Source organism: Hakea prostrata, chromosome 1 (genome assembly GCF_041222555.1).
Source record: "Hakea prostrata isolate BN-2017 chromosome 1, UWA_Hpros_2, whole genome shotgun sequence".
NCBI lineage: Eukaryota > Viridiplantae > Streptophyta > Magnoliopsida > Proteales > Proteaceae > Hakea > Hakea prostrata.
Window position 1 is genome coordinate 75293674 of NC_142600.1, and position 69573 is coordinate 75363246.

The 69573-nt window shown below is 37.2% G+C and overlaps 9 protein-coding genes across 11 annotated transcripts in view; 3 read left to right on the forward strand and 6 right to left on the reverse strand.

Annotated features, from left to right (window-relative positions):
• Window positions 1-1925: 1925 nt before the first annotated feature.
• On the forward strand, window positions 1926-5768 carry LOC149030092 (splicing factor-like protein 1). The gene is made up of 2 exons (XM_089142402.1): window positions 1926-2073; window positions 3100-5768. The coding sequence occupies exon 2, from the start codon at window positions 3165-3167 to the stop codon at window positions 5454-5456; it is 2292 nt and encodes a 763-aa protein (XP_088998528.1). The 5' UTR covers window positions 1926-2073; window positions 3100-3164; the 3' UTR covers window positions 5457-5768.
• A 586-nt stretch (window positions 5769-6354) lies between these two features.
• On the forward strand, window positions 6355-8174 carry LOC149030093 (short-chain dehydrogenase/reductase 1-like). Its single transcript, XM_089142404.1, has 5 exons — window positions 6355-6536; window positions 6637-6880; window positions 7048-7122; window positions 7194-7361; window positions 7459-8174. The coding sequence occupies exons 1-5, from the start codon at window positions 6499-6501 to the stop codon at window positions 7834-7836; spliced, it is 903 nt and encodes a 300-aa protein (XP_088998530.1). The 5' UTR covers window positions 6355-6498; the 3' UTR covers window positions 7837-8174.
• Window positions 8175-10790: 2616 nt separating this feature from the next.
• LOC149030094 (short-chain dehydrogenase/reductase 2b-like) lies at window positions 10791-12630 on the reverse strand. Its single transcript, XM_089142403.1, has 5 exons — window positions 12493-12630; window positions 12155-12398; window positions 11922-11996; window positions 11613-11819; window positions 10791-11532 (listed from the first exon to the last, which is right to left on the reverse strand). The coding sequence occupies exons 1-5, from the start codon at window positions 12528-12530 to the stop codon at window positions 11143-11145; spliced, it is 954 nt and encodes a 317-aa protein (XP_088998529.1). The 5' UTR covers window positions 12531-12630; the 3' UTR covers window positions 10791-11142.
• Window positions 12631-13857: 1227 nt separating this feature from the next.
• On the reverse strand, window positions 13858-17822 carry LOC149030095 (short-chain dehydrogenase/reductase 1-like). Its single transcript, XM_089142405.1, has 5 exons — window positions 17523-17822; window positions 15878-16121; window positions 15586-15660; window positions 14657-14863; window positions 13858-14557 (listed from the first exon to the last, which is right to left on the reverse strand). Exons 1-5 carry the CDS (start codon window positions 17573-17575, stop codon window positions 14174-14176), a joined length of 963 nt encoding a protein of 320 aa, XP_088998531.1. The 5' UTR covers window positions 17576-17822; the 3' UTR covers window positions 13858-14173.
• A 3571-nt stretch (window positions 17823-21393) lies between these two features.
• LOC149030096 (short-chain dehydrogenase/reductase 2b-like) lies at window positions 21394-23470 on the forward strand. The gene is made up of 5 exons (XM_089142408.1): window positions 21394-21848; window positions 21950-22193; window positions 22304-22378; window positions 22476-22643; window positions 22735-23470. Exons 1-5 carry the CDS (start codon window positions 21805-21807, stop codon window positions 23119-23121), a joined length of 918 nt encoding a protein of 305 aa, XP_088998534.1. The 5' UTR covers window positions 21394-21804; the 3' UTR covers window positions 23122-23470.
• Window positions 23471-34096: 10626 nt separating this feature from the next.
• LOC149030097 (short-chain dehydrogenase/reductase 1-like) lies at window positions 34097-36243 on the reverse strand. 2 transcript variants are annotated; one of them, XM_089142406.1, is made up of 5 exons: window positions 35989-36243; window positions 35649-35895; window positions 35458-35532; window positions 35081-35284; window positions 34097-34981 (listed from the first exon to the last, which is right to left on the reverse strand). In XM_089142406.1, exons 1-5 carry the CDS (start codon window positions 36024-36026, stop codon window positions 34601-34603), a joined length of 945 nt encoding a protein of 314 aa, XP_088998532.1. In that variant the 5' UTR covers window positions 36027-36243; the 3' UTR covers window positions 34097-34600. The 2 variants fall into 2 exon arrangements, with proteins under 2 accessions (XP_088998532.1, XP_088998533.1); XM_089142407.1 differs by having other exon boundaries at window positions 34098-34981; window positions 35649-35892.
• A 7940-nt stretch (window positions 36244-44183) lies between these two features.
• On the reverse strand, window positions 44184-46064 carry LOC149030098 (short-chain dehydrogenase/reductase 1-like). The gene is made up of 5 exons (XM_089152202.1): window positions 45948-46064; window positions 45608-45851; window positions 45410-45484; window positions 45031-45237; window positions 44184-44944 (listed from the first exon to the last, which is right to left on the reverse strand). The coding sequence occupies exons 1-5, from the start codon at window positions 45983-45985 to the stop codon at window positions 44564-44566; spliced, it is 945 nt and encodes a 314-aa protein (XP_089008328.1). The 5' UTR covers window positions 45986-46064; the 3' UTR covers window positions 44184-44563.
• Window positions 46065-50467: 4403 nt separating this feature from the next.
• LOC149030099 (single-stranded DNA endonuclease family protein) lies at window positions 50468-64909 on the reverse strand. 2 transcript variants are annotated; one of them, XM_089142410.1, is made up of 14 exons: window positions 64771-64909; window positions 64505-64662; window positions 62376-62437; window positions 62072-62199; window positions 61849-61900; window positions 61695-61767; window positions 61501-61574; window positions 55610-55669; window positions 55065-55158; window positions 53818-53914; window positions 53401-53483; window positions 52803-52903; window positions 51736-51866; window positions 50468-51320 (listed from the first exon to the last, which is right to left on the reverse strand). In XM_089142410.1, exons 1-14 carry the CDS (start codon window positions 64836-64838, stop codon window positions 50924-50926), a joined length of 1578 nt encoding a protein of 525 aa, XP_088998536.1. In that variant the 5' UTR covers window positions 64839-64909; the 3' UTR covers window positions 50468-50923. The 2 variants fall into 2 exon arrangements, with proteins under 2 accessions (XP_088998536.1, XP_088998535.1); XM_089142409.1 differs by having other exon boundaries at window positions 50470-51320; window positions 54990-55158.
• A 1552-nt stretch (window positions 64910-66461) lies between these two features.
• LOC149030100 (PHD finger-like domain-containing protein 5A) overlaps window positions 66462-69573 on the reverse strand; it is a 10290-nt gene continuing 7178 nt past the window's right edge. Inside the window, exon 2 of the mRNA XM_089142411.1 lies at window positions 66462-67258. Coding sequence (XP_088998537.1) covers window positions 66886-67218 — 333 coding nt within the window. The 5' untranslated portion in view covers window positions 67219-67258 and the 3' untranslated portion in view covers window positions 66462-66885. The remainder of the gene's footprint in view (window positions 67259-69573) is intronic.

Here is a 69573-nt window from a genome sequence, read left to right on the forward strand (position 1 = left end):
AAATCTGAAACATTTGGATCAGGTTTGGAGTTCCCTCATGTGGTGTATCTGGAAGAATAGGAATTCATTTATCTTTAACAGGACTAATCCTTCCATAGTGCATACTTTCACTACTTTTAATTATGTGCAGAGATTCAAGAATATTGTGGCACTACTTCTTACAAGGATGAGAGGCCCACTGTTCGAGTGGAGTGAATTGATAATGAAACTGATTTTTTTTTAATTTATTTGTAGATAACGGATTATGGCGAGAGAGGATGTATCCTTTGGGACTCACAGGGCTTTTTTGTGGCTTGCCAGTGTGTTGGTAGCGAAGGTGCTTCAGCTACGGTTATGGAATTTGAAACTTTTCGGGATGTCCTCTTTCTAGTGAAGTCTTTGGGGATCACCAAAATCCATGTTCATTTGGATTTTCTTGCCTGTTGTTCAGGCCCTACATGGAGTTATAAACTCGCTTTATTGGATGTGTTTAAGTCTCATCTCTGAGATTTCTCATATTGTTTTAGACTTTTATTCTGTTAAGTTCTCTTATGTTTCTAGGTCTTGCATTCTTTTAGCTAATTGCTTGGCTAGAGGAGCAAATCGGTTTAGATTTTTTCGGTAGTGGTGGGGGTATATCACCTTGTTTTGTTATCTCCCATCCCTTATGTCTTCAGGTTCTTTGTTGCTTGACTTGTTTTCTTAATGAAATTTTCATATTGTTGACAAAATAATAATAATAATAATAATAATAATAATAATAATAATAATAATAATAATAATAATAATAATAATAATAATAATAATAATAATAATAATAATTTTCTATTCAATAGCATCCACATTTATGAAACATTCACATGTTCAATTTTGAGCTTTAGTTCTCTAATATATTTCAAATTTAACTTACACTGATTACTATCAAAATATTTTTTGCTTCAAATGTTTTATATTTTCTGTTCAAAATTTATTGTTGAGAAAGAGTAACAATATTTGTAATGGTCTCAAAACTGTCTCACTCGAAATCCAAACCGTGAACACAAACAGTTAGCCAACTCAAATTGAAATCACACCAAACCGAAACCGCTATTTTGCAACTGTCGCTTTTGACCACGTATACTTTTTCGATGCCCTCTATCGGGGATCGTTTGACGGACTACTTTTGCAATGTCTGTCACATGAAGAAGCTCAGCAAGCCTTGCGAGAAGTACATGCCGGAGCATTTTTACATCCCACAGCTTTGGCAGATCGTTTAGTCCTGTTCATCTACGGCGCAAGAGCGATCAAATGAATTGTGTTTGGATCTGATGTTTTTCAACTAGAAATTGTTAAACCTAAATAACCTCAAACCGCACTGTTGAGACCCTTACTCCTCACCCACAACTTGTTGCAGCTCTTCAAGTTGATGTATAGTTTCTAGATAGTAGGTTGCACATGTCCAAAACGCTCGCTATCCCTCTCTTTAAGAGACATTTCACAAGCTTGACGACAAAAGAAAGACATTTGACGATCTTTGATCTAACTGAGCAGCTGTGAACCAGCATTACCAGAAGTGTCTATATCCCATGCCGAATTGACCACCGATTTGCACTCTTGATGCCTCCGGCCCTCAACCAAGCCGATTTGAATCGGAAAGCTTTTCTCCGTCCATGTTCCTAGTGACACATGGTGAACACCAGAATCACCGATTTTTTCCCCCAAAAAAAAAATGTCACCGATTTTTCCCCCAAAAAAGGAAAGTATCAGAGATTTTTCCCAAAAAGAAAAAATGAAATAAATATTAAAAATCGTCGATTTTCTTTTATCCTGAATCCTGATGAGAATTGTAAAAAAAAAAAAAAAAAAAGGCGGATTTCTTATTTTTAAATTTAAAAATCTCCAACTCATAAAGACAATATAAGAACCCGCCATACTAACCGTTAACCCTCAAAATCTTACATCCCAGACATTTGGTAATCGGAGAGAGAGAAAGACGATACTGAATTAGTGATTGAGTGAGCTTCTGCGCAAGGTTTCCGACTCTGAGCTTCATTAGGATTTCGAACGATCTCTCATCGTTCAGGGAATCATTTCGACACTCGCAACTTCAAACAGGTAACGTTCTCATCGAAGCAAGATTTTGTTTTCCGATTTCGTTGCGTTGTTCAGTCGAGAACGATTGGCGATTCTTTTCTTGATTTAGTGTTCTTCAATTGCATAGATTCTAAGAATTTACGAAATCAATGTTGATTTTATCTCTTCTTGATGCTTTTTGTGATGAGCTGCTAGTTTTCTCTTTCAGTTAATGTGACTCTTAGCTAATTTTAGGTCCCGTTCCTCTGGAAATCCATTTACGCTAGGAGAGCGAGAATCAGTTTCTTTCTTTTAAATAGAAAGAACGGATCGTCAGTAACGGTGGGTCTACAGTGCAATAAACAATGAAATCTACAAAGACTGCTCAATTTAATGTCATCTCAAACAAACGCCTACGGTTCAACTTGCACAGTGCCTGCATTTCTGGGGTCTTTTTTCTTTCTACCATTTGATTCCATATAAAATAAATAGAAGTAAGGGGAAAAAGAAGGTCATATGCCGTTCTTGTTTGAGTTTTGTTTCTTTTATTCAACATCGTAGTACAGATATTGGATTCTGTGGTTGGAGCACCATGAAGCTTAGAGAACTCTGGCAATTTATGCTTCTACTGAAATATTATTTTCTCCTAAAGTAGACAAATATTTGATTTTAATTCTTCATTTAACGGTTGACTGCATCCTTAAGTACTGACGTATAATCTGTTGGGTTTTCTTGGAATTTGGAAGATACATATATTTAGTTGCCTTTACTTTTCTTCCAGTTGGGTGCTTATTTTTCTGAAGAATTGTTCGTGTCTTTCTCGTTTGGCCTGTTCTTGTTGTCATCTTCCAGTCTGTTCTGAGGAAAGCCATGTTTTCCCCTTGTTATGTCTGATAGTTGTGAAAATGCATCCGCTGCATGTATTCCACCATCCATGAATAGAAACATTTATAGTTCTGTTGCTTCCTCAAACAAGCAAAGTGGAGGTGAAGGAACTTGTTCCATAGGGGGTATCTGTGGTTTCCTACTACACAAATATTCTGATGCCTTTTGATATTTTTGATGCAGCAAAAACGTCTTGGGTGAGAGATCCCACACCATCTGTGACTTCATAGCTGGCACTCAAAGCAAAGATGAAATCTGAGGAAGTATCAACTAGGGATATATGTAATGAACCAGATGAGGAACTAGCGGAGAAGCCTTCAGAAGAATCTGTCTCTCAGCAGGCTTCTGAGAGTGACAAAGATGAAACTGAACAACCAAGTGAGGAACTCATTGAGGACACAACTTGGGACAGAATAGTAAAGCATGCTTTTCAATCATCTTCAGAAATTGAAAATGATTTGACTGAACAGACAAGTAAAGAATCATATGAAGGGCCATTAGAGGAATCTTTGCCTGCATCACTTTCAGAGAGTGACTCTGATGACAACGAATTCCAAAATTCAAAGGAAAAGAAGAGGTTATTGGATGTTACAGCTGGTGACACGGCTTTGTTGCCAGTTCATCCTTCACGAAAGAAGTGCAAGCAAGAGGAGAGCATAGAAACAGAACTAAATATCGGTTATACTCCGACAGATATCCACGATGAGTCTGGGAGTCCAAAAATGTTTGTTAATGCTGAAAATACTTCTGAGCAGCAGGACCACACTGGAAGTTCAGGGAAGCTAAGGCGTAGTAGGGATGAACAGCCTGAAGATGGTGAGGAAGAAGGCAAAGGTGATAGAAAGAGTAAAAGAAGGAGAACCAAATGGGCTTTGGAAGATTCTCAGTTAAAAATGATGGGACCAATTCAACTGCCTGATTTCACTAAAGATGTTACTGGAGCTGATTCTGATCCTAAAATATGGGAGTTGAAGATGAAGCTTCTTGAGATAAACAGGAAGCTGCAAGAATCAGAGATTCATTATGACAGGTTAAAAGAAGAAATCTCCTGCTCTCCTTATCCAGTGAATGAGAAACTTGGAATTGGGATGAATTCGAGGGAAATCAGTTACAGGGAGAAACTTATTCAAGAGAGGCAAAATATCATTCTAAAGTTGATTCAGAAGAATCCTGTGTTCAAACCTCCTCCTGATTTCAAGCCATCAAAGCTATACAAGAAACTTTACCTACCATTAAAGGAATATCCTGGGCATAATTTCATTGGTCTCATAATTGGTCCCTTTGGAAACACACATAAGAGAATGGAGAAAGAAACTGGGGCTAGGATTGTTATAAGAGGTAATGGCTCTAGTATGAAAAGGAGGGCACATCAGAAGCCTGATCCCTCGGATAATGATGATTTGCATGTGCTGGTAGAAGCAGACAATCAGACATCACTGGATGCGGCTGTGAAAATGGTTGAAAAGTTGCTTAATCCAGTGGATGGAAGGATTAACAAACACAAACTTTCCCAGTTAAAGGAGCTAGCTGTGCTCAAGGGTATGGTCAAAGATGAGAGGTTGTGCAGAAATGGTGGTGAGCGAGGATGCAAGCAATATGTTCGTCCTAGTCGTAAGTCAACTTCTGAAATTGATTTGTGTGAAATATGTCAGTGCAGCAGCCATCCATCTACAAGCTGTGCATTTGCAGCATCCAGTCCAGTTAGCAATGTTGACCATCAGGTTCATAGATATCCTGACTTTGGAAGTGGAGGTCTTACTTTTGGTGCCTCAACAGTTTCACGGATCACTGAACTGGGCCATGGTGACTACAGGTTGTTTCCTTCACCATCCTATGGTCATTTTTCTCTCCCTGGTGTCAGCTCAACTCCAACTCCAACTCCAACTCCAACTCCACGAAGCTGTGAGAGGGAACAGAAACAATACAATTATCCTAGTCAGAAAGCGTCTTTTGAAATTAGTTTATGTGATATATGCCGAAGTAGCAGCCATCAAGCTACCAACTGTGCAGTGGCAGCATCCACTCCAATTAGCAACCTCGCCCATCAATGTCATAGTTTCACCGACTTTGGCAGAGGAGGTCTCACTTTTGGTGCTTCAACAATTCCAGGAATCATTGATGTGGGGCATAATAAATGCAAATTGTCTACTTCACCATCCTATGGTCATTTTTCTCCCCCTGGTGTCAGCCCAATTCCAAATACAGGAAACAAATATGGTAATGAAGTTGACAACAGAGATATTTATGTAGGTTATCTTCCTCAGACTCTGGATGATAATCAATTAAGAGACATGCTCTCTCATTTTGGCATGATAGTTGCAGCAAAAGTGATCAAGGACAGAAGCACTGGATTGAGTAAAGGCTTCGGCATTGTTAGGTTTGATGATCCGGTAAGTGCAGAAGCTGCTGCGGCACACGTGCAGGGTCAAAAGATTGATGGGAACACATTGTTAGTAAGAGGAATAAGTTGTTCCCAAAATGTGGGATCCTCAGGAATTACCTCTTTTCGAAGTACAAGGGGTCTCTACCAGTGGTTCTAGATAGTAATAGTTAACAGCTTGTCCCAGATCCACAGGACTTGAGGACTCCCCATTGCTATGAGGGACAGTGTTGGGTTCTCAACCAATTTCTCTGTGTTCACAGAGATTCCTTCAAGAAATCAGTTACCTTCATCTATGGGGCTTATTACACCAGAATTGTCTTTCACCACTGATTTATTTTTGACGTTTCCTGTTAATCATGAGTGTCCTGGCTGATCTGTATATTCGTTTTGAGATTAAGAAATAATGCATCAGCAGTTAGAGAGATCTGTATAGCTTCTACTTGTCATTATGTTGTATAGATCACATGGGTGGCTGCATCATGCTTGGTTGCCCAATGCTACAGAAGCTAATAGATGTCTTGGTGTGCTTTGTTTATATTCAACTGAGCTGCCTGTTAGATCGACTGAGAAACTTTCCTCCTCTGTTCTTTCCATAAAACCAATAGCTTGACAATAGATACTACAGAAGGTGCAGAAAATTGGATGTTTTAATATCTTTGGCCTGGAACGTTCTTCAGGTCTCTTACTGGTTTTGAACTTTTGATTGCAAATTCCAGTCTCCAAGCTTTTTAACTTCTAAACCACAAGTATCAGAGTATGGTTTTAAATAGGAAACAAAAGCTCAACGATTTTTGAAGGGTTTGGACCGTGAGTTGAACTCAAGTCTTCAAACCAAAGCCCGGTCTTAGCTTGGGTCTGGGCATTTCAATCCTAACCGGTCTGCTTGGTAAAAGAATAGATTCTGTATAATTATAATTCGTTTTGTGGATAAAGCGGATCAAATCACACCAAACCAAACTAAACCAGGTTAGACCATTTAGTGAACAAACTACTGGTTTGGTTTTGATTCAAGGGGTTGGATAACCCAACAGGTTTGTGTGCAAGAAAAACAATAATGAGTCCTTTCAGCTCCAAGAAAATCTTGTTTGTCGTGACTTCAAAGTGGAAATTTTATTTGCATTGGTATGATTAGTTTCTTACAAGCAATTGACTAGGTTTTAACCTCAAAATTGGGAGTTATTTGCAGAAACTGATTGAACATGGCCGCAGAAACAATCATCAACCCAGCAAAAGTAAGGTACTTAATTCCTGTTTCTCTCTTCTTCCACGGTTCAAAAGGATCCTTGAACAAATCCTATAACTAGTAGCGTTGATCAAATGATCATGTCCTATTACAGGGTGGCAGTGGTTACAGGAGGGAATAGGGGAATTGGATTTGAGATTTGCCGCCAGTTAGCTTCTAGTGGAGTTGCAGTGGTGTTAACAGCTAGAAATGAGAAGAAGGGTACTGAAGCTGTTGAAGATCTAAAGGGTACTGGGCTCTCAAGTGTAGTTTTTCATCAACTAGATGTGACAAACCCTGCTAGTATTGCTTCTCTTTCTGGTTTTATCAAAACCCACTTTGGAAAGCTTGATATCTTGGTAAGATTTTAGTTAGATTTCTAGGAATTCTCACTAGTACCCATATCTGCTTTTAATCTGAGGGTTGCTCTGTTTCACATCCTTGATAAAATCTAAATTTCTTAATTCAGTTTCTTTACCGAATTTAACTGTATTCCGATGGGTGACCTGAAACCATATATCTGTAGGTGAATAACGCAGGGATTGCTGGAGTAGAAGTAGATGTTGATGCTTTAAAGGCCTCGAGATCTGGTGATGGCACGGTAAGTCTTTGATTCAGATGGGTTTGATTGTATTGGACATAGAAAGGTCTGAGTTGGTTTGGCTGTTGCAGCGACCCAATTGGAATAAAATTTTGACAGAAACTTACAACTTGACGGAAGAATGTGTGAAAACGAACTACTATGGCACTAAAGGTGTAACTGAAGCACTAATTCCTCTCCTCCAGCTCTCTAATTCTGCTAGAATTGTCAATGTTTCTTCCTCCATGGGAATGCTAAAGGTATGAACTATGAACAATGCAATGATTTCTGTTTAGGGTATGAATTGCAGGTTGATGCATGTAACTATGATTGATGGAAGGCTTTCTTTTCCCCCAGAAAATTTCTGGTGAAAGGATAAAGAAGGTGCTCAGTGATGACGGTCTCACTGAAGAGAGATTGGATGAACTATTGAATGAACTTCTGAAGGATTTCAAGCAGGGTGAAATTGCAGAAACAAAAGATTGGCCTGCTCACATGGCTGCTTATAAAATCTCCAAGGCTGCAGTGAATGCTTATACAAGGCTTTTAGCCAAAAAGTTTCCTAGAATCTCTATAAATTGCGTTTGTCCTGGTTGTGTCAAAACTGACTTCAACTTCCAGGTTGGAGTCTTGAGCGCAGCAGAAGGTGCAGAAAGTATTGTGAGGTTGGCATTGCTTCCTGAATGTGGGCCTTCTGGTCTGTTCTATGATCGGAAGGATAAATGTCCCTATTAACTTGAAATGGTTCATCTTTCTGCTTGAATGAAAGAAAAGAAGGCAAGAGCTACACTGCAATAGAGTAAATTTCTGGAGTATAAACATATTACTTGCAAACCTAGGGGGGTATAATATAATTTGCCCTTGGATATAATATGTAGATCTCCGTTTGTATAATTTTGTTAAATGTATTGTTCCATTCCCCATTATTGGCTTAGCATGTTAGATGTCAATATAAGCAGTGGAGAACTATGAATGACTATAATAAAGCTGATTTTGGAATTTCCCTTATTCAAAAAAAGCTACAAGAAAAACATCTGAAGTGGTATGAGCTTGATGGTTGAATTCTGATGCTTCCATGTTAAGCAGAAACAGGGACTTGACTGTGTATGTTATCAGAGATCACAATAGCGCGATTCTGTCAGCAGTATCCTACTCATACAGTGTCATATCAAATCCTCCAAGGAGAAAACTTGCGAAGAGGCAGGTATGTTAGAAGCTTAATATAAAGATAATTAGCTCATTCTACTTTAGCTCATTATAGTAGAAGCAGACAACCTAAAGCTTGTAAACCTCCTCAACATGTTCAAATATTACTTATTTGAGATCCTACTTTACTTCCTGTTCCTTTGAACTTATTCCAGGGAGTATCAGCTCATTCTAAAAGCCTAACTACTTAAATCAGATTGCAGTCTCATGTGGAGATTTGCCTCATCTCATTTTGTCTTCTCTTATAGATTTTTCTTCCTATCACTTCAATCATTCACAAATTAAAAGTTATTTGTAACTCTTGAGTCTTGAATTAGAAGTAGATACTTCCATCTGATAAGAGAAGAAGCTAGAAGGACAATCATCATCTTCAGCTGATAAAGCCAACTTTACTTTACAGGTGCTCTAACACGCTTCTTCGGCTGTCAATGGCCTTGTGTTACGTGTTATGTCCATTTTCACATAACCAGAATGAACACAGTTTATGACAATGGTGGATAATTTTCTTGCCAAGAATCCTAGTATAAGGCATTAATGGCAGCTTTGGAGACCTTATATGCTGAAGTAGTTAATGGCTAGCCATTAGCCTGCAACATATCCTCCTTCAAAACCTTGAGATGCCATTCTATTAGCTCATCCAATCTCTCTTCAGTTAGGACGATTATTTTGCCCTTGCTTGTGTTGGATTTGGCTCATGTAGTGGTGAAGCATTCCACAGTTTCAATGTCTATAGAACTCTTTTAGAATAAGCTCAATCCCATTGTATTTTGTTGATAGGGAGTCGCTTGGTGAGTTAAAAAAAATGTTTTTATACATATTCCCTTGTAATTTAAGCATGCAAGATCAAACAAGACCATTAAATATGGAATCATCAAATCTACATTTTTTGACAAAAAAATTTAAAAAAAATTAAATAAATAATATATATACTCTAATTAACTAAAGAAATTTAGAGCCTTATTGGTATCAATTCTCATTGTTGTTTTTGATATTTTTTTAAGTTTCTTTAATATGTTTGGTATCTGTTTTAAAGCTTATTTTTATTTAAAAGAAAAGAAAATTTTCAAAAATCCTTAATAGATTTTTATTTTTTTATATTACCATGGGTTTTGGGTTAAAACTTCATTCTATTCATTTTTGCTCAAGTCACTTAAAATCCCAATGCAAATTAAGAGCGTAATAATAAATATACATTATTTTTATGAAAATTCCTATTGTTTTACTTTTTCCTCACTCCCAAATCCAAATGATCGGTTTTCAATTTTTATTATCAATTTTTATTTCTATATACCAAACTTATTTTTCATTTTTTTACTGAAAATGAATTATAATATTCATTTATTTTAAATAGATAAATAGACAATGAGAATTGATTAAAAAAAAAAAAACAGTAAATTACTAAAAAATTTAGAAGGGATATGGTTCGCATTTAGGTATTTTTATTTAGCATTTAACAACAAATTTAACCGTAGGTAACTTGTAATTATACATGTTGATGCCATGTAATTTATGAAATAATAGTGAATGGTCACTAGTTTCACTCCAAATATATTGGGTACTGTGTAATTTACTTTAAAATATAATACATAATCTACTTATACATCCTCACCAAAATGTCAAGTTTTCTAAAATGGGTTACAATAAAGCTTTCCAATGAAGCAATACATGCAGGTGCTTTAGATCTAGTTGATGGAAAACCACATCATGGAATCCAGATCTCTTGAGGGTTACAAGAGCTTCAATACTCTTCTTCTCATCTCTAGAAGTCAGAAAAACCATTATTCCATTGGAAGCAAGCTGACTCTCCAATCCAATTTCTTTATTGGATCATGTGACAACCGCACACCAGCTGAAAGGAATGAAACATCACATCCAGTGATAAGAAAAACAGAAATTAGAAAATATCACAACTATATATACCTCTTGGCTTGTTGGTCATCAGAATTGGTTTTTTCCATCGTAAGTATCTTCTGTATGCAAAAACGATTAGATTAGAGGATAATTGGATATGAATTTCGAATGTTATATTGCGCACAAGTTCTCTACTTAAGTTCTGATGCAATCCTTTAAAGAGAGCTCGATCAGAGACTCCCAAATCATAAAGCAGTAGTGATGAACGTACCAAAAAATAACATGCGACGGGGAGGTGAGGAATTCCATGCTCCAATGGAATTTCAACAATTGAGATTTGATAAATTAAGAGGGAGAAAAGATAAAATACTATTAATTTAGAATATTCTGAAATGTAAGGTGATCCTAGCTAGGATAATTGGAGAGGAAAACATGCATAGCTAGCTTTATGTCTTGTTCCAAGTATGAGCTTCATGGTTGAATTCTGATTCTTATTCCAAGTTGAAGAAGAAATAAGGACTTGACTGTATACATTATTAACATAGATCATAATGGTGCAATTTTATCAGCAATTTCCAAACTCGTGAAATTTCATATCAATCCTCCAAGGGGAAAGCTATCATAGAGGAAGAAAGGGGTTGCATGCTTTATAAAGGTATTCAGCTCATTATAGTAGAAGTAGACAAGCTTGTAAACCTAGCTCGTCAACTCAAAAAAATTATCAAATCCAACACATTTGAACTATTACGCACACAACTCAACAAATTAACTTCAGACAGATCATTTCAAACAATTTAACGACACCTGATCATAGGGTTTCGTAGTACTCCGGTGCTTGTTCAAGATCAACAGTCTTGGTTTAAATACAAAAAGGACTTGACACGAATGAAGTTTCACTTTTCAAAACCATAATTGAAGTGAAAATTTTCTTGCTCAACTAGCCCTTCTCAAATGAGAAGATGTTTTACTCTCCTTGGTCTTGAATTAGAAGGTAGACGCTTTCATTTGATCAAAGTAGAGACCAGAAGGGCAATTATCATCATCATCATCAGCTAATAGAGCTAACATTACAGGTGCCCTAGCACCTTCTTCGACTGTCAATGTTCCTACGTTACTTGTCATGTCCGTTTTCACAAGACCAGGATGAACACAGTTTATGGCTATGGTGGGTAATTTCTTGGCAAGAATCCTGGTGTAAGCATTAATGGCAGCCTTGGAGATCTTATATGCTGATACAGTTGATGGCCAACCATTAGCCTGCAACCTATCCTCCTTGAAATCCTTGAGATACCATTGTAGTAGTTCATCCAATCTCTCTTCCGTTAGATCATCGATATTATCCAATTCTGCCTTAATCTTCTCATTGTGTATGAACTGAAACAATGATGAGAAAGCAAATGCACTTTAAAATACAGAATTTGATCAATATTCAAGTCCATCAGTTTGTTCATTACCTTTAATTGTCCAGCTATAGAAGAGACATTTACTATTCTTGCAGAATTGGACAACTGAAGTAGGGGAAGTAGAGCTTCTGTGACTATTTTGGTTCCATAGTAATTAGTCTTCAAGACATCTTCTGCATTCTCGTAAGTTTCTTCAAAACTTTCCATCAACTTCTTGTCATGTTCATTCAAAATTCCGAAATCAGACCAGTCGCCACTCTATCATGGAAAAATAAGTACAGATAAATGATTGATAGATTTCATTGTTATCCATAAATAGCAAGAAATCAAAGAAAAGGAAATTGTTTTTCGGGACTTAACAATAGCTCGTTCAGAATACTCTGCCAGTGCCTCAATATCTGTAAAAGTCACTCCAATCACAGCTGCGTTGTTCACCTGCAAAACAAATGCGTGTTCAGTTTCCACAAATTGGGCTCCTCTGCGGCATTGCATGGTATGTGAATATGAGGGTAGCCCAGTCATTAGATGTGTGCAACTGCTGCTGGGTAGTGATTCATTTGCAGAATTAATCGTGGGATATGATCCATCCTCACCAAGATATCAAGTTTTCCGAAATGAGTTTCAACATAGCTTGCCAGTAAAGCAACACTTGCAGGTTCCTTCACATCTAGTTGATGGTGAACCACGTTAAGGAATCCAGATCTTTTGAGAGTCTCAACAGCTTCAATACCCTTCTTCAGGTCCCTAGAAGTTAGCACAACCATTATACCATTGGAAGCAAGCTCACGACATATTTCCAATCCAATTCCTCTATTGGATCCAGTAACAACTGCACACCTGCTGAAAGGAATAAAAAATCGCATCTCTATACTTGTACGGCATCGATTTAGTGATGAGCAAAAACTGAAACTAGAAATTATCACAACTATACCTCTTTGCTTGTTGGTTACAAGAATGGGTTCTTTCCATCTTATCTATCTTCTGTATGCAAAAATGACGGATTAGAGGATAATAATAGGATTGAATGTTGAATATTGTAGGGATACAATCCTTTGAAAGAGAGAGAGAGAGAGAGATTCACAGTAGTGATGTATCAGCAGTGTCTCATGTGTTCAATGAGTTAAATCTTCAACCCTTGTCGGTGGAATATGTAATATCCCAATCCCCAATTTCCCTATATATAAAAGCGCCTTTAGTACCACAAAAAAAAAAAAAAAAAATTCTTCAATATGATGAGATAGATGAGAAATTCCGTGTTACAATGGAATTGCAAACAATTGACTAATTGAGACTTAAGAAAGATACGAGATAAAATAAGAGACAATTAGGACCTCAAGAATGTATGTGGATAGGAGGTTTCACTTTGGGATAATAATTTGTGCAGCTTAATTGTTGTCTTTATTAAAAAATTTTCAACCATAAATACAAGTAATAGATTGGAAGATTACTTATTGCTATAGAAAAACGAACTCAATTCAAACTTTTTGGCTAAATCAGCTGCAAAAGAGAAAATGTCTACTTCAATTCAATCATGGCCTACAAGAATTGAATTAAGGAAAGATGCAATGTATTGACCTCGATTCAAATTCTCTGAGTAGATCATAGATCACCACTTGCAGGTGATATGGTCTGATTTTTTTTTCATCCCTATTGTAGACTTTTTTTTTTTTATCTTTCAATACAACGGATCTTTCACCTAAAAAATACTACTTGATCTTGCTCTTGATATATCTTATTTCATTTTTATCAAAAATATATATTTTCGGAAGGAAAAAAATTGATAAAGACACTATTACATTCATGGATAGGTGAACTTTTATGGTGTGCAATGATGGAATGCAAACAGTTTGGTGTCATACATAGCACGTGTTATGTGTTTGGGCATTTCCTTGTGCGGTAATCTGGCTTGTAGTTGCATTGCCAATAGATTTGCACCACATAATCGATGTTATATCCAAAGTGGAAAACAAAAGGACGACAGTAAATCTATATAAATACACGAAATTTAATAAAATTTAATATTTTAAAAATTTATAAAATAAAGCCCTGATTCTAGCCGCTTCTTATAAACTCTCCTTCGGTGGTTGTATCGTAAAAAGATCACTCTTATAAAAAATCGGTGGTTGTATCGTAAAAAGATCACTCTTATGATATAACTGCAATCTTCAACACCACATGCTAATCAATGAACTTGCTTCATCCCCTGAGTGGTTGGATCAACAACCTGCGGCCCAAAGATCACTCTTATGATATAATTGCAATCTTCAACACCACATAATCATAGAACTTGCTTCTATCCCAACCTGGGAAAAGTTTTTAATCAATATCCATAAGCTTAAAAATCAGTGCTCCTTACTTTATGTTCTAGGGGAACATAAACTCAAGAAAAGAGAGGTGCTCCACAGGATGAGTGTCCTCAATAAGCACACAAACCACTCATCATATATGTAATTGGGGAGCGTATATAGACACAGCAAATGATTGAGAGCTCCACCAAAAATGAAATCTGATGGAGCTTTTTTTCATTTTGTTTTCTCTTATATATATTTTTTTCCTTCTACTTTTATCCTTAAAAATTAGAAGATCTGTCCAACTCATTGAAGAGTCTTGAATTAGAAGGTAGATGCTTCCATTTGATCAAAGTAGAGACCAGAAGGGCAATCATCAGTGTCAGCTAACAAAGCCAACGTTACAGGTCCTCTAGCGCCTTCTTCAGCTGTCAATGGCCCTGTGTTACCTGTCATGTCCGTTTTCACGTAGCCAGGATGAACACAGTTTATGACAATGGTGGGAAATTTCTTGGCAAGAATCCTGCTATAAGCGTTAATGGCAGCTTTGGAGACCTTATATGCTGAAAGAGTTAATGGCCAGCCATTAGCCTCCAACATATCTTCCTTCAGATCCTTGAGATACCATTCCATTAGGTCATCCAATCTCTCTTCAGCTAACTCATCAATGTTATTCAGTTCTGCTTTGATTTTCTCGTTGTGTATGAACTGAAACAATGATCAAAACGCAAAAGTAAATGAAAATATAGAAATCGACCCAATGCATGTAAGTGTATGAGAAAGCAGAAAACTAGATTAAAAGAATACCTTAAGTTGTCCAGCCAGAGAAGAGACATTTACTATTCTTGCCGAATTAGACAGCTGAAGGAGGGGAAGTAGTGCTTCTGTTACTCTTTTGGTTCCATAGTAATTCGTCTTTAAGCATTCTACACCCCTCTCATAGTTTTGCTTCAATTTTTCCAACACAGTCTTGTCATTCTCATCCATATCTCCATAATCGACCCAGGTGCCACTCTAATATGCACAAATAAATGAATAAAAATATCAAATAAATCTAAGTCCCTATCATATGGTTGCTCAGTTGGTAATGATCATCACTTTTTAGTGAAGGGCTAGGCCACAGGTTTATTGATTCCTCCTGGATTGTGTATATACTAGTTTCCACTCGCTAATATAAAAAGCTTTCAATTCCAAAAACAAAAAATAGATACAAGTCCCTGCCCGACCAGCTCTTTTCAAACCCAAAGACAACTTACAGGTAGAAGTTGATCTACAATGTAGAATGATTATTTTGCCTTTCGCATTAAAAAATAAAAAACCGAGGCCTAAGCCTGAGGAAAAACAAGAGAACACCAAACATTTTCTATGTTTTTCCCCTTATAATGATGAAATTCCATAACAAAGTCTTAGATCAAAATTATGACAACCTCTAGTAGATCAGCTGCTTTGCCTACCCCAAAGAGGGGGAGAAGAAAGGGATTCTAAGGAAGAAGAGTCCTGGAGCTTGGATGGAGGTTAGGTGGAAGGGATGGTCGGCAAGGGGTCAAGAGAGTGGAGTTGGTCTTTCTTTCTCTTTATTTATTTTTTTGGGGTTTAAGGTTGGGGGTTTAGGGTTTAGGGACCAAATGTGAAATCATCAAATCTATCTATAGTCTAAAGAAATTAAATTGCTGCAGATTTGATTCTTATACGTTTGAAAAAATCTCAAATACAAATTTTACATAAGGTCGACTTACTGCAGTGCGTTTGAGGAAAACTCCTAAAATCTCAGCATCAGGACACATTAATCCATGGTCACCTGCATTATTCACCTGCAAAAAGAAGAAAAGAAGTAAAATCTTCTGTTTCACAAGGGTACTTATCTTGTATAAAACCCAAGAATAAATCCATAAAATCGTCCCTTTATAGAATTAAAGAGAAATGCAAGCAAGACAGCATTAATTTAGAATAAATAAATGTAAAATAAAAATTCAGAGACTCATGCATGTAAAATAAAATAAAACACACGATCTGCTTATTCATCCTCACCAAGATATCAAGTTTTTCGAAATGGGTTTTAATAAAGCTTGCCAAGGAAGCAATACTTGCAGAATCCTGTACATCTAGTTGATGAAAAACCACATCATGGAGTCCAGATCTCTTGAGTGTCTCAAGAGCTTCACTACCCTTCTTCTCATCTCTAGCAGTTAGAACAACCATTATTCCATTGGAAGCAAGCTGACGACATATCTCCAATCCAATTCCTTTATTGGCTCCTGTGACAACCGCACACCTGCTGAAAGGAATTAAACATCACACCTTTCTACTTGTAAGATCTAGTGAACTAAACTGAAAGTAGAAAGTAGAAGATATCACAACTGTTACCTTTTTCTTTCTTGCTTACAAGAGTGGGTTATTCTTATTTCCATTGTATAATCTATACCCTACTTGTGAGGAAGTCTTTCGGTCACCGTATTTCACCTTTGTTGTGCTCAACTTCTCTATATGTATACTTTCTTTCTTCTTGTTCTTCTTGTTCTTTTCTTCTTTTTATTTGTTTGTGGATGGATAGATTTTTTATTTTTTTTAGGTAGAAAAGATGGATAGACATGTAGGGTGTAATATTATGTGTAAGGTTTGGTCCATATATGATTGCGAAGTGTATCCAAAATGTGCCATGCGTTGGATAGTTTTTCCTCAATGAGACATGTGTTGAGTTTTTCTTCACTATAAGAGGGTGAGTCATGGTCTTAGATAGCATGGTTATCACTTACAGTTATGGGAGGAGCAGTCGGTAGTGTGTAGCCATATGTGGTTAATTTATATTAATATTCAATAGTTAAAAAGCTAATATCTCATAATTAAGAGTTCAAGAGTTCAAATTTCTTTAGGCGTCTTGATCATTCACCTCTATATGCAAGTTATCCCTCTCGCCTTATATATCTACAAGCTCTAGGATCTAGAGAGACAGCAACCATGAGGGGAAAACTTCAAAAAGAAGGGCTCAAGTCTAAGTTTGCTGATAACTGAAGATAATGAACCAGGAGTACTTAAAGATTAGAAACCATTTTTGAAATCTCTTTCTTTCCTGGGATTCTGTTTAAAGATGAAAAGTTAGAGCAGTTGTCTCACCACATCGATCACCTATGTACCCAACTGAAGAAGGAAAATGAAGCTAGGCTTTGCAAATATTTCTTCTTTGGATAATGTTTTTTTTCTTAGTCAATAGAGCAATAGATTATGTTTCAATCTTTTTCATATTGTTTATTGTAAAAATTTTGTAGGAATAATTATTGTTGCCTGTCTGTATTGTAGCTTAATTACTAGTTAGACTTAGTTCTTTATGAAATTATTCCCCCACCTTTCGTTTCTAATGGGATCAAGTGATTATTAAGCATGGAAAAACATTTAGGCGAATATCGCCGAAGCATGGTAATACGTCGCCGGTTCAGTTCGGTGAGTAGCGACCCAAAAAACCCCCTAAAAACAAGATTATCCAATGTCACCAGAATATCGCCTAAATATCGGCGATCCTGCGATATGTCGGCGAAAATCGCCACCAAACCTTTGTATTTTGAACCTTAAGGTTTCTTCACAATAGCAGACAACATAAGGAGAGGAAAATATAAGGATGGAAATAGAAGATAAGAGCTTCTCATAGTTGCAGAGATGAGATGAAGAAGGAGAAAGAAACCTTCGCTGGATCCAAAATCCGCATCCCGTAGGTGAGAGACCCTTTGCCATCATTTCTTGTGAAGTTTGTGGCAAAATCTTAATTTTTTTCTCTCAGTGATTCTCTTTTCTAAACTTCCTTTTGAAGCAAAGATTTGCAGAGATGGAGGGAACGAGGTAGAGGAGTACAAGAAGCAGAAGATTTGTAGAAAATCCTGAGAGAGAACAGAAGCTCTGATCTATGCTTTTACTGGACTCGCCTCTATGCTTTTCTTGGATTTAACAAGGAAGGAGTGTTCTACCGAAAAAAAAACAAGGAGCGAAGGACTAATTAAAGCATTAAACTCTCACCGCCTTCTCTATCTCTCTACAAAAGTCTTAATTAGTGAACAAAACTTTAGCCTTCTCTATCTCTCTACAAAAGTCTTAATTAGTGAACAAAACTTTAAATGTATGTGGGACCAATTGAGTCCCTTCAGTCCCATCACTTCTCCAGCAAAATTCCACCGAGGAAGTGGTGATGTCTTTAATGAGATCACGTGAATTGAAGATTTTATTTTGGCATCTATTCAAAAGATTCGGCTTGTGACACGAAAAAATCATAGGGATTTGAGGTGGAAATCGTCTGGCGAACTTTCTCCATAATTCGCACATTACTATTAAGATTAGATATGTAATATCTATTTGGCTCTTCATTAAAATCAAGAAATATAGTGAATATCAATTTTACCTTTATTTTCAAATTTCACTCACTCAAGGAGACTTGGCTGTACCACCCGGGGTGGTGGTCTAGTGGTCTCAAGCTCAGTGGTTTGGTAAATCTCATGTCCCAGGTTCGAATCCCCTCTGCTCCTCTGTTTCTTGCATTGGACAGTTGTGTGCTCTTTGGCCTGGGCATGAGTGCTACCGGCTTCTGTGGACTATACTAGGCCTCCGGTGGGGCTCCCCTAACAGGGTCAGTGCTTGCCCTGGTAGTGCACAGGGCTAATGCTTGCATAGATCGCACTCCTAGCGCCGCTACTGCATCCCCTCTTTTATTTACCAAAAAAAAAAAAAGCTTGGCTGTATATATTTTTGAAGCAGATATCACTAGGAAGTCTGCAAAAGGATAAAATCCCCTAATTATCGATTGATTGCTAAGTGCTTGACGGAATGGACCAACTGAGCAATGAAGAAGGTGAAAATGATCATTCACTACAGGTTTAATTATTCCTCTCGTGATCATCATTGGTATGAACTCAAAGTCGAAACTCCAACTGCATCAACACCTTAGCCTTGTATAAATTGATATATGGGTTTGTTAGATCTGGAAGTTGGTCATATATATAGGAAGGTTTTCAGCATTTCTTGTTGATGGGTTGGTTGCTACGCATCGAATTTACATGAACTGAATCAGTTTCTTTTTTATCTTCGTCCAACCTCTTCTTCTTTTAGGGTGTTGTTGCACCAGCAACATAAATAGATTGCGATTTACTTTAGATGGTTGTGGTTTCTTTTGAGTCCTTGTATGACATTAAAAGCTTTTAAGGAATCTAATTTATAGAATGGACTAAATGTGTTCTATTTCAGAATTGGAAAAAAAGGGGAAAGCTAGCACAAAGAAAAGGCAAAAATTGAGCCTGCAATCTTTACTTTCTCAAAATCGAATATAAATTGTTGTTTGGCTTTGTTCTTTTTAGTTGTTGTTATTCCTAGGTTGACACTGAAAGAGTGGGTGAATCAGTGTCTTTTAAAATTCTTTTCAATTTAAGGATTATTCTTTAATATCAAGACAAGACTAGTGACGATCATGTAGTTATCAACATACACAGACATGTCTACCACACATCACAATGTGGTTGAGTCTACCAGACAGTGTCCCATCATTCTGCAATCGAAATACTCCAATATATGTAACACAAAAATAAACTAGAGACACAAGACACTAAATTTACATGGTTTGACCAGACTGCTTACATCCATAGAGTAATGCTTAAATAGGGCTTCGTATTTACTCGATATTCTCTAACTAAAATTTTGATCACTACAATGATCAAAAATCACAAACTCTCAATCCGCTCAATACATGCAGCACCCACTCCAGTATGAATTCTTGTACCTACAAGAAAATTAGGGTACGATCAGAAATCATACCAAACAAGCAACTACTTGAAAGTGAAAAGTATTCAAATGAAGGAGACTGCAATAGGAAACTCACTTGCTTTCTTCAATATTTTCATCGAAGTACACCTTTGAGCTTCTTCTTTTCCATACCAATCTTACTTCTTGGTTTTTCCTCCATGTTTTTCTTGCTGTTCACAAGCCAAACCCCCCCCCCCCCCCCCCCCCCCAAAAAAAAAAAAAAAAAAAAAAAAGTGTTTTATTCTGCCCAGATTCTAGCTTTTAAAGAGAAGGAGCAAATGAGATGAAATCTAACCTTAAAACAATTGGATAACCACTTTAAAGTGGCAGGTCACATTTGGACTGTCAGATCCTTTAGGTAATGTTAGATTAGAGTATCATTCACAAGATTATTTCACATATAATATTTTCTAATATTATTTTTAATCTACGACACACATGATCATTTTAACCATTATGTTTTGGTGCACCATTTATACATATAGCCGATCAACGAAAATCCACGTGATGAAATCTTTAGCATCTTGATTACTGAAATTCCAAGCGCATTAATATATCTTGGCCCTTAAAATGAGATCTTTATACTTGTCCTTCTCATAACCATTGGATTTGCACCATTCAAGCTTTCATAATTGCACATTCCATCCTGACATTCCACCCTGAGACATAATTCTTCTTTCATCCTTCTCATAACCATTGGATTTGCACCATTCAAGCTTTCATAATTGCACATTCCACCCTAAGACATAATTCTTCTTTCAAAAAGACCCCAAGACCCTTCAAAATTATTTTTTAACCTTTAACGAAAGATAACATCATAGAGAGCAATTTCTCTTTAATCTCCAGACTATCTATATTTTCTTCTATATCACACACTCTCATGAGAAATATTATAACTTCTTCATTTAATTTCAGAATTGCAATCCTAAATTAAAGTGCATCAAAAAGAAGACTTCATAAACTACATTTTTCTAGCTGTAGTTAAACCCAAAAAATAATTGCATGACCACCCAAAAATTCATCCAAGATGATCCTCATGCTGAGACATGTGAAATTCGCTATCCTAAAGAGTCTTTGCCTCACCTAGAACTCTCAAATTTTCTAAAACACACTTAAAACCATTGTAGTAGTGTTAATCACCCTCTAGAAAAATAATGAACACCCAAAATATTCTATGGAACCTTTACTTTAGTACAAGCTACACACTCTTAGTATACACTGCATTTTAGTTGCCAACAATGACAACACAACCAGTCTCATCCAATGGATCACAATGGTTAAGAAAACAAGGTGAAAAGAGATTCTAGATTCTCACTGGAAATCAAATAGAAGGAACAAAGGAAATGAGTGAACTTAATGATTCAATGGAAAATATATTACATCTTCAGTTTTCAACTTTGAGTAATATTTCTTATCTTCAGGTACTATCTTTGAGTTTTATTCAATAATTTGTTTTTCTTGTTGAGATTCTCAGGGTCATCTTCGACGGGAAGAGGAGACGATTGTTTCTGAAAAAGAAAAAAAGAAAGGATTTAAGGTTAAATTTTTTTTTTCAATAGCTAAGGGTAGTATGGTAGTTTAACAAGAAAGTATATAAGTAAAGAGATAAATGTAGGATTATTTTTAAAAAAATATAAAGATGGCACATCATCAACCTAGGGGAAGACTGGGAAGGGAAGGGAAAGGGCATCTTAGGCAGGAGAAGAAGGGGCTTCAACTTAAATGTTGTGCATTTAATGTGCTGCGTATGGCCACAATCAAGTGAGTTATCTAAGTCGAAATCTCTACCACTCATTGCTGCTTTTCTTTTTCTCGACTTCGACCACTTGTTCCATCCTCATGGTACGCAGCTTAATGAGCATTACTGAAGCTCAATCTAAAAAGAAGGGGCTCGCATCATCGGTGGCAGGATAATCATCCAAAAGAAGAGAAGAAAATTGAAGGGTAAAATATAATTTTACAGATGAATAAAGATGCACTGATGCAGCGATAGCCTATTTGCAGTGATCGGCAAGAAAATTTTCTCTGGCCATTTAGCGACCACGTGGTTGTAGTGGGAAACGTACCATACGCTTATTGCTAAACTCTCTTGGAGCTTACTCTCTTGGAGCTTTTAGGTGGTTCGTATCTTACAGAACTACAGAAGCAATTGATAAAAAATCAGAATCATTTGCAGAAACTTAATGAATATGGCTGCAGAAGCAACCATCAATCCGTCAAAAGAAAGGTACGTAATTCCATTATCTCTGTCGTTCCTCATTTCGATTTACATTAATCCAATGCTGTCTCCAAATAAATCCGCTTATTAATAATCCATTGCCATTACAGGGTTGCTGTGGTTACTGGAGGGAATAAGGGAATTGGGTTTGGGGTTTGCAGCCAATTAGCTTCTAATGGAATCGCAGTGGTGTTAACAGCTAGAGACGAGAAGAAAGGTGCGGAAGCTGTTGAAGGGCTCAGGGGATCTGGGCTCTCCAATGTGGTTTTTCATCAGCTAGATGTGACAGACCCTGCTAGTATCGCTTCCCTTGCTAATTTCATCAAAACCCACTTTGGGAAACTTGATATCTTGGTAATATTAGAATTAGATTCTAGAAATTGCCACCCATTTCTGATTTTAAGTTGAGGATGTGCTCTGTGTAACATCATTATGATGAGAGAACTGAAAACAGATATCTGCAGGTGAATAACGCAGGGATTGGTGGAACGAAAGCAGATGCTGATGCTTTAAGGGCCACAGGAACTGGTGATGGCAAGGTTATAAGCCTTAATCTTGGTTGTTTAAATGAATCAGATCTGAAGTTTCTTGCTAGAAGGGTTTCATAGTTTTGAATTGCATTTGCTAATGCTGCAGACACCCAATTGGAAGGAACTCCTGACTTATACGTACGAGTTAACTGAAGAATGTCTTATGACAAATTTTTTCGGACCCAAAAGAGTAACTGAAGCACTTCTTCCTCTCCTTCAACTATCTGACTCTCCTAGAATCGTCAATGTTTCTTCCTCAATGGGGAAGCTGAAGGTACAGACTACGAAAAAAGTATCCAAAGTTGGAGAAGGGATGATTTAATTATGTGTGATGGGATTTAATTTCTCATTCTTTTTTGTTTCAGAATATTCCTGGTGAAAGGATTAGGGAGGTGCTAAGTGATGATAGTCTCACAGAAGAGAGATTGGATGAACTGTTGAATGCATTTCTGAAGGATTTCAAGGAAGATAGTGATACATTAGAAACAAAAGGCTGGCCTACTAATATGGCTGCTTATATAGTCTCAAAGGCAGCTTTGAATGGTTACACAAGGATTTTAGCCAAAAAGTTTCCCAACATCTCCATTAACTCTGTCTGTCCTGGTTTTGTCAAAACTGACTTGAATTACCAAACTGGAATATTGAGCATTGAAGAAGGTGCAGAAAGTGTTGTGAGGTTGGCTTTGCTTCATGTAGGTGGTGCTGGACCTTCTGGTCTGTTCTTTGATAGGAAGAACGAGACTTCCTTTTAAATTAGGAGGAACTGTCACAGTTTTTCTGTTTTGTAATGGCGGATGACAAGAAGCCAAAATACTTGTAGCACCAATCAATGATAAATATATGATGTTCTCTATCATTTCTCCTCCACTTCTAGTGAGAGAATAGAATTTCACAATGTTGGTGCAGAATTTGCCGGAGCTAGCTACGAACCGCAAATCACACCAATCTAAGCAGATTTGGCTCGATCTGGACTCAAATTCACTCTCACCTGCAAGATCAACGTAGGACAGTTAGAAACAGAGCCGATCAGCTGGATCGGCGCTCCGTCTCCGACAATCAAATCAATGAACGTAGAAGAATTAGGGTTGCAGAGCTCCCAAGAGCTCAAGGAGATTTGAATGCTTAAAAGCAGGAAAATGCAGGTAGGGCAGCAACGTATATTTGCTCTCCAAATTTTAAGAGTTTCCAATCACGTCGTTCTACCTCCTATATTTACTCATCTTTGTTGCCTCTTTTCTTCTTCATCTTCCTATCAGCTCTCCTTTGCCTTTTCTTGTTTGCCTACTTGCTTCATTAGTTTGTCAAATACTTTTATGACCTCCCTTTTCCATCTTCCTTCCTTTTATTTCTTGATGGATCATCCTGATAAACCTACTGATTCTAGTCTTGTTCGTGGGGTTGAGACCCCGTTGAAATCTATTCCAAGAGAACACTCTGTTGATCCTTCCACCATTAGTCCCAGTAAAGCCCCCAATCCTGATTGGGATCCCGTTCCATACACTCACGATGAGGTAATAGTTCCTTAAAAAGATGTTGATACTAAGAAAGAGAGAAAGAATCCAAAAACCGCTGGTCCCAAGTGGTACCAAGATTAAAAAGGCCAAGCTATCCTCGTGTCTATGAGATTACCATTTTCCTCCTTAAGTCAAGGCTTGGGCTTCTGAACCTTCTGATAGTGCCCACCGGACTACTCCTGGTGCTATCGCTATTTTATATCAAGTGCTTAGAGGCTGGGTTTAGGATTCCCTTGAATCCCTGGGTTAAATTTCTTCTCGAGTACTATAAAATATGTCATTGCCAACTGACCCCATACAATTGGAGACTTATCAACTGTTTATGGGCATTTGTTCAAAAAATGGGACACAGTCCTTCCTTCAATCTCTTCAGGAATTAGTATACTCGAAAAGTTGGAAGTGAGCATGGTTTTCTACATTTTTCAAGGAGAACTAGCATTAGTGTCGAATTGGATGATAGTTCTATCTTTGTTGAGTCGTCCATTCCGCATGATAACAAAGGCTGGAGAGAAAAATATTTCTTCTGTGCTATCCGCTTCTTAAATTATTGTTCCCCATGGGGTTTCCATTCCATTAAATCCTTGGTTCCTTTAACCAGAGGCCTCCTTTTGATGAATATGATCATCAATCATGGGACTTGTTTCCCTCTGGCATTCAAATTGATGTAAATGAGTTCAGGACTGATGATGGGTTAGCTCATTATGGTCTCCTCCAGGTACATTTCCTACCTTTTCCTTTATGTTAAATTGAAGAAAAAGAGAACCAAGAGCAAGAGAAGAAAACTTGTTGGAAAGGAGAAAGAAGCTGATGAAGAAATCAGGAGAGAAAAGATTCCTAAAGTTGTAAAAAACGGTGGTGATGATGATGAGGTTGAAATCACAAGAGTAGAGGTTGATGAGAGCCTTGCTCTAAGGTCCAAAAAGATGAGGACTTCAAAAAGAAGACTTCGGTCCATGGGACCTTCCTCAGGTCAAGAATTGACTTCCTTGAAAAAGAGAATTCTAGTTTGTAATCTTCTATTCATAAACCAAATGAAGAACTGATCCAACTAGAGGCCTTGAAAAATGATGCTCTAGAGAGGGCCAAGCTTGCTACTCAAGAGAGAGAAGAGATTCGTCCGAGACTTAACAAAGCTATAGCATGTCAAAAAGTTTTTCAACAAAAAGAGATGAATTGCTAATCAAGTTCCACAAGATTGAGAAAGAGAACTCCAGTTTGGAGAAATGAAATAAGCAATTGCAAGAAATTGTCTATTCTCTTTCTCGAAGGAAAACTAATCTGGAGATTGAAAGGGATAACTTATATGTTAGTCTGAACAACACTTTTCAAGAGAAGGTTGCCTTGGAAGAAGAAAAAAAGCAAGTTTGAAGAAGAAAGGCAAAAACTGTGCAATGATTATGAAGATTTCTATCAAGGCTATTGTTGAAGCTATTGGTCAAGCAAAAGATAACCTTACCTTCATGGGATTCTATAGAAACATGCTAAAAACTTGTTGTGATGAAGTTTGGAGTGAAGCACTTAAAATTCACCTTAAATTGGACTTCAAAAAGCTTGCCCCTCGATTTCTCCCGACTAGGACTTTCTTTTATATTCGAAAGATTCATCATCCTAAAGATGATAGCTCTTCAGAAGAAGCTGAAAGTGAAGGTAACTCTGAGGATGGAAGTTCTAGTTCTGGAAGTTATGAATCTGTTGATGAAGACCCTGTTGAAGAAGAAAAGAATGATGATCCCCAGCCATACACCTATCTTTTCATGATGATGCTCTCTTTTCTTTTCTTTTCTTTTCTTTACTTTTTATTATTATTATTATTATTTTTTAACCCATTGGAATTTTCCTTTTCTCTCTTTTACTTTATTGTAATTTTGCTAAAATAAGAGTAATAGCTTAGTAATACTTTCTCCTCCTTTGATGAATCTACAAGTATGAAAGTGTTCTTTTTTTGAAAAAATTGGCTGATAAAAAACCTTCATAGATGATAAGAAGCCTTTTGTAAAAATTGGTTGATAAGAAGCCTTTGTGACTGGCTAATGAAAAGCCTTTTGTAAAAATTGGTTGATAAGAAGCTTTTGTGGTTGATGAGAAGCATTTTGTCAAAATTGGTTGATAAGAAGCCTTTTGTAAAATTTGGTTGATAAGCAGCCTTCGTGGGTGATGAAAAACCTTTTGTAAAAATTGGCTGATAAGAAGCTTTTGTGGTTGATGAGAAGCCATTGTAAAAATTGGCTGATAAGAATCCTTTGTGAATTTCTTTATGGATGAGAATGATTCTAAATGCAAGATCATTACAAATTCCTAAAACACTTCTACATACATCATTGGTAATATCTCTTCAGGTGAATAACATTCCAATGTCCTCTCAACCAATTTTCGGGCAAGTCTTTGAGCCAGGATGTATTTGAGCTGACGATCTTGATCACAACATAAGGGCATTCCCAATTTGCTAATAATGTTTCAATTTTTGGGATCTGAAGCCGACTTCCTCCTCAGAACCAGACTCCAACTCTAAAAGATCTGGGCCTGATCCTTGCACTATAATAGGTTGTTGTTCTTCGTTGCCATTATATATTTCAATATAATACATTTTCTTTGACTTCGTCTATGAATTCCAAGTTTGCTTTTAGACCTTATTCATTCATCACTGGATTGAACTCTTTTGATCCTTCTGACCCCGCTATTACCCCTACTGGGGTTAGAGCTTCAGATCCGTACGTCAGCTTAAAAGGTGTCTCTCCAATAGGAGTTCGAGCAGTAGTTCTGTATGCCCAAAGTATGTATGGTAACTCATCCACCCATAGAGTAATTGCCTCATCCATTCATCTCTTGATTCCTTGAAGAAGAGTTCTATTTGTTGTTTCAATTTGCCCGTTACATTGTGGATAGGTGACAAAAGAATTTTTATACTCTATGTGGTAAGGCGTACAGAATTCTTTAAATCTTTCATAGTCAAACTGTGTACCATGATCTGTGAGTAGAATTTTAGGCAAACCAAATATGAATATCACCTTGTTTTGGAAGAATTTCTCCATTTGATTAGTAGTTAATGTTGTCAAAGCCTCAGCTTCACCCACTTGGTAAAATAATTGATCGCTACCTCAACAAACTTTCTTCCTCCTGGTGCTACAAAAAATGGACCAAAATGTCCATACCCCCACATAGCAAAAGGTATGGGGCTGAGAATAAAAGTTAATTGAACAGTAGGTTGCTTATGTAACGAAGCATGAATCTGACATTGATGACATTTCTTTATATAATCCATTGCATCAGACTGCATTCGCGGCCAATAAGATCCTTGTCTTAAGATCTTACAAGCCAAAGCTCTCCCTCCTATGTGACTTCCTCAAATTCTTTCATGGACTTTTGCTTACGCATATTGTGCATTTGGTGATCCCAAACATTTCAACAATGGCCCAGTAATTGTTCTTTTATAGAGCAATCCATTTTTTAAGACAAATTTTGTTGGTCTTCTCTTTAAGGTCTAAGCCTTCTCTTTATCTTTAGGTAAGATATCATCCCTGAGATAATCTATTATTGGATCCATCTAGGATGATTCGCTATAAACTTCCATTATCTCCGGTTCTAAATAGACTAGAGAGTTTAACTCTTCAATATATACCGCTTGCGGAACAGAAGCAAATTTTGCTGAAGCTAGCTTTGCTAAGGAGTCGGCCATTGTGTTTTGATTTCTCGATATCCTTAATATTTGGAACTACGTGAACCAAGCTTTGCATTCAAGCACCTTCTTCAAATCATTGATCATCCTGTCATTTTGTGCTTCATAGGCTCCTGTGACTTGGCTAACCACTAGTCCATAGTCACTTTTGACCTCAATATTTTGCACACATAATGATTTAGCTAGGCGGAGTCTTGCAATTAAAGCTTCATATTATGCCTCATTGTTAGAAGCATGAAACTCAAAGCGTAGTGCACTCTGAACAATAAAACCAGATGGACTCTATAGGATTAACCCTACTCCTGATCCTTGAGAATGACTCGAGCCGTCAACATGGAATCCATCTACCAGGAATTTCACTGGGATTTCCTCGATCCATGGGTGGCAAGACACTCTTAGTGACAAAATATACTAAAATTTGTGCTTTGATTGCACTTTTGGGTTTGTAATCTATGTCATACTCTATTAATTCCACCACCCAAGATACTAATCTCCCAGCGAGGTCATGTTTATGAAGAATCTTTTGCAACGGCCATTTTGGTTAAGACAATTATGGAATGTGCTTGAAAATACGGTCTAAGTTTCCTTGCTGCTATTAGCCGAGCCAATGCTTGTTTTTCGATAAGGCATAGGGGCCTTTCAGTAAATTTATTTTGATTGAATGCTTTAGGAGACGTTTTGATCATTTAACATTTAAATTTTGAATTACACTAACCGTCTCAAATGGTATTAGAGACCCTTTGGCCTTTGGACCCAGACATAAATTTTCCCATGCACGAAAGGAACCAACAAGATTTTAGCCTTCACGAAAAAGACTCACATGTAAAAATTTTCTAAAATATTTAAAAATAAGACCACAAAATGTTTAGAATACTCTGCCGGTGCCTCAGTATCTATAAAAGTCACTCTAACTACAGCTGCATTGTTTACCTACAAAATAATTAAATGTTGAGTTTTTTGCATGGTGCCCCTTTAAGTGGGGCCCAAATTCGTGACTGCCCCCTTAAGGGCCATATATTCTACGGCGTCCTTTCAATAATGTGAAATATTCCAAGTTACCTCCCTTAATAGTCAAGCATTTTGACTCTTAAGCTAGGGTTGTAAAATGACTATCATACCCCCATACTGTGTAAAGACCATGTTACCCCTTAGTCAAGTGACATAACCCTAGAGTGAAGGAATTCTCCCTTCACCAATCTTCTTCCCACATCCGCCAGTAACCACCACACCTCCCCTGCCGGCAACAACCACCCCCACCTTCCCCTGTCAGCGATCAGCCCATCTGTTCTATTCTGAATACCTTAAGGTTTCGATTAGAAGAGAACAATTTTTTTCAGTCCCTGGTTTCGATTGAAACAATTTTTTTTCAGTCACTAGCTTTGATTAGTTTGGAGTTACCGGATTAGTGTGGAGTTACCGAGATAGTCTTCAATCTTGAAACGATTTTTTTAAGCCCAGTGATTCAGATTTTCAGCTTTGTGACCTTTAGGTTTGGAAGATGAAATCTGCAGTGCAAAACAAGGTCTTTATGACCTCATTTTTCTGATCTGCTATTTGTGAAATTAGGGCAAAGAAACCAACAGATTTGGTTCCAGAATAGTTCTTACATCATTGAACAACGTTACGCCCCTCCCCTCCAATCTTCAATTACTCTAAGCCACGAATTACAATATTTGCAATAGAACATATACCTTACAAATCCTTCAACCGGCCACTGATCTCCAAGAGTCCAACGCCCACCAAGTCGAAGGATCACACCACCACCTCAGAAGGTAATCATCGTCCACTTAGCCACGAACTCAAAACAAGAAATCAATCTGAAATTTTACGTTGATCGCCAGAATGTAGATCCTACAAAACAAAATTCACAAAGTTGGTACTTAATTCATGTCCTATTTACCATCTGGTTAATAAATATACATTTTCTAATTATTTTTTGAGTTTGAAATGTGAGTTTTGTGCGTTCATTAACACCATTGAGGTCTTTTCTGCTCCTCCTAATCTCATCCTTGATGTGGGTTCTCGATATGTTGGTGAAGGTGGAATTGAGGAATACAAAGGATTGCCCTTGCGGGTCTTGGAAATTGTTCACATAATCAATGTCAGGGGTTTCAAAGTCACACCTTTGAATGGCACTTTATGGAGAACTCGGCTCCCTGATGAGGATTTTCTGGTTTTGAAATCCGCTACCAAGGTTGTTGCTCGAAGTCACCCACCGAACTACCAAAGTGGTGGACCCACCAGAGAAAGTGATAATGCTCAGTGCACAAAGACAGAGAGAAAATGGGCTGATCGCCGGCAGGGGAGGGATGGTGGTTGCCGGCAATGTGGGGTTTCAGGTAGGTATGAGAAGAAGATGGATGAAGGGAGAATCCCTTCACCCTATGGTCTTTACACATTGCAGGGTATAATAGTCATTTTACAACCCTACCTTGTAAAATATTTACCGTTAAGGGAGGTAACTTGGAATATTTACTTTGTTGAAAAGGGGCGCCATGGAATATATGGCCCTTAAAGGGCAATCACGAAATTGGGCCCCACTTAAGGGGGCCACATGCAAAAAACTCTTAAATGTTTAGTTTCACAAGGACCCTTCCATTCCCGGATTGGACTCCTTTGCAACATGGCATGATATGTAAATATGAGGGTAGCTCATTCATTAGATGTGTGCAACTGTTGCAAGTGGTGATTCATATGCAAAATTAAACATGAGATGTGATTCATCCTCACCAAGATAACAAGTTTTTGAAATGGGTTTCAATAAAGCATGCCAATGAAGAAATACTTGTAGGATCCTTTACATCTAGTTGATGAAAAACCACATCATGCAATCCAGATCTCTTGAGTGTCTCAAGAGCTTCAATACCCTTCTTCTCATGTTTAGCAATTAGAATAACCATCATTCCATTGGATGCAAGCTGACGACAGATCTTTTGCTTAGATTCAGTGCATTGTTAAGAAAAATTTTCGACTGTTGGATCAAAATCTTGGCCCATGATGTATCACTTAATGGTTATTGCACTGAACCCAAGTTGTGAAATCCCTCGGATTTTTGGCCCTTTAACCCATTAGTTTTAGGACCACAAACCCGAAGTGCAAGTAAGCGATAACTCTGGACCGTATGAGTTGAACCCGGTGTTCAAAAATCGAACCTATGGAGGTGTATAACTACGATGAAAACTAGATCACTCTAATAGATTTCAAGATGAGAGAGAAGGTTAGTCTAGAAGGTATTAAAAGGAAGTTTTGGCATGCCCATAAATCGATGCTAGAGGACTTGACTTTCGAGGTAAACTATACCAATGATCAAACCTTGAAATGATCTTTTTAGCCTCCGAAGCCCGCTGAAATCAGCCTTCACATGAAGGAGATATAAGGCCGGTTGGTTGGAAGTGGTTGACAGGCTAGGTTGACCGCCCTTGCCCAGTTTAGGGGTAGATTTGGAATTTTGGGCCAAAAACCCCTATTTTACATTTCTCTAACCTCATAAATGCATTGTTTATGCTAGAGGGAGGCTAAGAACATAGGAGAGGGGGAGAGCTTGGGATTTTGAAGCTTCCTTACTCCTTTGGTGCTGCCGAAGTGCAAGACACGAAGGAAATCGCACGATAAGGTAAGGAGACTCAAAACCCTCTTTGCAACCTATCTTTTAAGGCATTTATGATGAGATTTTTGCATAGTTGTGCTAGTTGTTGTTATTGGGAAACATTGAATGTTTATTCTTGCCCCCATTAATGTTTCCCAACCTTTGTGAGAGTTGGTTCTTGCAATCCCTTGCATTTGAAACCGTTTCAAACCTCTCTGAGACACTCGCGGGCAAAGAGCCTAAATTGGGGGATTTTGTTTGGGAACCAATTATGATGTTTCAAAGGTAGTTTGGGAACCCTAATGCTGTCAAATTGAAGACCCCAAAGTCCCATTCCAAATTGATTTTGAATTGGGGCTGAAATCAACCAAAGTGGCCGGAACCCTAGATTGGGCGGTCGACCAACTTTGTGTGGCTCAACCCCCCTATTTCGGTTGCATGTTTTCCCCCCCCCTTTGACCTCGGACGGTCTCCGATTATTGCTCATTTAATTTCTCGTGTTTCTAGGGTTATTTTGGGTCAATTGCACTCTCTTTTGTGGATTTCTTTGGAATTTGGAGATTGATATTAGCTTGAAAGGTGAGGAAAATACTTAACCATTTCTTGTATGAATGATGGTATTGTTTGAATCTTCATTATTTATGATATCTTGTATTCTATTATAAATTGTGTGTGACTTTGCACGAATAGAAGGTAAGATCATCTATGTTTATGTCTACTTTCAAATTTTATGAATGATGATATGAGAATGATGTGAATGTATGGATTTGATTGTGGGACTTTGTCCTGTTGTATTTATATGCCAACTAGGGTTGTGGGTTTGCCCATTACCCTGGTGACCCTATATGTATATGCACTTAGACCTAAGTACATGGATACTAGGTGTCATGATGTGTCGATTAGGTAACCCCATGAGTACTACTACCCTTCTAGTAGGGGTATTGAAGCCGATTAACCCATGATGTCAATGGCTGGGTCCTGTGTGCATCAAGTGGCCCACTGCCATCGTGAGATGGTAGGGTTGCATATGTATAGAGTTTGGGCTTGTATCAATTTTAGCACAATGTGCGATTTCTACGGGGAAGCCATGAAAGCATCTACCTATGTATATGTGGATGACCATAAGGTTGATAAATGGAATCCACCAGATGCCTCCCGTTGAGGACCCCATTTCTAGGTAGATAAGGATATCAGACAACAGATGCCTCTCGTTAAGGAATGATATCCGGACCATATGTAGTACAAGACCGTATGCCATGCATTGGGCTTAGAGATGTCCTTGACACATGCCAGTTCTCAAGCCAAAAGGTGATGTGAGAGAGTGGTGACCTATATCCCCAGCCACGGATTGATGTGACTTGACCCAACAACCACGGAGAACCCAAAAGACGTCTCTTGTTGAAGTAGAATGATTGAGACCGCGTAGAGGAGGCTGGTGTATAGCTTAATGTGTGTCTACCATAGAGACCTCATGATAGAGTTAGAAGCCTGATTGCATACTTATTTAATATTCATTTTATTATCATATATATATTCGTTGTGGAGGATTGTGAATGGATGCTTGATATGCAGTTAAGTTGACCTCATTGAGTTCTGTTGGACTCATCCCTTTTATGTGTATGTTCTTTTTAGACTTCATTGTAGGTTATGAGCCATTTACCTGGAGAGTCCGCTATTGTATGAGTCTTATAAAGGACCCACGGCAGAGGACACTAAGCTACATGGTGAGTCATGTGCTGCCTAGGGAGTCTAGCTAACCATTCTAAGACGTTGGAGATATCAGATGATTTAGTAGTTGCCCTTGTATCTTTGTGCTTTTTCTTTCTCACCCAACCGATAGATGAGGGTGCTAATTAACTTTTGAAACCTCTCGAGAAAATAGACTTCCGTTGTTAACTATTCCTCTCTATAACCCTGATGATTAGATTTGATTAACTTTGGTTAATGATTCAACTTTAATTCATGGATAACTGTAATAATATTTTGATTGCTTGGTTAGTACTCTTTACTCTAATTTATTCTTATCCTTTGATTATGCTATGTTGTATGGTAAGTATGGATTTGGCATTGAACCATGGTCCTCTAGTGTATCACCCCCACGGGTATTCGGGTATGACCTGACTCCTGCTGGTGGGGTGTGACACAAGCGAAATCCCCAATCCAATTCCTTTATTAGATCCCATGACAACCACACACCTTTTACTAGGATGAGCAAAACTGAAATTAGAAACTATCACAACTGTACCTCTTTGTTTGTTGGTTATAAGAATGGATTGTTTCCATATATCATATGTATCTTTGTATTGAGCCAAAGTTCTATGAACCTTAGTTCTTGTGTTACAAACCTTAAGAGAGGGAGAAACTCCCAAATCATAAAGCAGTGGTGTAGGTGCCACAATAGAAAAACAACAATTGAAAGTTGAGAAAAAGATGAGATAAGATAAGGACACCTTACATTCATGGATGCATAAAATGAGTGGTGTGCAATGAAGGTACATGTTGTGATGTGTTTGGCTGTTGTCAATCACAGAAGGATGAGTCATGTTAGTCATGAAAAGTTAGATAGGGTGGTTATCATGGGAAAATCAAATTGTATCTTAAACCTAATGGCAGTAGTTTGGAGGACAAGACGTTCTGGTATGAATTATGGGATTAATTAGTGCCTTTGAAGCATCAGCAAAAAATGATCTATTCTTGGTGTTGAGAGAAAATAGTGGGATAAACAATCAAACTCTTATCATTGGCTCTTTTTATAAGGAAGGGGTTTTCCTATCTTAACATTTTTTAGAAAGATATTGTTTTAGAATTTTAGGGGTATGAGGTAGAAGGCCAAATGTAATTTTTGCTGATTTTTTTTTCTTTTCTCTTTTTTCCATTTTAATTTAATAGAATGACATTTTACTAGAAAGAAAAAGGGGATGTTCATAGGACAAAGTCTCTTCTATACCTACTAGCTAGATGCCCATGGTGAAGTTGATTTCCTTTTCTTCTAGGTGAATAAGTACATAATATAGATAGCCCAAAAGGGAAAAAAATACAATGAGTTGGGGATCTCTAAGCTAGAGTGGGATCTAAGCCCCAAGTAACCACAAGCAAGATACAACCCACCTTTGAGCACATAAAATGAATTAGAGGTACAAGATCCCACATTATATCCACATTTATTGCGTCATGGAGAAACATGAGAAGAGCAAATACCTCTCACTAACGGGAAAATGATCCAGACTACTGAATGGATGTAACTAGGCTGAAACTTCAAAAAGGAAACATATACTATCCAACAATAACTCAGCCTTAATGCAGCTAAATGGGGTACGCTAATTGATCCACTTTATGTCGTCTTCAACATCAAACTCAACAAACAAATTATTACCTCAAAAAAAAAAAAAAAGAACATACACATGATCATGAGGATTTAGTGGAGGTTTGGGCTCGATTTTATTCAAAACCAACAGTTTTTAGAAGGTAGAGGCTTCCATCTCATCAAAGTAGAGGCCAGAACGGCCATTATCGTCGGCTAGCAAAGCCAACATTACAGGTCCCCTAGCACCTTCTTCAGCTGTTATTCTACCATTGTTGCCTGTTATGTCCGTTTTGACATAACCTGGATGAACACAGTTTATTTGCAAGGTCGGAAACTTCTTCGCAAGAATCCTCGTGTATGCATTAATGGCCATTTTCGAAAGTTTATAGGCAGATGCAGTTATTGGCCACCCATTAGCCTTCAACTTGTTCTCTTTGAAATCATTGAGGAACATCTGCAGTAGCTCATCCAACCTCTCCTCTGTAAGACAATCGATGTTATCCAATTCTGCTCTTACCTTCTTGTTGTATATCAGCTGAAACAAAAGATCATAGGAGATAAGAGAATAGTTTTCATTTAAAATACAAGTAAATTAAAGAACTCATAGTAATCAAGATTAATTACAGTTCATTACATTAAGTTGCCCTAGTATAGAAGAGACATTTACTATTCTTGCTGACTTGGACAGATGAAGGAGGGGAAGCAGTGCTTCTGTGACTAGTTTGGTTCCATAGTAATTCGTCTTCAAGACATCCTCTGCATTCTCATCAGTCTGCTCGAATTTTTTCATCCACTCGTTATGCTTATCCATCTCTCTAAATTCAGACCAGTCGTCATTCTTGTATGCAAAATTAAAACATTAGTAAATATCATTTAATTTACATGATGTTTTAGCAAGGAGAAAAATCACAAAATATTTAAAACATGCCTTCATAACCTAAGTTAGCGATGGTTTTAAAAGCCTAATCACCAAATCAATTTACATTTCTTAAAATTCATATCTGGACTTACAAGGGAACTTTCAAGATACTCTCCAATGGCCTCGGGATCCGCCCACGTTACTCCAAGCACAGCTGCGTTGTTCACCTGAAAAATGATTAAAATCTTCAGTTTCACAAGGACCTGAGGTATGCTTCTTGTTGAGTTACTATATCTTAGATCAGCTTCAGTTTAAACATGCATGGGGTCTGATCCATTCTCACCAAGATATCAAGTTTCCCGAAATGGGTTTCAACAAAGCTTGCCAGTGAAGCAACACTTGCAGGATCCTTCACATCCAGTTGATGGAAAACCACGTCAAGGAGTCCAGATCTTTTGAGATCCTCAAGAGCTTCAATACCCTTCTTCTCATCTCTAGCAGTTAAGACAACCGTTATCCCATTGGAAGCAAGCTGACGACATATCTCCAAACCAATTCCTTTATTGGATCCTGTAACAACTGCGCAACTGCTGAAAGTAATCAAACATAGCATGTTTATATATACTTGTATGACATCGATCTAGTGATAGCAACACTGAAATTAGAAAATATCACAACTATACCTCTTTGCTTGTTGGTTATAAGAATGGGTTCTTTCCATCTTATGTACCTTCTGTGTGCAAAAACAATCAGAATAGAGGATAATAGGATACGAGTTTTGAATATTGCATTGCGCTAGCGCAATTTCTCTGTACTTAAGTTGTTGTGATGCAATGCTTCTAAAAAGAGAGAGAGAGAGAGTCCCAAATCATAATGCAGTAGGGATGGAGATTTGGATAGATGAATGTACGAAAACAAGAACTGATGGGATAGATGAATGGTACCCCAAAAACAAAAAAAACAAAAAAACCTGTGGAAAGGAGGAATTCAGTGTTCCAACGGAATTACAACAATTGAGAAGTTGAGAAAGAGACAAGATAAGATAAAAGACACTGTTACATCGGTGGATAAACATGTGCGATGTGTATGGTTATTGTTAATCACAAGAAGGTGAGTGAAAAACACTTTGTGATTATCATGGGAGTTTATCAGTCTTAAACCTAATGACAGGTGAGTGATTGTATCTTAAACCTAATAACAGGTGATGGTAGGACAGTCTCTTAGACACCCCTGGTGAAGCTGGTTTTCTCTTTTTATTTTTTAGTTTTTTGCCGAATGATTGCATATAAAGACAAAGGAAAACGAATCCAAGGGTACGGAGAGGGGGTGACCACAAGTTTGAACCATGTCCCGTCCATAATTCCATTACCGTCCAAATCCTAGCCTTTCTTTGCCATGCTACATAAAACATGTGACAACCAAGTCCATCATATAACATCACATGAACATCGGGACTAGGACATTATCTTCATTACCAAGTCCGTCAAATCAAAATGCATTTTTATTGAAAATTTTAAATAAATTTCAAACCACGAGAAGGTGAAAAGAGGTTGCGTATTCAAAATATATTAATAATTAAAATTGAAACTGACATGACATATGAAGAAATGAAATGCATTTAAATTTTTAAAAATTACACTATTTTTCAGGAGAATATGCAAGATTTCAACCATTTATTTCCCGTTTTGATTTAGTTTCGCTAATCACCGAACCGGCCGAAATTCAACAATACGTTTTCTATGATTGGGTCCTGTAACAACTGAACACCTAAAAGGGGCTGAAATGAAACAACACATTTCTTTGCATAAAAGTACTAGTGAGCATCTCCGTTGGACATCCCTACATCCATTAAGCTTGATGCTGCACAAAATCCCTCGGTCTTTTATGCATTATGCCTATGAATATAAACTAGCCACAATCTGCCCATATTGATTTCGCATAGGGTATCGAGGAATGAACTGCCCATTGTATGAAAACCCTCAGTTCTCAAATGTGATATCGACGATGACATTCAAGGACACTGCTGTTCCATCCTACTTTCCCAGGCTAGCAACTCCCTTCCGGCCATTTTCTATGCCAGAAATTATGGAGCGGAAGGGATATATCAAATGTTTATTCTCACTCCAATTCTGTCAGCTACGCTGCTTCCATCTTTTATCATCCCCTTATTTCGGGTAGCCTCATCAAGATTGATTATGGGTGCCTTCGAAGTGTCTCAATTTGTTGAATTTTTAACTGTGATTACCTTAATTGGTGGTGCTCGGCTTAAAAATAATCTTTGTTGTAGAGCTGCTATTTGGCAGTAGTGAAGCATGGTCCATGCTTTGGAGGTTCAGCCATGAATATCTCAGGACTCCTAAATAGCTATTGTGGTGAGGCGTACTTGTGAGTGTTGCACCCTACCATGATCAGATATTATTCTATGTGAGAAAATTGAGAACTACTCGTATAATAGATAATCTGGTGAGGCTTACTTGTGAGAGCTGCACCTTCCGTTGATCAGAGATTATTGTATTTACCCTAAAAAAACTTTAAAAAAAAAAAAAATCTGAGATTATTGTATGTGAGAAAAATTAGATGAACCAAGTTCAAGAGCTTTCTAGACCCAGATTCTATTTTAAGAGTGTGTGCCAAACATAACTAAATAAACCTCTTTTTATGCCAAACTAAATTTTTCATAGGATATCCAAGATAGTCCCTAATGCCCAAAGAGCACACTTAATCTTCTTCCCTTTTTTTTTAAACAAGATTTAATATCCATTGAGTGGTGATCAGCCAAATAGTCCTATTAATTCGGCGAAGACAAGGCCAACTTGGTCAGGGAATGAGGAACATGGTTCATATCCCTGCAAAGAAATAAAAACGACATTGACTACAACAATTAACCACCTCTCTCTTAATCTTCTTCAAGGATCTTAGCTTCCTTCCCATATATAGATGGTGATATTTTTGTTAAATTTTGGTAGAGTATATGGTTGAGGATCCATATATAATTATCAATTCTATTACTTGTACTGTTATATCATTTAACATTTTATTAATTTTCATTAATTTTACTTTATTCCTTTTTTCGATAAACTACATTAGTGTTACTTTCAATTAAGATAGTTTAGCAGTTGAGAATGAGAAGGTTATCATTTCTTTAAAGATGCAACTGGAGAACAATCTGAAGGGGATTAATGAAATCGAATATGCCTGGGCTCAGAACCTATGTATGAATTTTTTATAGGGTCTACACTTTGAATATATGCTTAATGATCTCCTAATAATCAACTCTATTGCATTATACCACTATGCAATTTAATATTTTATTAATTTTTAGAGAAGATTTCAGGGATATATGAAGATAATTGGAAAAAGCATAGACACCCCCACAACTATGTCAAATTAGAAGCCGCCCCCTTTTCCGTTAGAACTATTAATTAAGTAGAGGAAATGATGAATATACTCTTAATTGTATTATTCTATTATATCAATAAAATGACGAATAAAAGAAGAAGGAACTCATGAAAGAAGAAAAAAGAAAAAAAAATATAGGATTTTATTTTACTAAGGACAACATTATAAAGTCACATGAGGTTAAGGCAGTATATGAAATATAAATTTATCTAGCATGACTTTAGGGCCTGTTCCATTACATGAATACAGATTTAAATATTTGGATTTATGAATGCGAGATTTATACCCGTTTGGTTGTAAAAATTCATGGATTCATGAAATTTAGAGATTCATCTTTTTACACTAAAAACGTGAATATGTAGATTTATGGGTATCGAGTGAAATCTAGATATTTCAATCCTACTATAAAAGAGCTAAACATTTCAACAGAATTCTCCGAACTTCGACTTTCGAACGAGAATGAAGAGCTCTCTATGATTTTCATTCCACATATTCAGGTTAACCAAACAGTTAATTTTATGAATCATGACGCCATAAATTTGAAATCTCTAGATATTTGAAATCTCCTGACTCAAGCAACCGAACAGGCCCTTACAGAGTTTACTAACAGAGTATACTATTGTTCAAATTTAAGAGAAAACACCAACCCTTAGTACTGAATCCACTCATCCCTCCAAGGACCCAAACAGACAAGAACAGCACTGGTTATGGACCTTTCTTTGTTTCACACATTTTTAGACGAAGGGAGAATTAATATTCTAAATCTGAGGAGAAAACAACTTTTAATACTATACCTTTCAACGAGATTAGCAGGGAATATGGAGGTTTTCAATCCATCCATTTCTTCCCACGCAACCTCAAAATATTCTGTACCCTGCACTTTTCTGTGCTTGATAATTGTAGAAGTAGGACACATAACCGACGACTGAAATAAAAAAAAGAGTATATCAAGAACCACTGATATGGACTAAGGTGACTTGGACTAATACAACAAGAAAAACATCAAAGAGTACCATTCTGGAATGGAAATTGGGAAAGAAAACCATAACACATCTATGTCAATCAATATATTGGATGCATTGGATAGGCATTCTACATTGGGTGACCGAAAGATAAGGAAATAAACAAAACACTTTTAAGATCTTAAAAAATTTGAATACAATATAACATGGCTTTCAAAGCATCCGCCAAGGCGGTAAGGCGGTTTTTCAACCGCCTTATTTGTCACCGCTTTGTTAACATGCAATTTTTTCAGCCGCTTTGCCTCCTTGTGCGCATTATTGCCACCTACAAATCAAAATGATCACTTTTTTGACATTTTGTACATAATAATACATTTTTTCTTGATTTTTTTTTCAATCAAATTTCATTCTACAAAGCTATATATGAATACAATAGTTAGTCACTTTGGAATCGAGAATCAATAAATCATTACATAGACAAGACACTTACTTGGCATCACTAACACAAACTATTTCTTCTTATTTTTTTTGCTTCTTTCTCCTCAAAGGCAGGAGTTCGGCTAAATAATCATAGGTAGGGTCGCAGGGGTGGCCCCCTTTTGTTGAGTGAGAGCTTCTCCAATGATCCCAGAGAGGAGGGGAAGAGGTTTCAAAGTTAGAAGAGCCCCCAACCTCACAAGGAAAAGAAATTAAGGCAAAGACTAAGGGAGAGGAAGGGCCAAGCCTAGAGGATACTAGGCCAAATCTAGGAGGGATAGAGGAAGATATGGCCAGGCAAGGAGGGGGCCAAGAAGGGGAAAGAAAAGAGGGAGGCCGGGAGGGAGAGAAGGGGAGGGAGGAGACGGACTACTAGCAGAGGTAGGGGATGGGGACAAGGGTTGTGCCCAGGAGGAGGATGGGCCAAGCCCAACCTAGAAGCAGGAACTCCAAGCTGATTATTTCACACAATTTAACAAAGACATGATAATAGGGTTTAATAAGGTTTGGGTTCTAGTGCAAGATCAACAGTTCTTAGTATAAATATAGAAAGGACTTGATACGAATGAAGTCTCACTTTCCAAAACCAAAACCAAAACCAAGTAAAAGTTTTCTTGTTCAGCTAGCCCTTCTAGAATGAGGAGATATGTGTAACTCTCCCAAGACTTGAATTAACAAGTAGACACTTTCATGTGATCAAAATAGAGACCAGAAGGGTAATCATCATCATCAGCAAATAAAGCTAACATTACTGGTGTCTAGCGAGTCCGGATCGTCTCCCCCGACGGTTGTTAACCACAAATTACAGGGTTAGGGTTATGGGGTTTATTTTGTTTAAATGTTTTATTATTTATTACTTATGGACCCCACATAATTTGTAATTATAACACCGTCGCGTCAAGAGAGATGATCCACGCTCATATCTAGCACCTTCTTCGACTGTCAATGTTCCTATGTACCTTGTTTCACACGACCAGGACGAACACAGTTTATGGCCACGGTCGGCAACTTCTTGGCAAGAATCCCAGTATAAGCATTAATGGCAGCCTTGCAGATCCTATATGTTGATATAGTTAATGGCCAACCATTAGCCTGCAACCCATCCTCCTTGAAATCCCTGAGATACCATTGTATCAGTTCATCCAATCTGTCTTTCATCAGATCATCAATATTATCCAATTCTGCCTTAGTCTTCTCGTTGTGTATGAACTGAAACAATTATCAGAAAGCAAAGAATTGAAAACTCAGAATTTGATCAATTCCACGCATTGGTGTGATGAGAAAGCAGAAAAGTAGATTAAAAGTACATACTGTTATCAAGTTCTTGAGTAATCAGTTCATTACCTTAAGTTGTCCAGTCACAGATGTGACAATTACCAATCTTGCGGAACCAGACTAACTAAGGAGGGGAAGTAGAGCTTCTGTTACTCTTTTGGTTCCTTCTTAATTTGTCTTCAAGACATCTTTTGCATTCTCATAAGTATGCTCAGGTTTTTTCATCAACTTCTTCTCATGTTCATTTGTAATTCTATAATCAGACCAGTCGCCACACTATTATGCAAAATTATTTTTTGGAAACTCTTATACATCAGTATTTCTTTAGAAATTTGAAAATTTTACCAATGGGTCTCTTTAGTGATGGCTAAAATCTTGAAAGGTCCCACCAAACTTAAAGCAAAAATGAGCTCATCGGAAGAAATTAATTGCTGTAATTTTACTTCTTAATTAAAACTTTACAGGATTTTGAAAATCTCTAACCTCTAATGTTTGTGTTCATACAAAAGCTTGAAACAAATGAACAAATCTAAATCGGGTTGTTTTTACTTTACATCTCGATTGTTAGGGTTCGATCACACACAAACTTTCATTTCAGTAACATGGTCTGAATAGTCATTTTCAAGATCTCACCTCACACAGAATTTTAACAAGAAATTCAAGGTGCCTTACTGCAACAAGCTTGATAAAGAAAACCAACATAGGCTTCAGCATTGACAGAATGGAGTTTTAAGAAGACAATCCAGGTAAGTGCTTAACAGCAACAAACGGAGAAACCAATAATTAATTTGTTCGTTGATCAAACCTACAGTCCCACCGTAACTTGATCTCGTTTCTTGGACAACCTTAATTTCAGAAAAAAAACCGAATGGAAACCTTAGAAAATCTGAGCACAAGCATTATTTATTTTTATTTTTTTTTGGAGGATGGTTTTTGACGATCGGCTGGTGGGTGGTGTAATAGGGTGAAAGGAAAATACGGTGTTTAAGAATAGGGCATAGGGGCCTTTTAGTAAATTTATTTTTACTAAATACTTTAGGGGGTACTTTGGTCATTCAACATTAAAATTTTGAAATAATTGAAACACTAACGGTCTCAGACGGTACAAGAGACACCCTTTGGACCTAGACATAAATTTTCCCATGAAAGGGACCGACAAGATTTTAGCCTTCACGAAAATGACCGACGGGTAAAAGATTTCTACTAAGTTGGAAAATAAGACAAGTGAGGAATGCCTGGGTGACCACAAGATGTTCAGAATACTCAGCCAGTGCTTTAGTATCTGTAAAGTCACTCCAACCACAGAGGAATTGTTCACCTGCAAAATAATTAAATGTTGAGAAAATTATACGGCACTCACATTCATAATTACAAGTTACTCAGTTAAATTCTATAGTAAAATAGCTAGTAAAATTACTTAAATATCCTTACCCATTTAAGTATCATTTTAGTCACTTAAAAATTGAAATTTAAATTACGTAAAAATTGAAATTCAAATTACCCTTTGGGCAAGAAAATTACAAAAATACTCCAACGGCCTAAAACCACTATATATCTCTCCTTGCAACCTATCTTCTCCAACCAAGGCATGTGTCAACAGAAACTGCTTTGGCACCCCCTGCTACCTAGATCTGCAAAATCGAACAAAGTTCAGGAAATTTTATAATATCGCAAGGATGAGGTAGTTGAAGATTTCGATAGTCCGGGTTCAAGAATAAAATATCGTTTAAAATTATAGTGTTGGAATACACTTGCGATTTGTTGTTAGCTATGTGTCTAAAGGCGAGGTTTTGGGTGGATTCACGTTGTATATGTTAAAAGGTGCTATTTGGTTGTTGAAGTGAACTAAATTCGGTTTAAAGTGGTGAAATCAAAGGATTTCCGTGGTGAAGGGTTGAGATCGGAGGAGAATTGAGGGTTTCTTCCAATGTCGAGGGCTCCTCAAGTTAGGTCCATGATCATAACTCCCAGCAAAACCTAGTGATGGCGGAGACAAAATAAATAGTAATCAATAATAACACCAAAGCAAAGTTCGGTTCAATTTGAGAAGTAGAAAAGGCAAAAAAGGAAGAAAGAAGTAGCAACAAAAGAAGCACAAAAGAACGCTTGTCCAATTATTATTCTTTTTACTTCATCTCTTCTTCATCGTCATCGAAACTTTGAACAGTAACATCAAGTCGGTGTAGCCGGCTGTTTCCTTGCATTTAGGAGGAAGAAGCCGCCTGTGGTGGCTGATATTCACTTCTATGTCGGTTTTCCATACCAAAAATTGGCAAACTGTAGAAAAGATTTTGTCCTAGTTTTACAGGTTGAGACGGCTTCATGGATAGAGGCAGTTGGTAGCCGGGAGGGGAGGGGAGGGGGTGGGGTGGTTTCCAGCAGCAGCGGTGTTGGTCCGTTTTCAAAAAGTTATAGGTAGAAGATGGGTGAAGGAATCCCTTGACCCAGTTGAGTATGGGAGGGTATTAAACAAGGGTCATTATTATCATTTCCCTACCCAAAGGTATTTGAGTGATTTAAAATTTAAATTTTAAATAACTTAAACAAAGGTAAGGGTATTAAGTAATTTTACTAGCCATTTAATAGTAGAATTTAACTGTAATTAACTTGTAATTATGCATGGGGTGCCATGTAGTTTTGGAAATAATACTGGGTGGTTATTAGTTTCACCCCAAAAATGGTGAATGCCGTGTGTATATATAGATAGGGCAAATGATAAACCTGAGTTTTTAAAAATAGTGGATGCTATATATATAGGGCAAATCTTTATTTACATGCAAATCCTCTACCCATCAGGATTGAGGTATTTGTTTTTCTCGCGTTTTTTCACCACACATTAGGTAGGATAAGGCCCACCTAATAGCACACAAACTTAAAAAATACATATCCAACAATAACTCAGCTTTATTCCAGCTTAAATGGGTGCGCTAATTGACCCACATTACCACATTATGTCGTCTTCAACATGAAAGCGAGTACCTGTATATGAACCATTTCACACAACTCAACAAACAAACTCTTACCAGAAAAGAGTCAGCAATAAAGAAACTCGAAGCAGATAATTTCACACAACTCAACGAACGTAGACATGATCATAAGGATTTAGTGGAGGTTTGGGCTCGATTTTGTTCAAAACCAACAGTTTTTAGAAGGTAGAGGCTTCCATCTCATCAAAGTAGAGACCAGAACAGCCATTATCATCGGCTAGCAAAGCCAGCATGACGGGTCCTCTAGCACCTTCTTCAGCTGTTATTCTACCAGTGTTCGCTGTTATGTCCGTTTTGACATAACCTGGATGAACACAGTTTATTTGCAAGGTCGGAAACTTCTTCGCAAGAATCCTCGTGTATGCATTGATGGCGATTTTCGAAAGTTTATAGGCAGATGCAGTTATTGGCCACCCATTAACCTTCAACTTGTTCTCTTTGAAATCATTGAGGAACATCTGCAGTAGCTCGTCCAACCTCTCCTCTGTAAGACAATCGATGTTATCCAATTCTGCCCTAACCTTCTTGTTGTATATCAGCTGAAACAAAGATCACAAGAGATAAGAGAATAGTAAAATACAAGTAAAAGAACTTATAGTAATCAAGATTAGTTGTAGTTCATTACATTAAGTTGCCCTAGTATAGAAGAGACATTTACTATTCTTGCTGACTTGGACAGATGAAGGAGGGGAAGCAGTGCTTCTGTGACTAGTTTGGTTCCATAGTAATTCGTCTTCAAGACATCCTCTGCATTCTCATGAGTCTGCTCCAATTTTTTCATCAACTCCTTATCATGCTCATCCATCTCTCTAAAATCCGACCAGTCGCCATTCTTGTATGCAAAATTAAAACATTAATAAATATCATTTAATCTACATGATGTTTAGCAAGGAGAAAAATCACAAAATATCTAAAAGATGCCTTCGTAACCTAAGCTAGTGATGGTTTTAAAAGCCTAATCACCAAATCAATTTATATTTCTTAAAATTCATATCTGGACTTACGACGGAACTTTCAAGATACTCTCCAATGGCCTCGGTATCCGTACACGTCACTCCAAGCACACCTGAGTTGTTCACCTGCAAAATGATTAAAATCTTCAGTTTCGCAAGGACCTGAGGTATGCTTGTGAGTTGTGGCTGAGTTACTGTATCTTGGATCAGCTTCAGTTTAAACATGCATGGGGTCTGATCCATTCTCACCAAGATATCAAGTTTCCCGAAATGGGTTTCAACAAAGCTTGCCAGTGAAGCAACACTTGCAGGATCCTTCACATCCAGTTGATGGAAAACCACGTCAAGGAGTCCAGATCTTTTGAAATCCTCAAGAGCTTCAACACCCTTCTTCTCATCTCTAGCAGTTAAAACAACCATTATCCCATTGGAAGCAAGCTGACGACATATCTCCAAACCAATTCCTTTATTGGATCCTGTAACAACTGCACACCTGCTCAAAGTAATCAAACATCGCATGTTTATATATGCTTGTATGACATCGATCTAGTGATAAGCAACACTGAAATAGAAAATATCACAACTATACCTCTTCGCTTTGTAGTTATAAGAATGGGTTATTTCCATCGTATGTATCTTCTGTATGCAAAAACAATCAGATTAGAGGATAACAGGATATGAATTTTGAATATTGTATTGCGCTAGCTCAAGTTCTCTGCAGTAGTTAAGTTGGTGTGATGCAATGCTTATAAAGAGAGAGAGAGAGAGAGGAGAGAGAGAGAGAGAGAGAGTCCCAAATCATAAAGCAGTAGGGATGGGGCCGGATTTGGATAGATGAATGTACCAAAACAGAAGTGATGAAATAGATGAATGTACCCCAAAAACAAAAAAACAAAAACAAAAAAAAAAAAAGACTGAAAGGGGAGGGAGGAATTCAGTGTTCCAATGGAATTACAACAATATTTGAGAGGTTTAGAAAGAGACGAGATGAGATAAAGACACTGTTTGTCTGTTTCTTTCTTTTTTTTCTTTTTTTGGGTGGTAGAACGATAAAGACAGACAGTGTTACATCATGCGTGGATAAACATGTGTGATGTGTATGGTTATTGTTAATCACCCGAGGGTGTGTGAAACACACTTTGTGATTATGATGGGAGTTTATCAATCAAATTGTATCTACACCTGTAAATGGATAGTCGAAATCTGTCTCTGAATTCGTCGCATTCATATTCATTTAAGGGTGTTCGTATCCAAAATTTTTCTTACCGGAAAATATATGTATCCATCCGTTAAGCAACCAGATTCGAATTCGGATAATTGCTTATCGGATCGGATAATATCCAAATAAAAAATTATCCAGATAGAGTAAAGTATTCATCATTTTTTTCTTTGAAAATGGATGATAAGCGGATTCAGAAACCGGTAATCGGATAATCGAAAATAAAAAATTATCCGATTAGAGTAAAATATTAAACATTTTTCACATAAAATGGCTGATAATCAAATTCGGATTCCAATAATTGATAACCAGAAAATGTAAATCGAAAATAAAAAAAAAATTTTAAAAAAATGACAATTACCAATCAATAATCAGATAGTTTATAGGATCGGATTATTATCGGATATCCGATAAAGTTCCAGATTCGAATGCGGATGCCTTCTCTAAATTTCTGCCGGATTCGGATTCGGATACTATTGTATCCAAGACAAATCTGATCCGTTTACAGGTCTAATTGTATCTTAAACCTAATAACTTAGATGCCCATGGTGAAGTTGTTTTTCCCTCTTTTCTTCATTTTTATTTTTTTTTTCTGGTGAATGAGTGCATATAAAGACAAAAGGAGACAAATCCAAAGAAAAGGAGAGGGGGTGACCACAAGTTTAAAGACACCTCCCTTCCATAATTCCATTCCCATCCAAATTCTAGCCTTTCCTTGCCATGCTAGCATAGAACATGTGACAACTAAGTCCATCATATAACATCACATTAACATTGGAGATGGGACATTACCTTCGTTACCAAGTCCATCAAATCAAAATGTGTTTTTATTAAAAATTTGAAATGAAATTTCATACTATGAGAGGGTGAAAAGAGGTTGTGTTCCATTCCCATCCAAATTCTAGCTTTTCCTTGTCATGCTAGCATAGAACATGTGACAACTAAGTCCATAATAACATCACATTAATATTGGAGATGGAACATTACCTTTGTTACCAAGTCCATCAAATCAAATTGCGTTTTTATTAAAAATTTGAAATGAAATTTCATACTATGAGCAAGGTTTAAAGTATCCCACGATACCACACGATACTAGTCGATATGTATCCATATTTGACCCAACCGATACGATAAATCTCGATACGTCTCTCCATTGAATTACACTAAAATGCATTAGCCAGAGCGATACAATACACGATACAAGACGATACGTCTCTTAAAATCACCTGACCGATACGATACTCGATACCGATACTTTAAACCTTGACTATGAGAAGGTGAAAAGTAGTTGTGTTTTCAAAAAATATTAATAATTAAAATTAAAACAGACACTGACATGACATATGAAGTAATAAAATACGTTTAAATTTTAAAGATTACACTATTTTTCGAGGGGTGTACTTGTGAAGTGTCAGCATGGAGTACTATGCCTCACATCAAGGCAAGGTGAGTGAGTCTCACCACAATAGCATGTGGTCCATGCCTGGGCTCAGAACCTATCTAAATTTTTTATAGGGTCTATGTTTAGAATATATGCTTAATAATCTCATAATAACCAACTCTATTATTTTATACCACTATGTAATTTAATATTTTATTAGTTTTTTAGGAATATTAAAGATAATTAGAGAAAAGCATAAACACCCCTACAACTATGTCAAATGGGAAGTCAACTATGTCAAATGGGAAGTCAACTCTTTTCCATTAGAACTGTTAATTAACTGGAGAAAATGATAAATATACTCTTAATTGTATTATTCTATATCAATAAAATGACAACAGCCCGAGCGAAGCCATAATTTTGGAAAGGTGTATTGGGAGCAACTGTTGTTGCAGGTGAGCGAAGTTGGTTCCTCTTAAAGTTCTAATTGCTGTATTTTTTTCATTTTTCTTCTTTGCTTTATAAAATGACCCTTTTAGCGAAAAAATAAACTGACAATAGAAGAAGAAATAACTCATGAAAAAACAATGTTTTAGGGTCTGTTTGGTTACATGAATCCAGAGATTTCAAATCTCTAGATTCATGAATCTAAGAATTATACATGTTTGATTGTAAAAATCTCTAGATTCATGAAATTTAGAAATTCACTTTTTTACACTAAAAACGTGAATCTGGAGATTTATGGGTAAGGGGTGAAATCCAGAGATTTCAAAAAAGCTATACATTTACACATCCATAAAAATCACGTGGATCAAATAGTTTTGGGTAATTTTCATCTGGACCCCCTGAAGTTTGATTCAGGTCACTTTTAATCCAAAGAAGATTATATTTTGCATCTGCCTCCCCTGAGGTTTTAAAAAGAGTCAATGTAAGGACAAATCAAATTTTTATGACCAAAGTGCCCTTGTATATATTTAAATCTTTATTTTTATGATAATTATAACTTTTTCTTTTTAACAATCAAGGGGTTTATTAGATACTAAATTTACAAAATCAAACCCTTGGGTGAAACCAATGGAAGCCCAAGAATCCTCACTCAAACTCATCAAAGGTGTTGAATCTGTTGATATATTTATGTGATTGCAATAGTGTAGATCAATTAAACAAGCCACCAAAAAGAGCCAAAACCATTACTTTGGACGCTAGTGGCAGTAATTTTGCTAGAATCTGAAAAATGCTTGAGATAATGATTAAAACCCAGATCAAGTTTCTCATAAGCAAAGGGGTTCCAAATTGCAGATCACGTTTCTCATAAGCAAAGGGATTCCAAATTGCAGCATTAGAGAAAACCCACCTGGGTTTTACTTCTCGGTTGAACACTAGATAAAACCCACCTGGGTTTTGTTGCGGAGTAGCCAAGAAAAAGAAACAAAAGACGATTTGCAAAGATAAGATGAAAATGGAAGCTTTTGTGTGAGAATGAGAGTGAGAGAATAAGGAGAAGAGAGAGCGATTTGTAGGTAAAAGCAAGAGAAATTAACGAGGATAGGCAATTCTTGTCCTGCATCGTATTTCTCCTCTTTTCTCCTCTGTTTTTCTTTTAAGCTTTCTAACCATTGAAACTTACCATTCATTGCTACCAGTGGTCGTCGGGAATTCAAGGTAAACCAGAAAAGATATGAAACGAAAAGGAACCAAACCTCCAGTGAAGACTCTTAGTTTGCCGATGAGTTTGAGTGAAGACTCTTGGGCTTCCATCACCCAAGGGTTTGATTTTGTAAATTTAGAGTTTAAGAAACCCCTTAATTGTAAAAAGAGAAGTTCTAATTGCAAGCATACCTTAGTTTTTTATTAGGTCGGATTGAAATTTATATTTGTGATGCTAATCTGATGGCCTACTGTGGGATTACAAAACAAATTAAATATATACAAGGGCACTTTGGTCATAAAAAATTGATATGTCCTTACATTGACTTTTTTGTAAACCTCAGGGGAGGCAGATGCAAAATATCATCTTCTTTGGGTTAAAAGTGACTTAAGTCAAACCTCAGGGGGTCCAGATGAAAATTACCCAATAGTTTTTTAAGGTGAATTCACAGATTTCATTCCACAACCAAACATTTAATTTTATAAATTATAACTCCACAGATTTGAAATCTCTAGATATTTGAAATCTCCAGACTCATGTAACCAAACAGGCCCTTAATCATTTTGCATTTATAGGATCAGCAGACTATTCACAAACATTTGTTGTATTAGGTTTTAACAAACTATGTCTTTGTTACAATAATTAATAGAATCTTTCTTTAGCATAAAAAACAAACTCATGAAAAAACAAAAAGAAAAAAATATATATAAGATTCTATTTTACTAAGAACAACATTATAAAGGCAATACAATACATGACATGAATTTATTTAGCATGACTTCACAGAATTTGTTAGCAGTATACTATTGTTCAAATTTAAGAGATATTTTAGGGAGTCATTTTTAATTTGACATAGTTTTGAAGTGTCCATATTTTTTACCAATTATCTTGAAGTATCCTTTAAATTTTTCGTAATTATTAATGTTCCTTTCCATTAGAATATTTAGGATTTGATATTGACAAGGTTATCATTCCTTAAAAGATACAAGTAGGGAACAATCTAAAGTTAATACATTGGATATGCAAGTTCTCCTTGATGCCAAAATCTCATCCCATGCAAGTGACGAAGAGGCCTGTTCCTTGGTTGAAAAAGCACATTGATTTCCATAATCATTCATAAAGGATTAGAAAAGCTTCCAAACATCCAGGTTACCAGATTTTCACTCTTCAATATTGGGTGATTGAAACTGACCTACCTTTACACAAGTTCAGATCCATTTCCATAACATCTCCACCCCCCAACCCCCCCAAAAAAAAAATTCTGAAACAGAAGAGAACATGAATGTATATTTTACTCCTCTCAATTTCCTTCATGGGTCATTCATCTTTTATACTGGCTATAAATATTCTCAACTCTCGTGCCTTCCTAGCATGTTCAGGTGAAGTTTCTATATCTGAATCACTTAGATTGAGCACATCAATATGTCGATCAATGACATGACCTTCCAATACCTTAGAAGCAGGGACGTCTGGGGAAGGACTCAACAGATTAATGACCTCAGCTTCAGTACTTCTAAAAGCAACTGGGTGGTTAAGGGTTACACTACTTGTCGTATTGCTTTGCGCGTCAATGTCAAGCAAAAGATCCTGCAACCTCTGATTAACTTCAGACACAGCAACACCGCTTTCTGATTTCTTCGACCTCGCATTTCGTTTTGGTTTCTTTGCTTCAGCTTTCCTAACTTCAAATTCCGTTATCTTCTCAGGACAGGCACTAGAGATAAGAAGATCCAAAACTATCAATTCTTTAAAGAAATAACAGAAAATCCTGTAACCATATATGCAAGAGCCGAAGCATGAAATACTTTCCCAAATAAAAGCACAACACTAAGTATGCCCAAAAAACAGATCAATGGTTTGGCATTAAAATTATTTTCTGTTCAGGAAAAAAATTATCAATGGATTGGCAATTGGTTTCAGTTGCCAGGGCAAATGCCCAGGTTCAAGTCTTGAGGGTGGGCACTTGATGTGAAAACACCAACACTTAGGACTGAGTCCACTCATCCCACCAAGGACCCAAATAGGCAGGAACAGCACTGGTTATGGACCTTTCTGTATCTCACACATTTTTAGAGGAAGGGAGAATTAATATTCTAAATCTGAGGAGAAAACAACTTTTAATACTATACCTTTCAACGAGATCAGCAGGGACTATGGAAGTTTTCAATCCATCCATTTCTTCCCACGCAACCTCAAAACATTCTGTACCCTGCACTTTTCTGTGCTTGATAATTGTAGAAATAGGACACGTAACCGGCAACTGAAATAAAAAAAAGAGTATATCAAGAACTACAGATATGGACTAAGGTGACCTGGACTAATACAACAAGCAAAACATCAAGAGTACCATTCTGGTGTGGAAATTGGGAAAGAAAACCATCACACATCTATGTCAATCAATATATAGGATGCATTGGATAGCCACTGTACATTAAGTGACCGAAAGATAAGGAATAAGCAAAACACCTTTAAGATCCAAAAAAATTGAATACAATATAACATGGTTTTCAAAGCGTCTGCCTAGGCAGTAAAGCCATTTTCAACCACCTTATTGCCACCGCGTTGTTAACATACAGTTTTTCAGCAATTTTTTTTTGCCTAGCTGCTACCACTTTGTCGCCTTGTGAGCCTTTTTGCCGCCTAAACTCTAAAATGGTCCTTTTTTGACATTTTGTACATAATAATATTTTTTTTTTCGATCAAATTTTATTCTACAAAGCCATATATAAATTTAATAGTTAGTCATTTTAGAACCGGAAAATCAATGAATCATTAGATGGACAAAGCACTTACTTGGCATCACACTATCATAGAGGTGAGTACAAACATAAAATTACTATTTTCATTTTCATACTTACAATTTGATATAGTTCATAGTCATATGTTATGATGCTTGATCAGATGAACTAATGGTTATAATCTTCCATAATTATGATTCTTGAATGTTTGTTTGGTTTTGGATGAATGTTATTCTTGAATGTTTGCTTACCTTTCAATAGAAATTTATCAGTTTAAAAGTAGTTGCATTGAAAAAATTTGACCCAACCGTTTTGGTCGCCTTATTGCCACCTAGGCGGTGCTTTGTCGCCTAGGCGGAGCCCCAACCACTACGGTCGCTTTGCCACCTTGACAACCATGCAATATAAAACCAATGTCTATACAAAAAAATTAGCAAGAAGTGATTAAAAGTGTGTACCTCATACAATGGTATTTCAAGTCCTACTTCTGATGAAGTTTTACGCAGGTAAGTAAACCGCCGTAAGTTTCTCTCAGCAATCTTTGGGAGGATGTATTCATCTGTTTAAACCACAATCAATAAGCTCAAGGACAAACAACCTGAAAAGGGGCAGTTTTTGGTGATGAGGCATGCCTCTATAATCTCTATGCATCAAAAAAGGTATGCAGTCCTGAACAAATATTGCCAATTGTTCTACAATTTGGAAACCATTTACCTGCAAATCAATTTAAACATCCAATAATAGGGCGGAAAAAACTCAACTGCTAGTCTGCCACCCAATATTGTTTCACTTAATTACAGTAACATGACAATGTTGTGCTGAAAATCTGAAGAATGTGGCAACTAAGACCTAGCTCATTGGATTAGATGGCTAAGTCATTGAAATACAAACACAACAAAGAGTAATAGCAATAGAAGATTCCATTAGATGGAACATACAAAATACTGGTCCTGGATAGCAAACCAGTGTATCCCATGATATTCCATATGCAGCCACATGCAAGTAAAATCGGCATCCAAAAAATATTTGAAAAATTATACATGGGGAATGCCAAACCTGTTTTCTCAGGTGCCCAACCAAAAAACTCAGCACACATTTGTTGAAGTTTTTCCCGTTGAAATGGATGTTGAAAAAGCAACCTACAAATTAAGGTGATTACTCAACATACATATTGTTGTTTAGAAAAATAGACAAATCAAATATGCACACAAGGCTTGAATTCTTCAATCCTGCATCTTAACTTTTTATGAGAATTCAGAAACTTGCAGATCCACATCCCAGAAAAATAGAATAACAAAACACTCAATAAGAATATGGTAAACAATAGGTAAATAAATCAAATATTAATTACTGTGAGAACAGAAATCCAACTAGATAGATCAGACAAAAACCAAACTACATTTTAGACCTCTTATAGTCTACAAAAATGAGGTTCCAAATTGAACTTGCAAACATGGCAGTATGAGACAGTACCTATGCACAGCTTCTGAGTCAGGAGAGTGGCATTTTGGCTTCAAGTATGCATTGATTACTTGTACGCACTGTTTATCCTGTGGGTTTTGCTCACTTTCTACACAAATCATGAAACACACATTGGAAAGGGTTATCATTACACATTCAAAATTATCAAGTAAGAATCCAATGACCTGAATGGACAGAAAACTAGATTTCATTCCAACCCTGCACCCCCTTCCCCCTTTGGTTTACCCCTGTAGAACAATAATGTAGAACCATTAATAAAATTAGAAATTTATCCACACCGTACTGGGAGAACAAGAATCACCTAGGACTCCTATTCCCCCAGTCTCAAAACTATAAATTAATGATTATAAGTGTGGGATTTCTGGTATCTTTAGCATGTCTAGTTAAGAATTTGAGATGCTTATGAAGGGTATAAAGCATCAACTGGGGCACCAGCATTTACATGCGTGCAATTAAAGCCCTAAAACTATATAATGCAAAATAGTTGAATCATGTCTGCAATTAAAGTCCTAAACTATATAATGCAAAATAGTGGAATCAATTAATTCCTCAGAAATAAAATCAATATTGAGCATTTAATCTGTACAGAAATAGACATTGGCAGAAATTCATGTGAGAACAGCAAAGATAACCCCGAGATAGGGAAACATGAAAATGTAAAAATCCTTTGATTCCTTGGTTGAAATATTAATATGAAATGGTTTTCATGCATGGTCATGCACATGCATGATCTGCATTGAATGCAGTCAGATTGGTATAAATGCCAATCTGAAATGACCGGAAAAATCTCCACCCCTGTAAAAGAGGTTTGATGGGAAAAATCTCCCATCTATGAATCCTCTTGCCAAATTAATATTAAGCATTGTACCCATACAGAAACAGTATTAGCAAAACCTCAAGATCTCCAGGTAATTTTTGTGCTGCAATTTTAATGGGTTAGCATAAGTTGCATAACTTCACAGAGAAAACATTCCAACTTCCTGGAAATTGACATATATTCAGTTCAACAAGAATCCTTGGAAGGTTTGATCAATAAACTATAGCCTATGGATCTTAAAAATGGTTTATATCATTTGGCCAAATTTCTGATTTTATCAAGCAAGAATCTTAGAAGGTTTTCATTTTCCTTTTTCTTTACCCGTTCTTTTTCTCTGTTGCCTTACCATTAATTTTCATCTTATGAAACAGATTGTTTTCTTTGTTTGCATTGCCACTGAGAATCTGACCCTGTTTCTTACGTTCTTTCTTCTTTGCAAATGCCAATCCCTCTGATAAAATGCGTTGAAGAATGACACCATCTCCAATTGATTTAACAACCTCGCATCCTGTCTCCTACATTTAGGAAAACACAAAATTCAACTATAGAACTTTAATAAGAACATGAAAAACGTGAAAGGTCTCTACTCAGCGACATGCCTTAACTAATAGGACTTTGCAAAAAAACTGATATGTATATAAGAAACTAGACAAGAACCTACGCACACTACAAAAGTGTGCTTTTGTAGGATCCCGTTTCATTAGCCTGCAGAGACTAAAGAGACAAGTATCCAATACTTTCTCTATCTGGGAACAGTTCTCGCATAAAAAACTGAGCTGAGAGTGAAAGGAAACTCTCCACTCCATTACAGACCTTAAGAAGAGGGACATTGGAAAAAAGAAAAACCATTTTAAGTTCCTATAAAAATTAAAACGAAAGAGAGAAAGTAATTCATTTCATGGTGGCAACTTTACCATCAAAACATCATAAACTAGAGAGTCAAATAAACAATTCTTTCCTACCCACCGGACCAAAACCACGGACTCCCAGAGAGTAGTCACTACCAAGAAGAAGAGCCAGAGCAATCTGAAGATCACAAACTACATGTTAGACAAGAAAGCAACCTAATCAGAATAGCATGGGAAAATGAAAGAGAAAAACTAAATTTGGATTTTGCAGAAAATAGTTTCTATTTCATACTTCATGTTCTGGTGTTTTATAATCTGGTTGTAATATCCAAACAGGCATGTAGTGGCAGACATGTAATTGCAACTTATTACTACATATTTTACATCATAATATATGAATGGCCACTTCTTGAGTGAGGGATAGAAGTCAATGAAAATGACTGTAAATCTTGAATGGCCAATTCTTGAGCTGGACATCAAGAATGCATTTTTGTACTGGTGACCTCCATAGGGAAGTTAATATAAAGCAACCTCCTAGGGATGTTTCTCAAAAGGAGGATCTTACTAATGTTTGCAAGTTACATAAATCAATTATAGTCTCAAACAGTCTTCACGGACTTGGTTTGAGAAATTTAGTAGTACTATGGAGTCTTATGGATTTGTTCAATGTTATCCTAACCATTCCATTTTTGTTTAATGGCAGAGCAACAATATAGTTTTTATGGCTGTGGACGTTGACGACATAATTCTTTCACAAAGTGATGTTAATGCCATTAATATAGTTAAAGCATAGCTACAGAAACAGTTCCAGACTAAAGACTATAACCTACAATTCTTTCTTGGAATTGAGGTTATCCAAGGTAAAAAAAGGAATTAATTTGTCATAGAGGAAGTATATCTTGGACCTTTAGACACAAACTGAAATTCTTGCCTCCAAACATTCTGACATTCCTATAGACCCTCAATTAAAATCTAGCCTAGATGATATTTATCGTTACAAAAGTTTTGTTGGAAAACTTAGCTATCTCACAGTTACACTGCGTGATGTCTCTTATTCTGTAGGAGTGTTGAGTTAGTTTATGTAGTCTCCTAGGAAGCCCATTGGGTAAGAGTGTTTCGATATCTCAAGCGTGTTCCTAGTAAGCAACTTATTTATTGTCCCAACCAGAGTATGGATTTGGTTGCTTTTTCTAATGCAGATTGGGCAGGATTAATAGTTGGCGGTCAATCTACCACAAGTTATTGTACATTTCTTGGAGGAAACCTTGTGAAAACAAACTATTGTCCTCATCTAGTGCTGAAGCTGAGCGTAGAGCTATGGTTCTCACATGGCTGTAGAATTGATGTGACTTCATTCCTTATTGGAGGAGTTCGGGTTTCCAATTTCCTCTCCTATGAAAGTGTTTTGTGATAAGCAAGTTGCCACTTATATTGCCAGTAATCTTGTTTTTCAGAAGAGAACAAAGCATATAAAGGTAGATTGCCATTTTTGTTCGTGATGTGGTTAAGAAGAAAATCATTTCGATACCCTTTGTGTCCTTTGCTGATCAGTTGGCTGATGTGTTCATTAAGGCCTTATCAAACACTACTTCTCAATCTATTTGTTCCAAGCTGTGCATGGTAGACTTGTATGCTCCAAGGGGGAGTGTTGAGATTTGTGATAGATTGCTGTAGTTTTTATTCTAGGATTGAGATCTGCATTTGAATGTCTATTCCAGTTTGTGCTGGAGTCTCTATTTTCAAGAAAATATGTGTTCTATTTTTTGTGGCTTGGACAGAATATTCTGTCCTGATTTCTTGTAATATGTCTTTCTATCTTAGTAGATAGAATAGTCCGCCAGGATATGGTAATTGCAGCATACAAAAAAAGCGCTTGTTGTGAAATCCAGCCCAAACCCTAGTCTGGACACCCTATTTGTTTTGGATAAAGAAGTGACTTGGAGGTTGTTTGACCTTGAAGTGGGACCCAGAGTTCAGTGTGGATATGTTGGAAGGTCCTACGAAGTCAGGTCAGACTTTTCCCTAAGTTGGTTGAAGGCCTAAGTGTCGGTTTTGAACCTGGAGATCCAAAATTCAGCAATTGAAGAAGGGAGACCCTTTGGTTGATCCATCGACCAAGACCATCGACCAAAACAGCTTCGAAAACTGAATTTTGATATTTTTGGAAGGTTTGAACTCCTATATATTGAAACCTCGTTCTAAACCAAATTGTTTGGCCTCTAAACTACTGGAGAATGTGAGAAGAACCCTAGAGCCTCCTCCTCAAGCCAAGGAAGATCCCCAAGCATTCCTCCAAGTTTCTACTTTGATTTCTCTTCAACAAGGTTGGTATTCTACCTCTTTCTTCTTTAATCTCTTCTAATTACTATTGTTTCTCATTGTTTTGATTATGAGGAAGGTATTGCACTACTGTAATGACCCAACTGCTGATCTCCTTTGTCTTAGAGTGAATGGGAATTCACTCTATGTTTCCTTGAAGCCATATGGTGATTTTCATTGATTTTGATTTAGATTTGTTAGCATGATCTATTCTTATTGTAGTTTTCCATTCTAATCAGTGTTAGGCTTGTTTCTTATTAGTTTTCTATTACTGATCTACTGTATTCTATCTCCTTGAATGAATCCCCATTCATTCTAGCTTTTCTATGTTGATCCATGGTTTTAGCCTATTATGGGTTTTGTTAGATTTATGTTCTATTGACCTTATTAGATGTTTTAACCTTCTTAGATAATCTTAGTATGTTGTTGTGGTGTTTCCTTTCAAATTTCGGAGTAATCGGACTTCAAACGAAGAAGTTATGACCAATTTAGTGTATTCTGTCCGTACTGAATCTTCTTGGTCGATCCATCAACCAAGAGCATCAACCAAAGGGTTGTTGACAGCAACTTTTGCCTTGTTTTGTCTCCGTTTCAACTCCAATCTTTTGGATTTACTTCTTATGACCTATACATGTTTTCTCAAGCTTGTTTAGGTGTTTTGGAATTGTTCTCTGATATCTTACTTGAAGATTATAATTTCGGATTTCGAGGTGAGTATTCCACTCACAATATGCATATTTACATACCTTGTTTGATTATGACATGAATGCATGGTCTAGCTACTGTTGTTTTGTTTTCTTTACATCATGATACTTATGTAATTACAGTAGCATGTTTATAATGTGATTTACATATTGGAATTGATGATTTAATGTTGTGAATGTGATATGGACTATGATATGAATATGAATATGAATGTGAATGTGAGGTGTATGGAATAATGATACAATGTGAATGCATAAGTTGTGGTTGTGGAATGGGGAATGCCCATTTGGCATTTCTGTCTTTGGACACCAGTGGAAGTGGTACGGGACGCTTTCCTATGGTACCCCTTGGCGCTTTCCCTGACTACTAGTTGACATACCTAGGATTGCTCTAAAAGTGTTTGGCTAGGAAACCCTTGTCATATCTGACCCCATCGGAAGGGGAATTGAGACTGAGTGACCCGTGGCAACAATGGGGATTTGTGGGCGCTCGAGATTGTGAGAAGCATGAGAGAACATGAATCACATTGTGGGAGTCATTCATTGGTAGGGTTACATGTGGTAGACTTGGGCTCTGGGCGCTCGAGATTGCGGGAAGCATGAGAGGACACGAGAGCTTCCCGTTTACTATGTGTGGATTACAAATAGGGTTAAGAGTCTACGTAGCCGGGAAGGAGACGGTGACTCTAGTGGGAAAGGTACCGGACAGGATCGCGGGAAGCGAGGAATGGACGTATCTAATCTTAAGTAGATGTGACTCAGTAGATGACTTGCATTGGGCTTAGATTAACCCTGTACATGCGCCACTACTCAGACAAAATGGTGATGTGAGAGAATGTTGACCTAAACTCCAGCCAAGGTATGTCCGGGAAGGTTTCAGGACCCATTTACCAAACGGAGAACCCAAGATGTCGGGAAGGCTGAGGGAGAGTAATTTGAGACCCACCCAGAGGTGTATGGTGTTGTGACTTAAAGAGTGTCTGCCAATAGAGACCAGCATATATATAGAGAGTTATAAGCAACTTGCATTATTGTTTCATATCATTGCACTTAAGTTTGCCTTTGATTGTGTGTGAAGATGCTTATTGTGATTGGATACTTGCTAAGTTCTTTTTAAGCTTACCCTTTGGGGAACTTGTTTTTAGATGACCTGCCAGGTTCGGAAGAGAACCTGTGCTACGATACGGAGGACCTTTCTTATGTGGTGCAGCTCCGGAAGTCTCTGGAGAAGGTCATGACCAGTGGGGCAGCCAGCTCATAGGTTTGGACTGCTCTGATGGTACCTATTGATGGCAATCGGCATCGTCTTGTTCGCCGATGGGATTGTGACTTAAATGCTGACCTGAAGCTATAAGAGGATGACCTGACGATGAAGAAGATGAAGATTGAAGAAGAAGAAGAGCCGACAGAAGATGTTGATTAGATTTCTTTTGTATCTTCTAGACTTCCACTTTTATCTGTAATAGCTTAGATCTTGCTTTAGATTTCGATCTACCTTCCGCATATGTTTCTGAGGTATATTTCCGCTATACTCTACAGTTCCTTTTGATTGGTATCTTGTTATTTTTGCACTCTGATATTCTTTGGTGATCCTTCTGAGATCCTTTCTTGACTTTTATTATTAAATTACTTGAATACAATAATTTGTTCTTGCTTTTGATTATATTATTGTGCTAAATGGATATGATCGTTCTTAAACTTGATCTTCGGGTCTGTGGATCACACACTCGATTATTCCAGATAGGGTACCGGATGGGTGGATGTGACACCTGTGATTCTGGGAAGCCGAAGCCTGTCCAGAGATGCAAGAAGTTCTCTTCTTTCTGCTGGTTCATTCAGTCCTCCTCTTTGCTTCCTTTTCATTCTTGCTACTGGTTTGATTATTAGAGAAAGATTTTACAGTCTCAGTATCCCAAAGGAATGGAGAAGTACAATTCCATGAAACCACTCTAAACAAACGAGGCATAATGAAATCCAATTTATGCCTTGAAGGCTTTGTAAGAGTTCATCTAATGGAGAGACTTATTATAGAAAGAGACTTCTTCCTTGCAACAACTAAAAGCTAGAATATGGTTTTCTATTGAGATCCTATTCCACACACTTCCTTATGAACTTCCAACTCAAGACAAAATCACATTTGGAAGGATTGTTAAGGAATTGATGCATATAACTCAACAAAAGTGAGTTTATTCTAGTATAAATAAGCTTGAGTTAGTTTATATAAGGTTGGCCTTTAATTCAATGGGTTTATTTGTACTAAGCCTGTTAAATGGGCATGAATTAGGGAAGGAGGTACAAATATAGAATTTCTTTTCTTTATTAGGCTAGTATAAGTACCCTAATGTTTAGGATAGAGTTTCTGATTTGGTTGGTGATTCAGTTGCCTTATTTGAATCACTCCAATTCCTTTACCATGCATAGATGGTTTTCTTTAAGACTAGGTTAGGATGCCAAAAAAAGAAGAAAAATTCAAATTTTGTTTGGACCTTATATTTTAAAATATTGTTTGCAAAGCTATTGCACCCAATGATTTAAGAATGAAAAGTTTATAGCTGTTGCCTCCTTTTTTGCTGGAAAAGTATGTTGTTATGAGATTTAGTGAGTTGGAAACTACTGTGATTACAGATACTTTGGTCTAGGCCTGTTGATGGGAAATCAAGTAGTCTAATGATGTATTCCTCAACTAGTAAGCAACTAGGAAGGAGGCAACTCTAGGATCTACTATGAATCAGCCAAGTTTAAATATGTCAAAACAGGGGTGGGGTCCATTTGAATGCTAGGTTTTGGTCATTGTTAGCATTTGAAGGAAAGGCTAATCAAGTAGGTGACAGGGAAGCTATCAATGAAGGTTTAAGGTGTTGTGAAATGTTCTAAATGCAAAATTTTAATTTTGTTTAACAGTTAAAGGTGTAGTAAATTGATCGAAACTGAAAAGATAAGGATGCTTCCTGTCAGCATGTAATAGTGATAGACACACAAAACTTACCAATGAATTCCTTCCAAACCCAAGTTTCTTCTCAATGTCTGCCATTTCATAGCAAAGTACATAACCACCTTCCCCTAATTGAACAGCAATCAGAATTCATCAATGCAAGAGGAAGAGAATTAAATTGAAAACATCCAAATGGAACAACTTCGTTCAAGAAATCAGCATATCAGTTAAGTCTAAGATGCACTCACCCAAGCAAATATCTCTATATACTGTCCTTGCTCCAAAAAGGAAGATATCTGAATCCGTTGTGAAACACCCATCCTGGTATGATGATATTATTAATTACAGATTTTTGGTATATAATGGCCCAACTATAACAAAATCAAAGGACTTACTACTCACACATAATGCTTCTGAGTTCAACAATGCACACTGTGCTTCAGCTTCTTCAAGCCTGAACATGAAAACCCACATTTAAGTGGAGAGAAAAAAAAAAAATAAAACAGAAACATCAAGGTAGGGTATAAAGTCAAATGTTTCACTTATGCACAAGATCATAAATGAACAAGCCTCAAAATGAAGCAAAAGAAAGGAAATGTAATTCTATGTCAGTACTTGAAATTACCCATCTAGACATGGGATCCCAAGTGCCATGCCAAGGACTTTAGCCTCTTTTATCATACATGAAAACTCAGATCCCATATTTCTACGAAGTGAAGATACATTAGATGAATGTGTATCCAAGCTAGTAATCTGTTTAGGGCATGAAAAAAGAACAATGTTAGTGTCATTCTTTTGAAAGGTTATAAAATTTATTGGGGCATGCATCATGAAAAAGCTGTTAGTATCATTCCTTAATGATCAATATGAAATAGGAGGAAGAAAAGAATGATGGTCAATGATAAAGAACTGCAAAGAAATGGCCATACCTCAGTAACTGATCCCAATCGTCGTTTATAAGTAGATAGCTTGATGGAGGGAATTGATCCATCTATTGACATGACAAGGTTACTCCAACTTTGACTAAGTCATCATTCAAAATGAAAAGGCCAAAGAAAAGAGAAAAAAACAAAACGAAAAAAAAATGCAGTAAATGCAGAAAAAGTAAGCATACAAAACAGTAAGCAAAAGACAGACAATATCCACACTTCTAGTTATATTGGAAAATTGGCACTTCATGGTCCAGCATAGATAAGCTTATCTACATTGCACACGCCATTCTGCCAGATTGCAAACTGATATAGCAACTCCACTGTTGGATAAACTCATGCATATAGGATGGTCTCAGATCTGACTGGATCACTAGTTAAATTTAAGAAGAACTCAACCATATACTCCTATTTTTGCTATGCACGTGGTCCCTTCAGTGCTACTATGCAGTTCCACTAGATCAGGATTCTATGGCTTTGTTCTACTAGGAAACTCCATCGGAGCTGAAAACTGACACTGGTTAGGGGACCTAGGGGTCTAATAGTTTATGAAATTTAAGTTACAGAGTTAAAAGCAAAACCAGTTATTAACACATCAATGGATTAAACAGAACTAGTGAAGTAAAGCCTGAAAACAGGAATCAAGCAATCAATTACTACCAGATATGAGTGTGACCTCTGTGTGCTCAAAAAAGATTGTCCCCTGTAGATATGGACATGCAATCCTGCACTTGAGTAGCATCCATACTCAATAATGAAGAGTAATAAATCCTTCTAATAACATCACTTACCTTTTGCCACAGAGCACCATTGCCAAGCGCCAACTAGCTACAGAATCTTTGACCCAAATATTCTAAACCATATATTCCTTTAGATTTAGGGAATCCATAGTGAAACCTAAGCTCAGCCACAGACAAACATGGTGGATATACTGTATACACTTGAATGTATAAGGTGGACCGAATGAGAAAAAATTGCTGGGCAAAGATTTAACTCAGACAGATCCAACAGCCTAAAAGAAAATTGAGCATCGCAGATGCCACACTCTTCCCTCATAATTTGCCCAAAATACAAGGTGCACAAACTAAACCATTTGCATTGCAGTTCCAAGGACAGCACATTATGCAGTTTATAAACTTAAACCATTGGAATTCCAGATCCAAAGCACAGCATCTAGAATGCAATCACATACATAATTTTTCTCATGCTATTTCCCATTGTGAACATAACCATATCCCACAGGTTTGATAACTTGATATCTTGTTAGCCCCAATTGGAGTTGGGATTCCTCTACTTGTCAAAAGGTAGAGGTCTATGTTCCCTTTACACCTTTCGACCACATATTAGAAGGGGAACCCACCTCTCAATTCTGATAGAAAAAATCAGAAGTGGACCCCCCCTCATAATGTGTGGTGGAGAAGTGTGAGGGAAGCACAAATCTCTACCCATCAGGGTAGAGTATCCCAACTCCAAGAGGACAACCTGAATTTAGAGATAAACACACATTTCAATAGTATCTGTTGCACAACAGAAATCAAGGTACAAATTTCATCCATCCAAGATAACACATAATAAAATTGATCATACTACATCTTTCACTGGTTTTGAACCATAAATCAGTCTTTTATCAGGAAAGGAAAAATCACGAACTTCCTAGGGCATAGAACTTTAGCTCTAAGGGCCATTAAACGAGTGTGCACAGGGGTGGACTGGAGACAGCCGTAACTTTTGGCATTTCAGATTCAAACTAGCATACTCATACTGGCAGCTCCAACCTCTATTTGTCATACTAATCAACCGTCTCTAACGTTGTCGTTCTACTTGGGAATAAACCTTGTAATTTATCAGTTAGTACCAAAAAAGGAAGAAAAAAAGAAGACCTTGATATTTAACAGCTATTAACATGCAATGAATACCAGAAATTTATTGAAAAGTACACATTTTTTTGTCACATTTTTTTTTCTTTCAAAAGAAACCCAGTATTCTACATGTAATGGGAAGAGTAAAGGCCACATGATTTTTTCCAAAATCCAATCTTCTGCATGTCAGAGTAGAAGGAAACAACCACCCACCATCAAACCACTATGAGGTAGAAGTATAAAACAAATTTAAGTGGAGAACAAATATACCTGTAACGAAAATCAGGCTACAATTCAAGGCAATGAGGGCTCTGAGCCGGTGAAAGAGAGAAATGAGATAAAATTTGTCCCTTGTTGCAACGTAAGATTTGTTGACGTTTTGAAGTTGAACCATCCAACAGGAGAGATCAACACAGACCCGTTTGTTCCTGCTCCCATTAAATTAGGACTGTACAGTAAAATAGGTGACGGAAAAGGGAAAGTTTGGGAACAGTTCACTAGTGAGAAAAATAATTGGGGCAAGGCGAAAAACTTACTGGAGATGGTGAAGGGGGAGTTTCTTTTTGCACGAATCCAAGATATCCCACAGGTTCTTCACACCCATTTCTGCGTTCTGGTAACACCCAGAGAGAGAAGACCGTGTGTCACATCTTCAATTATCCTGCGACAAAGAGGACTCGGCTACCGAGGGAAAGTTTGTAAACTTGAATTTAAACAATCTAAAGTTTATATAATTATGAATTTACAAAACTACCCTTAATAGTGGTCAGCATAGTAAATTCGAATATACCAATAGTTTTTTTTTTTTTTTTTTTTTTTTGTAGAGTATATACCAATAGTTCGAGTACAGATACGTATAGCAATTAATAAATCAAAAAGAATTTATTGTTTTTTTTGCGGAAGCAAAATCTCACGAGGGGAGGGGAAAAGAGGGTGTAGAATGAGTGAGGATCATTTTTTTAACGGCTTTACAATTACAAACTATGTGGGGCCCACAAGTAAAAAATAATAAAAACATTTAAAATAAAAAAAAAAAAAAACCCATCGCCCTAATCGTGTGAGCCCCTAAAAATTTGTGGTCAATAGCCGTCAGGAAACACAGAGTGCTCCTCGTCGGGGGAGATGATCCGAACTCATGTGGTGGATGTTATCAGGTGTGTGCTCCCCATACACTTTTACACCACACAATAAGGATGGGACAATTGAAGGTCCACGTCTAATTTATTTTACATGCATCCAAAAGTGTGTTACACTTCTATGATATGATAGAGAAATGTGAAGGAAGCACATATCTATATCCTAATGGGTAAAAAATCCAAACTCAAATATGGGACCACCTTGGTTTTATTACCTCTCTATATAAGAGGTTGTCATCACCATATCCATTCTACTTAACAATTCTCACTTTAAAACTCCAGTACATCATCTCTTTTTCTCTGCCTAGTCTACTATCTTTTGTTTTCCCATCGAAAGTTTTTTGAGTCAGTGGTAGTAAGATTCACCGGGATAATTACTTTACCTGTTCATATTTTGGACTCTTAAGCCTGTAATTTTCAATTGCATATCCACCATTAAAAGCTGAAATAGAAGTTTTCTAGCCCTGGAGAAGGGTTTATCCATCTCAAGACATATACCCATCTGCAAACGACTTCTTTACAAATTTTGAGTCAAAGAATCTGGTGCATTGGAGAAGTAATGATAAAGGATATGTATGTTCATGTATCTAATCCATATGAATGCCCTTTATCAAAAAATAAAATGTCCAAATGAGAAAAGACGCACGGTTGATTTCACATACAGAGAATGGGTCAGAGAGGCACGGGTTGAGCCACCTGGAGTTTGGAGTATTGGATCGTCACCACATGAATTTCATTAAGTCTAGGCGCTCAAAACATGATTCAGCTCATTTATCAAAACAAAATAGATTTTTTCACATAAGGTGATTATAAGTGCACAGTGTTTTGAGAGACTCGGATTCAATAAAATTAATGTGACAAAAGCAGAATATTTAAAATGCTACTCTGTCTCTGTCTCATAATTATCTTGATGTATGCTTCAATTTATTACTAGAACTCTCTGGTCTCATTTAGTCAACTAGTAAGATCCATACAGCCAAGCCGGTTGAGCTAAAATAAGGTTATGTTTGTTCTAAGCTCCAATAAGGTCAGATAACACTTCCAACCGAAAAATTGACATCAGATACAGTGCAAACCAGAGACCAGGAAAATATAGTGTTAGAATTCTCAGGCATAATACAACCAAAGTTTAGGCATCGGATGCATCACAAATGTGAAGCAAAAACATAACCCATGGTCTACACTCCCACTTTGAAAGTTCATGCAGCGATACTCAGGCATTCAACTGTGAGATCTGACCATGAAATTTATGTTCACATCTCAACCCTTCTGTCTTCTTCTGGAGGGAATACTAATGTAGGTCCACTGGTCCAGATTTTACTATCAAACATTGTTTTTCTCCCTACTGTCTTACACAAAATCCCTTAAACAGGACTTAAAATTGTTTACATCAAGCCTAGAAACTCATGAAACCAGACATAGACTAAAGATAAAATCCAAGAAATATGGGTTATCGACCGAATGGCTTGTGTGACGAACAATGAGAGATGATGAAATGAATTCAGCATATGTTTTTCATCGTTTCTTAAAGCCATACTTCTTACGTTCATAAAAGAGATCTGTTTTAGCACTCCCCAAATTGACAATCTTAGGACAACCATCCCTATCTTTCTCCTGCTGGGTACACTCTTTGCAGTAATAGGCATCAGATATCCCAACCCCTCCACAAATCACACATCTTCCTTGGAATGATCCATAGTTGCATTCGTCACAGACACGTACAAGGGTGCAGGGACGCACATATGAGTCACAAATCACACACTTTCCATCACATTTTTCGCAAAGTCGACCAATTGCAATTCCCGGCTGCTTCCTGCACATGATCAGATCTGGATGATGCTTGGCCATGATTCTTCAGATGTCTTATTGCTTCAAGAGAGCTGTGTACCTGCACATATTACACATCAGTTCAGTGACACTGAATGATAAGGAGACCGACACAAAACTAATGGCTCAACAAGCACCAAAAAGGGGAAGCGAGGTAGGGACTGGTGTTTTTCTCTAGTGGGGTTGTTTGTGCGGCTTCAGGTTTAGGGGTCTTCAGGTTTGGAGGTGGGTGAGGCCGGAGTAGGAGATGAGCAATAAAATCAGTGGTTCACATCCAGGACTAACAGATTTTTCATAAAAATGAAAACCCATGAACTATGCATGCTAGGAAATAGGAATAATTCCAAAAACATTTTCCAGCATCCAAAAAATTAAAATCAGACTTCAAATACATCTGATAAATTTCAGAGAAGAAAATGCCAAATGGAACAAATTGAATGGCAGTCCCCGCCCTAAGCTGTGCACTTTATTGTGTTACATATCATGGTCCAGGCCAATTACACTAATAGAAGAATTTATTAGAGCAAAGACACTTTCCTACTCATTAAGGGGGTACTAATGAAACCCCTGTGGGCCCGAAAACACCCTGAGCCTGTTTCCATTTTTCAACCCGAAGGGCTCTAGGTTACATATTAACTGACCCTCTCGCAAGGTCAGGTAGGGTTCAGGTTTAGCCCTCAGGCCAGCCATGCCCAGCCTGGCCCTACCAGATATGCTAAGTGAATTAAGTTATAATTATATACAAATTGAGTTTAAAGCAACTGAGTAACCCACCAAACCCAAAGACCTAATGTGGGTTATATCATGAATAAATATATTTTTCAAGTGAAAATGCAGGAATTTATATACCTCATGACTCTTGAGGTACAGATGAAGGATATATATAGATATAGATACATAGATATATAGATATAGATATCATGTTAGATTCTGATAAGCCCCTAAATATCCAAGATATACAAGGGAAGCGATAGGAGGGAGTATGCAACATTACCAAGTCTTAAAACTCCGGAAAATTCTCAAACCTTCATACCTCAGCCCCTACCTCCTCTAGCAATCCCTAAACTACAGAACAGAGATATTACCAGCTATGAACTGCAGGTTACCTCCCCATACCCCAAACCCTAATCTAGCCGAATTCTAGTCCACCTAGGATTTGACTTTCAAATCTGAAATTTGAAATCCTACACAATTTCAAATCTGAAATACAATCCCAGAAGCATTATTGGCCTCTAAAACCCTTGGCCAAAACACTTAAAGCCCTTAACAGTGAGCTGGTTCTACTTTAGAAGATCCTGGATATCTAACCCTAAACCCTCGGTTGCATCAATGGTATCAGAGCTACGTGAACCAGCAATAGTCAGCATCATGGGTGATTCAATGTGCAAAGAAGAAACTGAATTCGAAGACTCTATGGCAGCCTCTCCATCAATGCCATCTTAAAAGTGTTTTCAGCAGAGCAAGATGAAGACTGGAAGAGGAGTTGCCCCTTCTACACTAGAGTCCAATTGGGTGAACACAAAGCATTGGTAATGGTTAATAGTGGCAGTAGCTTTAATGTGGTGTCTGAAGAATTCGTAATGAGGGCTGATTTTAAAATTGAGAGGGATTACCAACCCCATATAGTCTCCCTTGTAAACAGTGAGGAACAAGAAGCACTCATAGGTGTCTAGTTCCCATTAGTCTCCATTCTTATTCAGAGGAGACATGGGGTGATGTAATACCTATGGGATTGTCTGACATTATTTTAGCTCGTTGTATGATAACGATGTAACCATCATGCGAAGGGAAAAAGAGTGTAAATTCAGGTTCAAAGGTCAGAAGATTGTACTATTACCCTTGAACCTACCAATAAAGATCAAGAAGAAGTAGGCCCTCAAAGCAATTCAGAAGGACTCCAGTAACAAAACACAGCACTTGGTGGATCCTAAACCTGAAGGAACCGGTCAACAGCTCAACCAAGACACCACCAGCAACTCCAAAGCCCCACAACCAGATGGTGAACTCTCTTCACCAGTCCAACAGTTTCCTACAGAGGAGGTGATAGAACAGATTGACAAGTCTACCCTAGGGAAGAAGATTCCATTGATGACGTATCCACTACACCAGATGGCTCCATATTGCTGCCAAACAATAGCAGCATACCAACACCAAGTCCATGCAAAGGGCCCTCCTTTGGATCTCATTTTTTTTCTTGAGGATGATACTAGAAACCTCCTACGGCCCATAGCAACAGAATAAAGGTACTAACTGAAAAGGACTCCCAAAGCTTCACTAGTCACCACCCCATGTCCTCCTAGTTCATTAAAGAAGACACTCCTAGACTTGAAGACTACATCACCCAAGCCATCATCCTTGCTGAGTTCTGGCAACCCT

Coding starts and splice junctions, on each gene's coding strand:
- LOC149030092 (XM_089142402.1), top strand. CDS start 3,165: ATGAAATCTGAGGAAGTATCAACTAGGGATATATGTAATGAACCAGAT.
- LOC149030093 (XM_089142404.1), top strand. CDS start 6,499: ATGGCCGCAGAAACAATCATCAACCCAGCAAAAGTAAG. Junction 6,537..6,636: donor ATCAACCCAGCAAAAGTAAG/GTACTTAATTCC, acceptor GTCCTATTACAG/GGTGGCAGTGGTTACAGGAG. Junction 7,123..7,193: donor CGAGATCTGGTGATGGCACG/GTAAGTCTTTGA, acceptor TGGCTGTTGCAG/CGACCCAATTGGAATAAAAT.
- LOC149030094 (XM_089142403.1), bottom strand. CDS start 12,530: ATGGAAAGAACCCATTCTTGTAACCAACAAGCAAAGAG. Junction 11,820..11,921: donor AGTATTCTGAACGAGCTATT/GTTAAGTCCCGA, acceptor TTTCCATGATAG/AGTGGCGACTGGTCTGATTT. Junction 11,533..11,612: donor CTATAGCTGGACAATTAAAG/GTAATGAACAAA, acceptor TCATTGTTTCAG/TTCATACACAATGAGAAGAT.
- LOC149030095 (XM_089142405.1), bottom strand. CDS start 17,575: ATGATGGCAAAGGGTCTCTCACCTACGGGATGCGGATTTTGGATCCAG. Junction 14,864..15,585: donor TTTTCCTCAAACGCACTGCA/GTAAGTCGACCT, acceptor TGTGCATATTAG/AGTGGCACCTGGGTCGATTA. Junction 14,558..14,656: donor CTCTGGCTGGACAACTTAAG/GTATTCTTTTAA, acceptor TCATTGTTTCAG/TTCATACACAACGAGAAAAT.
- LOC149030096 (XM_089142408.1), top strand. CDS start 21,805: ATGAATATGGCTGCAGAAGCAACCATCAATCCGTCAAAAGAAAG. Junction 22,379..22,475: donor CAGGAACTGGTGATGGCAAG/GTTATAAGCCTT, acceptor CTAATGCTGCAG/ACACCCAATTGGAAGGAACT. Junction 22,644..22,734: donor CCTCAATGGGGAAGCTGAAG/GTACAGACTACG, acceptor TTTTTGTTTCAG/AATATTCCTGGTGAAAGGAT.
- LOC149030097 (XM_089142406.1), bottom strand. CDS start 36,026: ATGGAAAGAACCCATTCTTATAACCAACAAGCAAAGAG. Junction 35,285..35,457: donor AGTATCTTGAAAGTTCCCTT/GTAAGTCCAGAT, acceptor TTTGCATACAAG/AATGACGACTGGTCTGAATT. Junction 34,982..35,080: donor CTATACTAGGGCAACTTAAT/GTAATGAACTGT, acceptor CTTTTGTTTCAG/CTGATATACAACAAGAAGGT.
- LOC149030098 (XM_089152202.1), bottom strand. CDS start 45,985: ATGGAAATAACCCATTCTTATAACTACAAAGCGAAGAG. Junction 45,852..45,947: donor TATAACTACAAAGCGAAGAG/GTATAGTTGTGA, acceptor TACTTTGAGCAG/GTGTGCAGTTGTTACAGGAT. Junction 45,238..45,409: donor AGTATCTTGAAAGTTCCGTC/GTAAGTCCAGAT, acceptor TTTGCATACAAG/AATGGCGACTGGTCGGATTT.
- LOC149030099 (XM_089142409.1), bottom strand. CDS start 64,838: ATGGGTGTGAAGAACCTGTGGGATATCTTGGATTCGTGCAAAAAGAAA. Junction 61,768..61,848: donor TGAACTCAGAAGCATTATGT/GTGAGTAGTAAG, acceptor TCATCATACCAG/GATGGGTGTTTCACAACGGA. Junction 53,915..54,989: donor TCATAAGATGAAAATTAATG/GTAAGGCAACAG, acceptor TGATTTGTGTAG/AAAGTGAGCAAAACCCACAG.